Source organism: Pieris rapae, chromosome 15, assembly GCF_905147795.1.
Source record: "Pieris rapae chromosome 15, ilPieRapa1.1, whole genome shotgun sequence".
NCBI classification, from domain to species: Eukaryota; Metazoa; Arthropoda; class Insecta; order Lepidoptera; family Pieridae; genus Pieris; species Pieris rapae.
The window spans coordinates 8,844,557-8,905,504 of record NC_059523.1 but is presented as its reverse complement, the minus strand read 5'-3'; the positions used below and the strand labels follow the sequence as shown (position 1 = coordinate 8,905,504).

General features: G+C 32.5%; 5 protein-coding genes across 8 annotated transcripts; 2 read left to right on the top strand and 3 right to left on the bottom strand.

Moving 5' to 3' along the window:
• The first annotated feature begins 419 nt into the window (after positions 1-419).
• On the top strand, positions 420-2,658 carry LOC110997655 (aldehyde dehydrogenase X, mitochondrial-like). The gene is made up of 7 exons (XM_045631518.1): positions 420-495; positions 577-764; positions 881-983; positions 1,099-1,276; positions 1,631-1,799; positions 2,207-2,364; positions 2,580-2,658. The coding sequence occupies exons 1-7, from the start codon at positions 420-422 to the stop codon at positions 2,656-2,658; spliced, it is 951 nt and encodes a 316-aa protein (XP_045487474.1).
• Positions 2,659-4,185: 1,527 nt separating this feature from the next.
• On the bottom strand, positions 4,186-6,012 carry LOC110997645. The gene has a single exon (XM_022265888.2). It carries the CDS (start codon positions 5,419-5,421, stop codon positions 4,381-4,383), a length of 1,041 nt encoding a protein of 346 aa, XP_022121580.2. The 5' UTR covers positions 5,422-6,012; the 3' UTR covers positions 4,186-4,380.
• A 111-nt stretch (positions 6,013-6,123) lies between these two features.
• Positions 6,124-13,926, top strand: LOC110997644 (spliceosome-associated protein CWC27 homolog). 2 transcript variants are annotated; one of them, XM_022265887.2, is made up of 10 exons: positions 6,132-6,507; positions 6,682-6,790; positions 7,022-7,122; positions 7,347-7,497; positions 7,741-7,930; positions 8,643-8,773; positions 9,375-9,618; positions 9,734-9,925; positions 12,873-12,989; positions 13,754-13,926. In XM_022265887.2, exons 1-10 carry the CDS (start codon positions 6,466-6,468, stop codon positions 13,908-13,910), a joined length of 1,434 nt encoding a protein of 477 aa, XP_022121579.2. In that variant the 5' UTR covers positions 6,132-6,465; the 3' UTR covers positions 13,911-13,926. The 2 variants fall into 2 exon arrangements, with proteins under 2 accessions (XP_045487301.1, XP_022121579.2); XM_045631345.1 differs by lacking the exons at positions 12,873-12,989; positions 13,754-13,926 and adding an exon at positions 10,826-11,967 and having other exon boundaries at positions 6,124-6,507.
• Positions 13,927-15,279: 1,353 nt separating this feature from the next.
• Positions 15,280-33,824, bottom strand: LOC110997650 (methionine--tRNA ligase, cytoplasmic). 2 transcript variants are annotated; one of them, XM_045631371.1, is made up of 24 exons: positions 33,610-33,824; positions 33,166-33,289; positions 32,859-33,012; positions 32,388-32,528; positions 32,153-32,250; positions 31,729-31,845; positions 31,282-31,398; positions 30,991-31,066; positions 30,694-30,821; positions 30,047-30,151; positions 28,610-28,787; positions 27,815-27,979; positions 26,717-26,818; positions 26,275-26,392; positions 25,348-25,418; positions 24,459-24,556; positions 23,709-23,857; positions 22,426-22,558; positions 20,799-20,942; positions 18,003-18,138; positions 17,273-17,341; positions 16,450-16,605; positions 15,821-15,982; positions 15,280-15,522 (listed from the first exon to the last, which is right to left on the bottom strand). In XM_045631371.1, the coding sequence occupies exons 1-24, from the start codon at positions 33,710-33,712 to the stop codon at positions 15,409-15,411; spliced, it is 2,958 nt and encodes a 985-aa protein (XP_045487327.1). In that variant the 5' UTR covers positions 33,713-33,824; the 3' UTR covers positions 15,280-15,408. The 2 variants fall into 2 exon arrangements, with proteins under 2 accessions (XP_045487327.1, XP_045487328.1); XM_045631372.1 differs by having other exon boundaries at positions 33,166-33,277.
• Positions 33,825-34,436: 612 nt separating this feature from the next.
• On the bottom strand, positions 34,437-46,710 carry LOC110997647. 2 transcript variants are annotated; one of them, XM_022265889.2, is made up of 6 exons: positions 46,538-46,710; positions 40,541-40,715; positions 38,250-38,390; positions 37,847-37,919; positions 36,631-36,698; positions 34,437-36,423 (listed from the first exon to the last, which is right to left on the bottom strand). In XM_022265889.2, the coding sequence occupies exons 2-6, from the start codon at positions 40,706-40,708 to the stop codon at positions 35,929-35,931; spliced, it is 945 nt and encodes a 314-aa protein (XP_022121581.1). In that variant the 5' UTR covers positions 40,709-40,715; positions 46,538-46,710; the 3' UTR covers positions 34,437-35,928. The 2 variants fall into 2 exon arrangements, with proteins under 2 accessions (XP_022121581.1, XP_022121582.1); XM_022265890.2 differs by lacking the exon at positions 46,538-46,710 and adding an exon at positions 46,144-46,293.
• Between the last annotated feature and the right edge of the window lie 14,238 nt (positions 46,711-60,948).

Sequence of the window (60,948 nt, the reverse complement as noted above, 5' to 3'; positions counted from 1 at the left end):
ACGTCACATTTTTGTTATAACGACAGACAGGATATTTGTTCGTAAAAACCGATAGCTAATAGCCGATGACGTTATTATTAAGTATCTAATTCAGTCGGGGCCTTTGATTTTGGGCAATAATATAATCGGTATGGCTAAGCGATATCGTCGGTTTTGATTGTATTATATATAATATATGCTTGACTAGCGGCCCGCCCCTTCTCTGCACGGGCATTTATTGTTTAAAATAAATTTGTAGATATTGAAATGTTCTTTAATATTGTGGAACATTTGTTTGTTGAAATATATTTAATAGGCATTTTTTTACATCCTGAGTAAAATTGTAGTTTTAGTACGTACCTTATTTTTCTCTTGCAATTAAAATAACCTACATTAATCAGTGATAATGTAGCATTCAAATGGACAAGTTTGTTTGATTCATGTTTGTGGACAAGTTCTTCCCTGGAACTACCCCATTCCTATGTTCGTATGGAAAATCTCCTGCTTTAGCTGCCGGTGAGTTCATTTCTATTACTGATGCCACATTTGTTACGAGATTATTTAATATAGAATTGGATTTTAATTGAATTCTTTTAGGATGCACCGTGATCATAAAGGCTGCAGAGCAAACACCTCTAACGGCACTCGCGATGGCTGCGCTCATAAAGGAAGCTGGTATTCCTGCTGGAGTTGTAAATGTTATCACCGGTTATGGCCCGACCGTTGGAACTGCCCTCACCAACCACCCACGTCTAGACAAGATGGCTTTTACTGGATCGACAGAGGTAAGGCTTACTAAGAATGCAATATTATATACAGCACAACAACTTTTTCAACTTAGGAAATAAGGTGTATTGGCGTGGGGTGTATTGTGTATCTAATAATTTTATAACGCCTATAGGTCGGTCGGATCATCATGAAAGGTGCCACGGCTGTGAACCTTAAGAGAGTCACTCTTGAGCTTGGTGGAAAGAGTCCTTTGGTCATTTTCAATGACGCTGACGGTGGGTATTCTATTTTTTAATTTGACTACCTTTTTGTATTCTGTTAATTCACACACGAAACAATTAATTCTAAACGTCTTGTGAGCTGTAGTGAACGTGTACTATTTTGATACAGTGGAAAATGCTGCAGACATTGCCCACCGTGCCGCATTCACCAACGGAGGTCAATGCTGCGTAGCTGGAACAAGGACCTTTGTTCAGTCTGGAATCTACGACAAATTCGTTGCTAAATCCGCTGAAATCGCTAAGAAGAGGACTGTAGGGAATCCTTTCGGGAATGTTCAACAAGCACCACTGTTACTTGACGATTTATTATTTTTATAACGTATTTGTTCTTCTTGCATCTTTCTGAAGCGATGCCTACTTTCTACGGTTACAATCATTGACAAAGCCTCGACCGCTAACGATATATACAGCTTGGACAGCTGGACCTTAGCCACGGGGGCCTTCAAGCCAGTTAGTGGTTGAATTAGTTCAGGTTAGAAGGATCCCCTCTTTGGATCAAAAGAAGAATATCACTTTTCCTCCATACTTCTAATAATAAGTGTCGATTTTATTAACCTTTACTCAGGTTCGTATTTCCATTACCATTTCTTTAATTTCTAATACGTCTGACTTTCTTTATGATTATTATGTTTTTTCATGTTACAGATCGATACAGACATCTTCACCAAAGTGATAGGTTACATAGAGGCTGGTAAGAAGGAAGGTGCTCGTTGTGTGGCTGCAGGCGGACGCCACGGCAAAGTCGGTTTCTTCGTTCAACCCACTGTGTTTGCTGACGTCACGGACAACATGACAATTGCCAGGGAAGAGGTAACTATCGATTAAAAGAAGACTAATGAAGGAGATGAAATGATAATATGTATCTATACTAAAAGAGAAAGTATTTAACCTTATTGTATTATTTAAAAAAACTGATAAATTAAATGAAAAGAACTGGTGGACATATGAATTTATGAGGCGCAATAAGTAGTGATACAAAAATATTTAAATTTCAACGCTGCTGTATTGAGGATTCTGTTCACGATGAATAATTTATGAACGTCAAACTGCTTTTGTTATATTCATACAATAATCTTACTAAGAAAAACTAACTAAAGTCGACTGAAGTTATGATTAGTATTAAATCCTCTTATAAAATAGACAAGAATTTTTGTCATCAGTAAGAACGCAACATACGAAAGTAAATTTAATTTTTATCAAGTACGGTTTTATCTCAGATCTTCGGGCCAGTCCAGAGTATTCTGAAATTCGAGACCTTTGAGGAAGTGGTAGATCGTGCTAATGATTCCAACTATGGCTTGGGCGCTGGTGTCATCACCAATGACGTCACTACCGCTTTAGCTTTCGCCAAGCATGTACGTGCCGGAAGTGTTTGGTAAGTACTATTATTTAAGTTTTTGACTTAATCTCGTTCTAGTAAAATTCCTTATCAACCTAAGACTTGTTGATTTTTTATCAACACATTATTACCTAATGTAGAAAGAAGCGCGGCAGCCAAAATTAAAGTAGCCATGATGATCGTCAACCTCCAAAATGAAATGACACTGTATGAAGAAGATTCCTATGTAAATTGAATAAATAATATTACAGGGTAAACACATACGAGCATATCGTTGCGCAGGCGCCGTTCGGTGGATTCAGGGAGTCCGGTATAGGCCGCGAATTGTAAGTAAAACCATATTAAGTATATACTATAATTACACTGCACTGTGGTAAATAATTATAGGTGGTAAAAAGTGTGCTAGTATCAATTTCTACAGATCTAATTAAAATTTACATACCAAAATTAGTCATTAAGCATTTAGAAAAAGTGCTATTTTTTAAAGAAATTGTTCCGGCTTTTTGTGCGCTTAACATCTAGCAGGGTCAAGCTTGCTGTTAAAATATGTCTTCAACATTCCACGTACGGTGAATACGGTATCCTGCAGTACTTAGAAAACAAGACAGTTACAATCAGTCTACCAAAGAAACCAGTCGTTTAATTTCGATACGATATTCTCGCATTTTCGTTATTTTTTAAATATTGATATTTCATATTTAATAAAAACTATTTTTGTTCTCTAAGTTTTGTCGTTTTTTTTTTATTATAAGATTAATATTAACATTTCAAACAATAATCTGTAAATGATAAACTACACAGAAATACAAAATTACATTGCCCATGAAGGGCATATAATATTCATGTTAGATCTGAACTGAACTAACTAAACTGAAAATTAAAAGATAAAAATACATTAATCAGAAACTGTAATATTTAAGAATTTAAATAGATTTGGATTTTTACCGTGGAGGAATCATAATATTTTATCATCTTTAATTTCTTGAATTATATTTAATCATAAAGTGTAGGTTATCTAAACTTAAAATATATGATATGGCAGAAGCTTTTCATTGAATTATTAAATAGAATACGTGGGTAACACTGAAAATGTTTAGAACTAGCCAGTACGGAACGTTGCTAATGAAAACATTTTTTGAATTTCAAATTTAGAACTATTTGGTAACTTATGTACCTTAGTTACACGGAAAATGTTTAGAAAATGAAAAACGCCTTAAGGTTTTTGGTAGGTAGTTGCCAATAAAACACAATAAAATAAAAATAAAATCCTAGCATTTTTGCATAAAAATTACCAGCAAACAGCAGATTAGGTATGATATAGACACTCCACAATCCTTTCTTTAAAATTGATTAGTCCACTATGAACATATCCTGCTCCGGATCAATACTTTTAACCCGTTATAATCGCGAAAAAGGCTCGCGTTCGAATGAACGGTGCCTGTACTCCTACGTAAACCTTGGGAATTAATAAAGGTCACAATGTTAATATCCTGTAAGAGTTTACTTTGGATCTATCAAGGAATACAGTATCTAGCATTTTGTTAGTTATAGTTGAGAGGTAAATTGCGGACTGTTTTGGAGGACGGTCATGTCTTTAGACTATTAATTGTTGAAGATAATTATTAATACGTTTTGATACTATTCCTGTTATGCCTATAACTATCGGTACAACATACGTTTCAGTTTTCATGAGTGAGTTTCATTTTAAGTAGATATTTGCTATGTTATGTAAAATTAAGACAAATTTGCACGCTATTATGTGTAGCAGAATACTTTCGATTGTACAACCATAACGAGATTGTACATTATATTATCATATTATTCCGATTTAATATTATTAAAAATAAAAACAAAAACGGCCTTTCAGAATATTTATATCATAATTTCGACGTAACAAAATCTTATAAATAATATCGTTAATACTAGTATAAACGTGTTTCACGATAAACATTTAGTTATCAAAAGTTCAACTTTAAATATATCCTATTATGAAAAGAGGTTTAATAGGATTTTAAATCAACTTTTCCTCAAATTGATCCTTTGTCGAATAAATCATTCACCATCTAAATCATCTTTATTCATTTCTAATTCTTTCTTATCTTCACACATAACATCCCAGTATGACGGTGGTGCATCCTCACCAGAGATTTCAACAGCACTATCTGATTTCAACATTATTTCTACTGGGATTGTCAGCTCAAAGTTCATATGCGGAATCGGTAGCTCCACTGTTATAAGAACGGCATAACTCCTCTCTGCTAAATTACAAGCACTAATTGTTAACACATCCTCTGGTACTCTAATATCAGTAATCATTTGCTGAGATTTTCCATTTTCGATACTTCCAGATTTTGAATCTGTACCATCGACACTTTTTATAAATGTTATATGACTTCTACTCTTTTTTGACTTGACCAATTCAATTAGCTTTGTTTCGACTGACTTCACTGTCACATGGCTATTGTTAGCTATTTCATATTCGAATTGAACAGTGTCGCCTGCTCGGACGACTGAAGACAAAATTGTCGACTTCAAATCAACTATAGATTCTGTACTAGAGAATGGTTGAAATAGTGTTTTCCTCTCCCCAAAAATCATCGCGTCCCGTGGCAACGTCGGTATAATATCAGCTAATACTATTATATCTTTTCTGAACCGTTTTGTAAAAGAGAAAAATGCTGTTTTCTCGAATTTCATTGAAATAAAATATTCAACCTTGTATCTCAATGTGTGGTTGCCCTGTTTCCGAAATATGTCGGCAGATGATGGTATACGTTCAGGTATTTCAAATTTAAATGGCGTCGTATACGATCCAATCTCCAAATTACCATCGCCATCATCTTTATTTAAAAGAACTTGCTTTATGTTTACATACTTCGCCGTGCGGTATATAACTTTGGACTTATCGTGGCGACGGCGTGATGCCGATCTCTTTTTCATACGTAATGTACCAATACCTTTAAGAGACAATGTAACTTGTTTTAGTGAAGTTACCTCATCCACTGCGTACTTTATTTCTCCTGTGATCACACTGCCAGATAAAAACACACCATTTCGCGGCGACTTAAGGTTTATTTCACAATGTATACCCATTATTCACAACGTAAACACAATGAGAAGCGAAAGTCAAGTAAAATTTTTTAGAAAATATTTACATATATTGTCTGTTCACTGTTAACTTAATTTCTGCTTTATATAAATGGTATATTTTATCAATAAAGATAAGTATTTAATGAAACGAGATTGCAGTGATGACTAAGCGACCGACCGACAGATACTGAAGTCAAGAAATATTGCTCAATATAGTCATAAGCTTGCACGAATAATTTAATTACTATTTATAAGGGTAAATTTAAATAAAAGAGAATACATAACACCTTACAGATAAGTGCAATATTTTCTTTTCTCCCCAAAGAAACTTCCATATGTGACACAAAAATAAATCGAAAACAGAGTAGGTAACAATATAGTGTCGCAATTTGTTAATAAGTTTTAAATATACAAATTAACTTAATTATGTTATTAGGCCATTATTAATTTACAATACTAACATCCATAACGAAAGTTTAACGATGCAAACCTTCTGAGTGATCTTTTTCTGTGAATATTAACCGTCAATTATATATGATTTTTTCCACAACAATTAAAGCGTAATGTAGGTCAACAGTTAGATTTAAGAATATTAATTGCAAGTTTCAGAATAACATGTAAATTGTTTTAACTTGAAATACTTTACCACTATGTCAATGACTATATTATGAGTTATGACACTTTGGTCTTGACAGCAACACTCGTCACTCACTGTTGAAGCATACCTACCCGAAAGTTGAAATTTTATAGCACTCTGGTTAATCTGTATTTACTATTTAACAGTATTTAGTATTATATTTACTATCAAGCAAAAATACCTCAAATATTAATGGTTTTATTAATTCATTCATTATGATAATTATTTAAAACTTATAAACTAAAGATTTGTGACTTTAATATTCAGATTTGATAATTGAGAGAAGAAATGGCCAATATCTACTCTTTAAACGATGAAAGTTTACAATGACAAAATTACACTAATTGCTGTATCTACAAAAATATCTTGCAAGTATATTTTGTTTTGTGTATAGGCAAAAGTATTCAAATATGAGTAATATTTATATTCAAGAACCTCCAGCACTTGGAAAGGTAAGAACATTATTAAAAAAGTATTCCACACATATCATATAATCCCATTCAGCACAAGTAGAACCTAAAAAAATATAGAGTAAGTTTGTGTACTTACATTACAAACATTATTAAATTAATCTATTAAGAAACTACTCAGTAATTTTGACTTAATTAAATAAATCCATATTATAGGTGCTGTTAAAGACAACAGTTGGTGATATAGACATAGAATTATGGACAAAAGAAACTCCAAAAGCATGCAGGAATTTCATACAACTATGTATGGAAGGATACTATAATGGTAACAACATAGTTTTAGTATTTACTCCAATATTAGAGGTGTGTTATCTCTATATTTATTCAGAATAACTAGATTGGTAGTGATTCTGAGGCAGTTAAATATTTAAGATTTATATAAACTTAATTCTTGTAGTGTAGATATATTTTTTTAAATAGATTTATAATTTTAAAACATTTATTTGTTTGTAAAATTCTGTATAAGCTTTGAATTTCTTACATTAATCTTTTCCAGGTACAATATTTCACAGAGTGGTTCCTGATTTCATAGTTCAGGGCGGAGACCCTAATGGTGATGGTACAGGGGGAGAGTCTATCTATGGTGAACCATTTAAGGTTAGCTTTGTTGTTTGTTAATTATATTCTATAAATGTTATTAAACTTTTCAGTAAACAGCTTGCCATTCAACAGTAATTTAGTTTTAGGACGTGATCTTATTGACTGAATTGTTTGAATTCCCAATTGTGATTTAGTAAATAAGGTTGTATATAAAAATAAATGTTTATTAATTCATCAATGTCATATTTGTAAGATAATTGATTTTTTTTTTATTATTTCAGGATGAATTCCATTCTCGACTTCGTTTCAACAGGCGTGGGCTGGTGGCGATGGCCAATGCTGGCAAGAATGACAATGGATCTCAGTTTTTCTTTACTTTAGCCGCCACACCCGAATTGCAGAATAAGCATACTATATTTGGCAAAGTAATTGGTTAGTAGCATATATTTTATTTCATTGTTTATAGCAACATACTGTGATAGTAAAATCGACATTGATGTTGGATTCTTATTAGACTGAGAAAATAAGCCTGTTGTATTAAGAGTAATAAACTAATCTTAGTTTATTGTAGATATATTTATTAATTACCTAAATTATAAGACTAGTTCATATACTTTAAATGGCTTACGATTTAAAATGTATTTGGTGTTTTACTTGTTCATATTGCTTTTTCAGGTGACTCAATATACAATGTGCTTAAACTGACGGAAGGTCTAATAGGCCCAGATGAAAAGCCAGAACATCCACATAAGATAACTGGAACTACAGTTCAAATCAACCCTTTTACTGACATTATACCGCGTGTGACTGAGAAAATAGTGGATGAGCCAAAAAAGAAAAAAAAGAAAGAGAGGCAGGGGGTCAAGTACGTAATATTTCCTTGTTTTAACATTTGTTGATGAAGTGTTTGTTTATTGCATTAAACCAACTTATTTCAGTAACTACTAGTTGTAATTAAATAAAAAAATAGGATAGTACATTTGTCGGGGGCTACAAAACTACAAAAAAGTTATATCCAGGTAGATTGTTCAAGTGATTCCTTTTAAATTGGCCCAATTCAAGCCAATGAGCAATTTAAGTACATATAAATAGCATACAAAAACAAAAAAGTTTTTATATTTAGGTGTCCATGTGGAGTACTGTTCATGATTATATATAATTTAGGCAGTGTTGAAATATAAGGAATGTGGTTTAAATAAATAAATTTAAATAATTAAATTTATTTATTTATATCATAAAACCTAACACTAATAACACTAAAGCCAGTGCAATCCTGCTAAGAGTACCGAGGCTAATTAACTAAAATTGAGTAACTAAACTAAACTGCAAAATATTTTCATCTTAAACTTAAAACATTTCATAAAATATAACGACATAAGACAGTTTTTACTCTATTTCATCTTCAAATAGAAATGAAAACTTGTTTTCTCATTACCTTACCATAGAAAAAAATTCAAGTTGAAATTATCCTTCGTTTTATTTAAAGTCGGTTAAAAAACCATTGTTAGGTTTATGGTAGCTAACCTTAACCCAGTAGATACCCACTTGCCTTGGGCATATAAGTTCACAATTTACAGGAATTTTGGCCTCCTATCCTTTGGGGAGGAGGCAGAGGAGGAAGAAGGCGAGGCAATGGAGTACCGTGGCAAGCCAAAGTCAACGCATGACTTGCTATCAGACCCAAAGCTTAGCAGCAAAACGGCCGCCGGTAAGAATATCAATTGTTTATATTATGGTATTATTAAACAATTTAGGAAATGTTCAAGTATTGCTTCTTCTTTAATAAAATCCCAGAGGCTCTTTTATCTCTGCCTTTTAATAAATTTAAGAAATGTATAAAAGAAAAGCTGTGTAAAAAGGCTTACTATAAAGTTAGTGATTATCTAGTTGATAAAAGGGCCTGGGACTAGTGGTAGACAGGGTACTTCTAATTAATTTGCTATCTTAAACACACCTAACAAAAAAAAATGTATTGAATGCTATCTCCAACACTATAGACATATTTATATCTTCGCAAAGTAAATTCACAGAGTGATATTGTGTGTATTATGTGTCTTATATTATAACTTTAATTTATTTTATTTTTCTCGACATTATCGTATTGGCATAGTCTGCGGTTAATGTATGTATTTCTTTAATAAATAAATTAACTTTTTACAAGGGCAATGGATGGATACTAAAAAAAAACATCTTTAACTAAGTTTAAATTAATTTATCGATATCTTCTAATATCGTTTCATCACAGTTTCACAAGGAAATGACAATTTGTGACTCGAAACAATTTAGTTTTTTCCAAAACCCCATTTCAGAATTAGAGTTGGAACAAGACAAAGAGATGGAGCAACAATCAAAACAAGAGATTGACAAGAAGAAAGAAGAAACAGCGGTTGCTGTTTCTAGTATACGGGATAAGCTGAGCAAAAGAGATAGAAGTCCTGAGGATAGAGATAGCAAAAAGAGGAAAGAAGATAGTGATACAGAGAAAAGAGATAGTAATAGTGACGGAGAATACTACTTGGGGAAAGAGAGAGATATGGAGAGGAAAAAAGAGAGGTGAGAACATTTATCATACTTAAACACACTTTTATATCGCTCCGATTCAAATGATATTTCTATTAAAAGAATAAACTTATTTCAGACATTCTATAACATCTTTTCTGTTTTTTAGAGATCGAATCCGCAGCGAAATAAAACAGCTTAGAAAAGAGATGCGTCCCCCCAAAGAAGAAAAGCCGCAAGAGGTAGAGAAAGAGACGAAAGAAAAGACTATTGAAGATAACGAGATGTATCAGCAATTTGTGCAAGAGCAGGACAAATATAAAAAAATGAAGGAGACGCTACCGAAAAAGGGGGCTGCCAGGTATTTCATTATAAATATTATTCTAAATCTACGATTATTCAAAATTTGTGAAATTATTTTGTTTTGAATATATTAACACACAAATAGACTAAGTCAAACACGTTAGACAGGTAGCATGGGTGTGGCTAGAATTTTAAATGTAAGATTTAGACGACACTTGCTTAAGTCCGACTTGTGTACGTCAAAATGCGTTTTGATGTACGTGTTGACGTCGTGTACGCGTCCCCAATACACGTACGTCTGGACTTTTTTTTAAATATTGCATAATTATAGCCTTATTCAGAAATTTAGTTGGGATAAAGGGGTTTTGCAATTGGTCCAATAGTTTTAGCTTATTCGTTGCAAACATTCATTCTTAAATACGTACAAGATAGTTCAAAATGATTTTCCATGTAAAACTTCGATGACGTATTACTACCAATAGCGGTACCGCTCTCGACGATTTTGTTTGTTTTTGTTCGAGGTAGTAAATTTCTGTACATCTTATGTACCATATTATGTTCCAAATTTATCTTTTTCTTCAGAGGTTGAAATTCTTTGAAAATACGCTCAAAAACCAACTTCTCTCTCAACTCTAATAATAGACATTGTCATGTGTTGTGGTAAACTAATTCTACGGTATATGTTACAAACTCTTTAGTCTCTAAATCTAAGATAAAAAAAAGGATTTTTTGGAAAGCAAAAAAAAAGTCGTCAAAATGGTATTAGGTTATGTATAGGCACTTAACAATGCTTTGTTTAAAACCGATCAGCCCATTACCGAATATATCCAGCTCCGGATAATCCATAATCCATAAAAATCGCGAGTTTAAGTCCCATATCAAATGGGAATATAAAGTAAAGTGAAATCTAAAAGGCGTCGACACATACTCGATACTAAGAGGCAATACGTCTTTTCAGAACCAGACGTTCGAAATTAACACGAAAACCGATGAAAAAGAAACCGTGGGTGAAGAATTTATATGAGAATCGAGATTACCCAGACAATTACACCGACTCAAAATTCTTGGAGCATTTGAGAAAAAATATTTTTATAGAAAAGGTGACTTTATTACAAGCTGTGAAAGGCTCATTTCGTGTTGCCCTCCGATTGTGTATATGTGTGCTGTACGCTATACTATACACGTATATGTACAATAAGTGGATTCACACATACACAGTGATCTACGCGTCGGTTTTGATTATGTGTGCGTGCTACGGTTTATATGTGTGCGTGGAACGTGATATCTTAATACATTTCAAGGTTGTGTTGGTGTATATAGTTTTAGGTTATATTCTTTCTCCTATTCTGCACACACTGACAGATACGGTCAGCACAGACACTATTTACGCATGGGCAGTTATCATGATGCTGCTACATCTGATGTTTTTTGACTATGACGTCCCCGCGGCGTTTGTTTCGAAATCGTTATCGATAAATGCGGCAATTTTTGCGTCTGTCTGTCTCGTTTCGAGGTTGAATACGCCATTTGACGCGTTCGTTCTTTTAACTATATCTGTCAAATTTTTCGTTTTGAGTCCTAGATTTTTTAAAGTATATCTTCATTCGACATTGTTTGTATTTTTGTTTTTTATTATTTTAATTTTGACTCTGGTGGCTTTATATAGCCTTTCGTGTATTTTGATGTGTTATTTTATGTTTTTTGTGTCCGTATTGTGTGTTTATTGTCCGTTTATGTATGTGAAATGGCAGAAATACAAGGATAATAAATACGGGCCCTGGGATGAAGCGATTCTTAATAGCTCTGAAGAAATTGATGATGATTGATATATATAAATACTTCAACCTTAATATTTAAATTTCAAAGTCAAAGCATTTATTTGAATTAGGCAATTAGGGAATTTAAAAAAGGACTTCCTTCCAAAAGGTAGTTTCATATGGAGCAAGAAACTCCATACTTACGCTATAAAAATAGTTTTTACAAAATTTTGTAGACATTGATTTGATATTTATATGTTAAGACTACAAAGATTATTGTTAAAACATATACAGAACAAAATGTGTATATGTTAAGGATGGCTAATTTTTAATTATTCTGTGATAAAAACCAAATCAGTGAAATTATGTTTAAACTTTATTATTATAAGAGATTTGCTAATGAATCCATACAAAAATTGGTTAATATTTCTTAATATGAGTATAAGTTGTACAAAATTAAGGTTTTTTTTGTGGTATAGCCACCTCTATATTTTACCATTTATCTTTTTTCTTTGATTTTTTCTTAACAGAATTTAAAGAATTATGTCGGCTATCAATAAAAGTGTCACAAAGTTTTGACATAACATTTGAAAAAATGTATATTCATTACTCTAACATGATGTTTTATTACTAGTTCCTTCCTGAATCCTCGGTTTATTTTCTATAGAAAAATAATAAAAAAAAATTACGTCAATGCGGAGTCATTGGCAGACTCCAATCTCTTGCCTTCTTTAGGCGATTTCGCAATCATTGCAATGCACTGATGCGCCAACCAATTTATCCTAACCGCTAGTGATTTATACAACCCAATCAGTGGGAAGACCGTCATTCTGTCTACTGCTAATGGCCTATATTTGTGCTACTTATAAATCAAAGATAATTCAGTTGCAAATACTCCCGAACAAAGAAGCCGGCAACCGTATATTATCTTTCCAAAAAAAGGTTTCCCTATATGAATGTAAGCGTTGCAGTATCTAGTGCAATAATATAATTGAAGTGAGGCTAGATAATAGTATTTCGTTGCTATTTTAATGGACGTTATTATACATATAAACCTTCCTCTTCAACCACTCTATCTATTAAAAAAACGCATTAGAATTCGTTGCGTAGTTATCAAGATTTAAGCATACATAGAGGTATAGGGACAGAGAAAGCTACTTTGTTTTATACTATGTAATAAAGACTTCCCGGTTTGTAGGCTCGCCCATTTTGCTGTTATTGTGTGGATACAGTTTAAATTTGTTTCAGGGAAGATTTTACATTGAAGCTGTTGGCTAAATTCAAGGACAAGCTTCACGCAATTAAAGAAAAAGGTCAGATGCCAGAGGAATCGACTAATGATGAGGATGTAAATACTGATGAATGGTAAGCAAATAAGAGAAATAAACTTTTTGATGTGAAACATCTATAGCCGCACGTAAAACCGATTTCTGGCGTGGCGACGCATGCCGTGGCGACGCGTCGCCACGCTGTATGATATACAGTCTAAATGCAGTAGTAAATTTCACATTAAAAATATTTAATGAAAATAATGTTTATTCAACAAATAGTCATCGTTATCTGGAAAAAAATCGTAATATTTTATTTTATCATTATGACATATTTAGTTCCTATTAGTTCCTACTAGTCTGAACTTTTCTGCATATTACTTTTACGAAATAATGTCGATGTTTCACATCTGCCAGTCGTCCCGTGACGGCTCACATTTTTTTCATAGACCAAAGCAAATTATTTAAATACTATATTATTGGTTCAGCTATTTAGTAAAAAAATATGTATCTTAATATATAAATCTCCTGTCACGATGTTTGTCCGCGATGGACTGCTACTGAACCGATATCAATCAAATTTGCACATCGTGTGCAGTTTGATCTAACTTAAGAGAGCTTTCATCTCAATTTATACCCGCAATATTATTTTATTGCAAATATTTGTTTATTATTTGATAGAATTCTAACAGATGGCGCTGTGTTAAAAGTACCAACGTTTCACATAAGCTATCTACCTTTCACATAAGTTCTCCTACCGTTTCCTTTGAATAGTTTACTACTATGTAATATTACAAATACCTTAGACACAGCAGCGCTTGGCCGAGTCTGCTAGTATATATATATGTATACGCTTTCCAGGATGAGCCATACATTACGTTTTAAGGAAAAAGGGGCCGTTTTAGCGAAAGATGCGTCAACGAAAAGCGATGATTGGTTCGATATTTATGATCCACGGAACCCACTCAATAAGAGGAAAAGAGAGAAAGCGAAGTCCGAGAAGAAGAATAAGAAATAAAGCATTTTCACTTTTATTTGTTTTTAATTATCATTATGATGTCCGATTTATGCTAAGAGAAATAGAAATATGATTTTTAATGCCCTGATTTTCGATAGTAATTTTGCCTGCCATTATTTCTGTGTTTCTGTTACAGAAACACAGAAATAATATTAAGTTACTAGACTACAAATTTAGACTACAAAGATTGTTGCCATTTTTTATTGAATAGGGTAGTGATTCCGTTTCCGCGGCACTTATGTGTGCCGCCAAATCTTGAATATATATTATAATGATGTAAATATTATTAAATTGTATCAAATTTTTTTTTATTATAAGCTTGAATTAATCCTGTGTTTATTTTACATGTTTAAAATTTAGTTTATAACTTTTTATGACGTAAGCAAATAATTTTTATCTTTTTCTTAGTGTGCCGCCAAATTTTAAAATCACTAAGGCTGCGTCCCCAGTAGGCAAACTGTTAGCCGCCGAGTGAGTTAGCGGCGTTTAGTACGCCCTTCCATATATTTCAAATGGAGTGTTCACAATTTGCTAGCGCCGACTATATTAGTGAGCGGCCGACTCCCACCAAAACCGGTTCCATTCGGCGGCGGCGATTGGTTGTTCGCCGGGCGTAGTGACTCAGTTTGCTGTAAACTGATTATTCGGATAGTTGGAAACAAGCTATCATCACTACATATTATAAAACAAAGTCACTTTCTCTGTCCCTATGTCCCTTTGTATGCTTAAATCTTTGAAACTACGCAACGGATTTTCATGCTGTTTTTTTAAATAGATAGAGTGATTCAAGAGGAAGGTTTATATGTATAATAACATCCATTAAATAGTGGAGAAGTACTGTTATTTTTGAGGTTTCTAATGTGATGTCGTAAATAATTACATTTTTCCGCTGACATTGCAAACGCAGGCTGAACTCTACGAGTTTTAACAAAATAATGTACTAAGTATTGTACACATTAAAAAGGTCTACAGAAAAGTCCGTGATGGTATATGTATATCTCTTATGGATAACCCACATTTTTATATACAACGTTCACAGATTTTCTGTAGTGTATTTAGTATCAGCATTGCACCCGTGCGAAGCCGGGGCGGATCGCTAGTTTTGTATAATGGGTGAACCCAAATTCCTCCTTTCAATGTCCGTTTTGTAAACGTTTTTGACATTCATAGCATGCCTTAGGTCGCATCTGGACTGAATAAATGAATTTTGATTTGATTGATTTGATTTGAATGTCAAATGACATCCTTAAAATCAAACTAACCAGAAACCGTAAAAAGTCTTACCATACTTAAAAAAACTTTTACCCCATTTTAAGGGTATTTATAATAAAGGATTTCACTAGATGGCGCCATAGATAAATAAAACGAATACAGGTAAAAGTTTATTGAGATTAGCTCGGAACTTACGAACTAAAATAAATACCACAAACGCAATGAACACATGTTTGTACATATCTATTGCACATTGCTATATACAGAGAATACTTTGTTTGAACATTTATTTAGTTTGCGCCGCAGCGAGTTGTTTTTTGAGATCTAGCAACACGTTGACTTCCTGTTGCCACACTGACTTGTCTTTTGTCGATGCTTTTAATTTTCGAACTTTGTCACCCTGAAATGTATAATGTTTTTACTTTTTTATTTTTTTTTAGTAGTTATACTATGAAGGTTATTTTTTCTAAATTTTTTTAGGCTTTGGCATGATTTTAATGAGCTTCGTATAGACATATTTCTACGAAAGTATCCGGCCACAACATACGCCCATATCAACCATTCGAAGGCGACCTTTTGGTAAATACAAAATATTCTATCTTAGTTATATTATATTAAATTTTGGAAATAATGATTTATACTTATATATACATATATATTTATAGATTTTCTTATGAATAATTTAAGAGTTAAATTACCTGATCAGCGATTGCTTTTTCCAAGCTGGCAACATTAGCGGGTGTTGCTATACTCGCCTGAGCGGTCGCCATTTGCTTTTTCAATTCCAGCAATTTGTTCACTTCCGGTTGCCACACTGTCTTATCTTTAGTGGACGCTTTCAATTTTCTCACCTTTTCTCCCTGAAATACATAAAGGAAAATTTTATATAAAATAAAAGTGCGTAGAAATACAACTCATATGATATGAAGACAATATGTTTGAAGTTACATCCATAAACAAAAACTATGTAACAGGAAATATTTAAAAGTATAAATTATTTTTAATACCCAATAACTTGAATATTATAAATGATATACATAAGTATTTATCCCTTTGTTTCATGAAACGTACATACACAATCAGATTAAATTATTAAGGATGCAACCGCCCGTTGCCCCTTTCGCTAACAAGTGATCTCTTCCATGCAAACATTGTAAGAAAAAAGAAATATGAAATAAACAAATATAAATTCACAGTAATTGCTCTAAGGTACACCATAATACTTATGCCAAATCAAACATAAAAGTACTATATCTCTCTTATACACATATATATGTAAACACTCTTGTACAAACAATATATAGATTATATGAAGATATACATGTACCTGTTCAGCGATAGCTTTTTCGAGACTGGCAACATCCATCACGGGCTGACTTTGAGCAGCTGTCAGTTGCTTCTTTAACTCGAGAAGTTTGTTCACTTCCGGTTGCCACACGGCCTTGTCTTTAGTAGACGCTTTTAACTGTCGCACTTTCTCACCCTGTATAGGATAAAATAGCATGGTATAATAATTAATACTTTATCGTTGAACCCTTAGCACAGAAAAGAGATGTATAAGAGATTTAGAGCCCAAGAGGAAACAATGCATTTCAATACTTTTGATATAAATATATTTTAAGCTATTCCATAGTTTTTACTTCGGGCTTTAAGCACGGCGACCGAATCAAAAAAATCTCTAACGAAAAAAACCTAACATGACATAATATAGGTGCGGCCAACGTGTTAGAGCGGGACAAAACGCATACTGTGACGTAGCGCAGGTGCGTTAGAGTGGGACAGAACGCATACTGCGCATTCACATTTCTGACGAGATCGGAGACGTAACGTAATCGTGCAGCCGGTACGCGGTAGAGTGAGACAGACTATATAGGCGTGTTAGTCTGGGTCATTAAATCAACCCACAGGTTGATTTAATATCTAATAAAGAAAACTGCATTATTAAATAATAATTGCATAAGTTGTTTAAAATGCTATGCACGCGGCAGTCTCTGGGTGCCACAAGTTTTTTTAGAAAAAGGGGCAAAAGGGGGCAGGAGGGTCATCTGTTTACCGATACCGCCCCATCCACGGACACTCGTAAGTCAAATATGTACTGGATTTTGTCACATGGATATAGATTATATGTTTTTTTGATAAATAATGCTCACCTGCGCAGCGATAGCTTTCTCCAAATCTGCAACATTTGTAGAGGCGCCAGTTTTCACATCACCATTTTGCTAAAAAATATATAAAACATATTACATATGTTCATTCTTATATATATGTAATATTATGTATTTAATTGAACACAATATTTAATTATTAAGACCAATTTAGTTTTTTTTACAAAATTCAGTTCTTGCTTGTTATATATTTTCTCTGGGAGGACGAAGCAAGCTTAAATTATTATATATGTATTTAACTTTATTAAATTAAGTGTAGCAAACAAGAATAACACTCCCCATTTCTACCGGTGGTTTTTTTTTTTTTTTTATAGAACAGGGGGCAAACGGGCAGGAGGCTCACCTGATGTTAAGTGATACCGCCGCCCATGGACACCCTCAATGCCAGAGGGCTCGCGAGTGCGTTGCCGGCCTTTTAAGAATTGGTACGCTCTTTTCTTGAAGGACCCTAAGTCGAATTGGTTCGGAAATACTTCAGTTGGCAGCTGGTTCCACAGTGGTGGTGCGCGGCAAAAACGCGCAGTTGTGGAACGGGCGTTTATCGCTGTCCGCGCACGGGCGCGTGCACGCGTGGCAGTTGTTATTGTTTTTTTTTAATTTATTTATTTTAAATCATAACAAAAAATTAAATAAATAATAAGTAAGAATTTGTGCTTGGCTATATTATTCTACATAATTAAGCAATTTAATCATTAAAATACCTTATGCCATTTACCTTTGCTCTTTCGGCTTGTGTCCCCGCATATTTGGCCCTCATAGTGTCCACTAACTCCTGCTCTATTTTGGCGAATAGCGGCTCCGGCTTGCCAATAACATGTCCCTTGGGAATGTACTGGAATAACGCGGGATTCCTGTAATCATAGTTTTATTTTTTAAGAATGCTATAAAGTTTTACTTAGTCAGTGGGATGTTCAAATAAATGAAACTTTATTTGAACATCCCACCGACTAGACAGACAGACAAGCTGGGTCAAGTCACTTGAATCGTTTAAAACACAGTTAAAAGAGAGTTTATACGTAACATAAATTAGGGGCAGTGTAACTTGCAAACTAACTGAGGTACTTGAAGGTTCTTAAGTCTAATAGACGCATCTGTTACATACAAAGAATTAGACCAGTGCCGAAGCCTTCAAAAATAGTAAAAAACGAAAAAAAATTACAGTAGGATGAAACCCATTAGAAATGCAGGGGAATATGATCAAAATGAAAGGAAAAATAAATTACGGTCGATCCGAGTTCGGGAAGTGGGAGGGGGGTGACTTTTAAGGGGGAAAAATGGTTTATCTTGATTACCGGCGAAACTACCAGTCCTATGGAAAAAAGTTAAATGGCAAAGTTGTAGGTCATAAAAAGATCTACAACTTTGGTATTTACAATTTTTTCACATAACCTTAAAATTTAGGTGAAAAATTCAAAAAACCCAGTTTTTGGTTTTTTATTTATATCTTTTTTAAAAAGTTTTTTTTTTCTACGAAATTTGGTGAAAACTTACCTTATTATGTCCCAAATATACTGTAATTTATTTGATTAAAAATATTTATTTTTTCGCCTCATTTTAACTTAATATCAAAAAAGCACCCTAATTTTCAATCGAAAATTCTGACGTCAAAATTTCAGCTTTTTTCAAAAAGTTTGGGGGCTTTTTGTTCGTTGAAATATCTACTTTCTGATGGTGTAAAAAAAAATATACATTACTATAGGAAATATTATTAGAAAATGCAAAAAATTGAAAAAACCTCAAATTCGAAAATTTTCTTTTAATTATGTACAATTTTGAGGTATTTATTAAAATTTACACTTTAATTACTCAAAAAACGTAAGATTTCATGCTTCATTGATAAACGAAAAAATTGCAAATTAAAATATACTTCTATAATTAACAAACAAATAAGTTAATAAAGTTAATATTTAATAAGACATCTACAATATTTTGAAAAAGTTGTAGAATCTTCTGTAAATAATATTTGTAGATGCCTATTTATTGCTGTTTTAAGATAATTTATATACATGAGTGACCTTCGGTGAATTTTAGCCCAATTTTAAATTTTAGTGTAAGTTATTTCATTGAGAAGTGGGGATGGACCTAGGAGGGTCTGGGCCTTACTGCTACCTGCTATTTCGTAGCAGCTGTAAAAACCGTTAGCCAGTATTCGAGATACAGAGTAGTGTACAACATCGTTTTTAAAAATACACCTGCAGGCTGAGTTACTCTAAGTGATTTGTGAGAAATTTACTTTATTCAAAGAAAAATTCAAAATTCACCGAAGGTCACTCAGATATATAAATTATCTTAAAACAGCAATAAATAGGCATCTACAAATATTATTTACAGAAGATTCTACAACTTTTTCAAAATATTGTAGATGTCTTATTAAATATTAACTTTATTAACTTATTTGTTTGTTAATTATAGAAGTATATTTTAATTTGCAATTTTTTCGTTTATCAATGAAGCATGAAATCTTACGTTTTTTGAGTAATTAAAGTGTAAATTTTAATAAATACCTCAAAATTGTACATAATTAAAAGAAAATTTTCGAATTTGAGGTTTTTTCAATTTTTTGCATTTTCTAATAATATTTCCTATAGTAATGTATATTTTTTTTACACCATCAGAAAGTAGACATTTCAACGAACAAAAAGCCCCCAAACTTTTTGAAAAAAGCTGAAATTTTGACGTCAGAATTTTCGATTGAAAATTAGGGTGCTTTTTTGATATTAAGTTAAAATGAGGCGAAAAAATAAATATTTTTAATCAAATAAATTACAGTATATTTGGGACATAATAAGGTAAGTTTTCACCAAATTTCGTAGAAAAAAAAAACTTTTAAAAAAAGATATAAATAAAAAACCAAAAACTTGGTTTTTTGAATTTTTCACCTAAATTTTGAGGTTATGTGAAAAAATTGTAAATACCAAAGTTGTAGATCTTTTTATGACCTACAACTTTGCCATTTAATTTTTTTCCATAGGACTGGTAGTTTCGCCGGAAATCAAGATAAACCATTTTTCCCCCTTAAAAGTCACCCCCCTCCCACTTCCCGAACTCGGATCGACCGTAATTTATTTTTCCTTTCATTTTGATCATATTCCCCTGCATTTCTAATGGGTTTCATCCTACTGTAATTTTTTTTGGTTTCAAAAATTATCGACACTGGTCTAAATATATATACTCTGATTTTGAATTCGGTAGAATTCTGACATTTCATAAGTGTTGCTACTAAAAGTTCTGCACCGAAAAAGGGACAAATTTGACCTTTTTAAAGGCAATTAACAATAAAATGCGTTTTTATGTTATACCTACAAAAAGGTAAGTTAGATAGTTACTTACTCAAGTGACCTAATGCAAAAATAATAAACATTTCACTATCACGAACAATACATCGAATGAACTTTAATTATTCTATTCTTTAGCTGGTATCACTACTAATAAACCTTTTTCAAAATAAAAAAAAATATCTTTACTTGTGCATCACTGTTTGTGATGAATTTTCAAAGCAAATTTTACTCACGTGGGGTTGATTCTGAAGCTGGTGTCAGGCAAGTTAAGCTGGGCCTTCAGCTTTCGGCTGGTGTCAGGCATATATGGCGCTATCAAAGTGCACAATAGCGCCACCAACTGACAACAAACGGCTATCGCAGTCGAACCACGAATTCTGCAAAATTTACAAATATAAAAAAACATATGTGCAATTCACACATGGTAGAAGTGAAACCTTTAAAAGCAAAGTTTTTATAATTGATCTAATATAAATTAATCATTTTCCACTATCTAAATGTGTGTGTTCTATAAAAACAGTATATTTTAATGATACATTTTAATTTATAAGTTTAATATAAATCTTTAGTTTGGCAAAAACTAAAACAACGAAAGTTTGAAATTCGATCAAATGAAAAAGCGGCAGTAAAGAGAGGCTGTATAATGCCTCCTATCTCATTTTCTCCCACGTTAAATCTTATGAATTTATGTTTCTGTCTCTCTTTACCGCTGCATCCGGTTTGAAATCACGACGATTCTAAAGAAGTTTATCTATCTCATTTTCTCCCACGTTAAATCATATGAATTAATGTTTCTGTCTCTTTTTACTGTCGCTTTTCCGTTGCATCCGGTTTGAAATCACAACGATTCTAAAGAAGTTTCACTTCAAAAAAAATCGTCGTAATTCCTTTATTAATATTCAAAACTTAGTCATAATAAAAATGCAGAGACACTACAACCCAAATCGTTCTTGGAACCATTTCTTGATACTAAATAAATAAATAAATAATTTATTTCTTATAGTGAGAGATCAGCCCTGACACATTGTGTCGATTTTTAGCTTCGAGACATGCCTTCATCGTTTGAGCGAATGTTAAATGCGTACGTAGAAATAAAGTCCCTTAGTATACAGCCGGAGATTGAACCTATGACCTCAGTCGCACGCCAATGCTCTACTCTATTGGCCCGGATAAATTTGCCTTAAAATTTTAAGAACCGGTAGTATATTGCATTCATTTGTTTGAATTGTGAATTGGCGGCAAATCTAAACTCTTGTTACACGTGAAACTGAACCTAACGCGAGAAAACTTTCGGTCAATGATTGATTTTTTTGACATTTCGCTACAATTGTGCTAGAAGATGGAAGGACAGTTACTCCAGACTGCTATCAATCGCTGTTTGCCTGTTATGATGGAAAAAATTCAACAACAGCGCCCTCGAAGCAGCCCTCCTTCACCACGATAATGCTTCAGCGCACTCCGCAAAACCGACTATTGAATATTTGACTGGCAGGTGTTGAGAAAATGCCAATATATTTTTATATGTAACAGGGGGTAAACGGGCAGAAGGCTCATCTGATGTGAGATGATGATGAGATGATACCGCCCATGGACACTCACATTGCCAGAGTGCTAGCAGGTGCGTTGAATTTTAAGAACGCGAACGCTTTTTTCCTGAAGGACCCAAGTCGAATTGGATCTGAAATACTTCAGTAGACAGCTGTTTCTACATAGTGGGTGCGTTCGTAGGTTTTCTCTCTTAGCATAGTATTTCAATAACTGAATTTAAAAGTAAATAGTAAAGGGTTATATTCGCCTAATTATTTCAGTGTTACGTACGTACTAAATATAATATAAATGATATAAATTAATAAATTTTACTTTTCTTCCGGAGATCCTTTAAGCAGGACCCAGGGCTGTTCGCTCTGCATATGTTGGTTCCCAAGTCGAGAGACACTCATGACATGCCGGAGGGCTTCTCGAAGACGACCTTTTTCCATGTTCTGTACGTACGCTGAAATACACAATTAACACATCTATAAAATCATTTTTGAAGTCAAACTTCTTTAGGCGTTTGAGGGTAAAAGTTTTACGCAACGTCACGAAGATGTGCAGCGTTTTTGTCGAAGAGAGGGAGAGCGATTGAGAGAGAGTGAGAAAGGGAGATCGATAATACACGCTATTGGTTGATGTATTCGTTTAGTAGTGACACATTAAAAATAAAATAAAATTAGAACTATAGATGGCAATTCTATAGCAAAACGCGACGTGCAGTAAACGTTGAATTTGAATTAATTATATTATCATTAGCACGTATACAGTGTGTAATCTGTGTGAATATAGATATACAAATACATGGAGTGATCATATACTGGTACATGATCATCTATTGGGGCTTTTAGCCGAGTAATTATTAATTTCGAAAAAGAAATTTAACTTCTGACATGAACGTTTACGCACGCACTTTTTTAAAACAACAAAATGGTAAATAATATTGAAATTAAGTTTTATTTAAAACTTGGCACTAAGTGTGACTTATGTAAGTTAAATAAATTGGTAGCGAGTTCAAAGGCAAACATTGTTCTGAAATTCAACCCAGGATCCCCAGTAAACCATGTTTTTTTAAAGTTAAAAGTTAAAAAAATGTTATTTCTATGATTTCCAGAATGCGTATAGGATATGTACGTACTTCTAATTGTTGACAGTAATATTTGTGGGTGTGGAGAAGATATTGGCGACCTAGACCATATTTTCTTTTCTCTTTCCAATATGACCTGCGATCATATTGGGAAAGATCTTTTTTTTAATTCCTTATAGTTACTACATCATTCGTTTCCGACTAAAATATCCTGCATTTTGCTTTATCTTATTGTTTAAAAATGTAATAGCTTCTTTTATAATCAATAACAACAACGACGCATCTAAATATTCCAAAATTTACAAAAAAAGTTATTGAAATACTTTGACAAATATTGCATACACTTTATTAAGTTTATTGCACGTATTCATATAATGCAAATACTTATTTCGCTCCAAATACGCCCACAAAACGGTGATCGAGTTTTCCATATCTCCATCGGCAACTTAACAATTTGACTTAATAAAAATATAATATATATATAAATATAGATGCAGTTGTGTTAATTTAAATGAATAATACTCACCAACGACTTCTCTGTTGACAAGCGCAAATAGCACATAATCTGTGTTCGAAAATGACATCTCTGGGATCTTCCCTTTGAACGTATTCGCACAGAAACTGAGTGACCGATGGCAGAAATTACCGAGATTGTTTAGTAATTCTGAATTATTTCTGAAATACAATTATCATTAAAAAAACAAAATATTGGTTAATTTTGATTTTATTCTGAATAGCGTGTGACTTTAAACTTAACTGTTGTAGGTGAGAATGTAAAACAAAAGATGTTATAATATCCCTTGGGGTTGTTTAAACATTACAAAAGCACTATAAGAGGGGTGGGGGGGGGGTTTTCCTATTTGGTGATTACGTCAACAGTAATTATTTATATATATAATTACAAATTTTACACATATTACCCACACATTGTCTATGCTTGACAGAACTTTTGCAGTAAACTTACTTACTTTTGGGAGGAGTACACACTAACTTTCAGTAGTTGGTCGTATCGGTCAGAAGACCAGAAGTCGAAAGCAAAAAAGCAAAAGAAAATACTGTGGAAGACTTCCAGCCATCAAGGTTACTGATGAAACTTTGAGTATATGAACATAAAGGTTTTCTTTCTTTTTCTTCTAAATTAGAGTATTGACACGTAATTTGAATATTAGCTAGTTTTGGCGTATTTTCGATACATTATATTAGAATAATTTTGTGTTTACCAAAGTAATTTCAGAATAAATTTAGATAGATATTTGACCCAAGCCAGAAACCTCACCTAGTACACAGTTCTGTCCAATTGAAGCTGGAATCAGAAGTTTCTGGTCGAATACTGGCCAAATAGAATCGCCATACATCCGATGGGATTCCAGTTTCCTACAAAACAATTGGCTATTAGTGTACTAATTTAGTAGAAACTTAAATATTTTTACACGAATTACAATCTAGCCTGTACAATAATTATGGTTAGTAATGTTAGTTATTAAAAATACAGTCGATATTTGCGTGTTGGTCCCATGAGAATATAAGTGCGTGCTCCTATTTCAATATGCCTGCTGCTGATAGAGGATAAATCTTTGTTTGTAATTTATTTTATTATTATTAATTACTTAAGATGTCGTGTAGAACAAGGTATAATGGTTGCAGCATTAAAAACGTTTTGTAAAACAAAAAATGTTCGTGAGCTCGAGATACCGCACTTGCGTTTGCTGTTATATTCAGTAATCAGTGGCGCTACAACCTCTTTTAGGTCTTGGGCTCAGATTTCTGAATCTGTTTCATGATCATATTTAAATCTAATAGGCAAATATGTGATGAGTCTTAGTTCTCTTTTTGATTTATTTCAGACCTAATTAAATAATAACAACTATTAACAGGAATAGTAATTAAACCTAGAACACGCCCTTTAATGAGGTTTTGCAATAATGTAACTGTTGGTAAGAACCAAAAAAGTTTAAAGAGACATCTGTCGGTAATTATAAACATTAAATATTTTTTTATGTCATAGGAGGCAAATGGGCACCACTTTGCAGGCCTTTTAATAATTTGTAAAGTATGAATGTCAATTTTATTACTATTATATGTATATAATTCCATGCTATTAAGAAAATGACAACACAAAAATTATTATTAGTTTTAATTTAATTTAGTTATGGTGACAATTTTACCTGCGCATCTGTACCAAAGACACCGACGCCGCGGGATTTGGAAAATTTGCCTTCTTCATAGTTCAAATATTCTGAAATATTTGTTACAAATTCAATTACATAATTAAGGGATATGCAAGCGGATGTTATAGTTAGAGTTGGCAATTAGAGGAGGCCTTTGCCAACAAAAGGCAAACAGAAAAGAAAGTCGAAGGAAAGTAAATATTCAATTATGTATATTAAAGTGAATTTAAGTAAAAATTGTATCTTGTTTGAATAAAGGCTTATTATTAGATATGCAAGCTATTCTCCTAAGCAATCACTAATTACATGAACATGATAACTACGACTGTTTCAGTAAATTTCGAAGACGGTTTCATGTATGTGAGATTGATTCTTATTTTGTACGTTCAGGAACAAAAAATACATGGAACCATTAATACTACAAAATTCGAGATGTACATGCCAACTAGCTTAATTAGACGTTCAATTAGCAGCCTAGTCTCTTAACTAAACAGCGATGTTCAACTAGCGGCCTGAACGATATTCAGCCATTTCATCAAATAGCTAGGCAAATGACTTGAATCGATGACGTTTCATTGCTTGCCTATGTATTTCAATTAAGTTACACTTTTTGTCAATAAAGTGGCAAACATCAAATTTATAGGATCCTGATATAAAACCACCTTCACCGAAATATTTATTTGACGAAAGGCATTTTATGTTGTTTATTCTTAATGACCAATACCATGATAAATAAAATACATATTTAAGTTTATTTAGAATGAGATAAAATGAATTGAAAAATTAGGAAAAAAAATCGATTTCACATCCCTATAAAATTGAATAAAAATAAAGATTATTTCATTATGAGGGTTGTTGGGTTGCCACGAAAAATCAGTTCTAAATTCCGGTTTTATCCTTTTTTTAATAAATAACAAAACTTACCAGTAGCAAATATATAGTCCACAAGTTTATGACCCTCGTTCGCGCCAATAACGCTAGCCGGGAACATTATAGCGTGGAATGGAACGTTGTCTTTCGCCATGAATTGGTACAATTTTACCTAAAAATATATATTTATATATTTTGGTATATATTATGAAGGATTTCTTGTAATTAAGCTAAATTCAAGTAAATTAAGACTATATATAATGAAATGAAAACACAAATTTCGACCCAATTCTACTTAGGGTGCTTCAAGAAAAGAGCGTAGCAATTTTCAAAAGGTCACCAACGCACTTGCGAGCCTTCTGGCGGTGTCCATGGGCACTTGGGCAGATGAGTCTTCTGTTACAGAAAAAATAACCATAATAATTGTCGAGCGGGGTAAATTCAAAATGGCAGTTTTATTGAGGTTAAATAACTGAAGGGATTAAAAAATCCTTACATCATAGTCTTTATCCGGCTTCCACCATTTCTCGTATTGCTTAGTAGCACATTGGGTTATGCTAGTGTAGCCGACTGGCGCGTCGAACCACACGTAGAATACCTGTTACAAAGAAAAAATAGCGGAGATTATTTAAAAAAAAGTAATTTGACAAAACCGACAAAATTTTACAAATATACGTACGTACGTACATACGTACGTACATACGTACGTACATACGTACGTACATACGTACTAACACTATGAAACAGATTTTGATTGACTGCTAATAAAACATGACTACAGACTATGACTAAACTAAAGCAATAGACAAAATAAAAAAATCTGTATAAACACATAAAAAAAAAACAAAGGGATAAGCTAGTTAAAAACATAATATTAACATAAATATTTAATGTTAATATTAATATTGATTATCAAAGAAGATAAAACCTTATAATACGATAAAGAATAAAGCAAAAGGCATTCGACTAAAATCTCCAGTCGAAAATGGAACATTTAGTTATTCTAAGGAATTCAAAAAAGAGGTGCGGTCATATTAGGAACAAGAAAAGAATATATGGTCGAAGTCACCAACAGTTCCACACTCACAAATATTACTGCCAACAACGATTTTTAGTGCGTATTGTGTATGTTATAGTAATATAAGCATTCGTACATATAAGATACTAGCGACCCGCCCCGGCTTCGCACGGGTGCAATGCTGATACTAAATACAGTACAAAAAATCTGTGAACGTTGTATATAAAAATGTGCGTTATCCATAAGAGATAGACATATAACATCACTTTGGACTTTTCTGTAGACCTTTTCAATGTGTACAATACTTAGTACATAATTTTGATAAAACTCGTAGGGTTCAGCCTGCGTTTGCAATGTACTTATTTACGACATCACATTAGAAACCTCAAAAATAACAGTACTTCTCCACTATTTAATGGATGTTATTATACATATAAACCTTCCTCTTGAATCACTCTATCTATTAAAAAACACCACATCAAAATCCGTTGCGTAGTTTCAAAGATTTAAACATACAAAGACACATAGGGACAGAGAAAGCGACTTTGTTTTATACTATGTAGTGATGATTTGTACCTTATGTTTATACTTGTCAAGCGGCACAGGCACGCCCCACTTGAGATCCCTTGTAACAGCCCTCGCTCGCAACCCTTCCCTTAACCAGGCCCTAGACACAGCCCTCGCTGGCCCCGACCAATTACCTTCCACTGACGACATCCACGACCGGATTGATGGCTCCAACTAGAAACATGAACTTGACATGGACAAGTAGAACAAAACATGAAAGTATAAGAATTAATTATATGCCTTATTATTTATCAGGCATCCATTTACTGCAGTATAATATTAAATAACACATTAGTGTTAACATTTTACATTGTATGTCAGTATAGAAAAACAGCAAGATAACAAGGCTATATTGTGTTCTAAGACATTAATAGGTGATGTCATGTCAAACTTTAAAAATTTATTAAACAAAAAATTTAATTTATAAAAAACTCAATCGTATTAATTTTTATACGTCAGTCACGTAATACAAAACGGTCACTTTCAATAGACGATGACGTAGCATGCTAACATAATATATAGAAACATATTATTTATATGGGTAATCCTAATACTATCTGAGAGTTTAATTACGGTGGGCCTTAGGAGGCCGAATAAATCTTTACATGTTTTTAGTACTTAAACATGAAGATGTTATATAAAATTTTGTTTGACAGCTACTATATACTTAACTATAACAATATCAGATTTACTTTATAATCACGTACACCTAATATGATAGGTTTCCATACGAATTTCCCTTACTTAACCTAAAAATAAATTATAATTTATTAACTAATAATTATTAGTTAAAACAACTAATACCTGTCCCAATTCAATAAATAGCTGTTCACTAGGTCTGACAGTTGGTCTGTGCGCACACACTTTACACTTTGGTTCGATTAATTCGATCGCATTAATCAATTTCCCGCATTTATCACACTGATCACCGCGTGCACCATCGTACGCGCAGCCAGGGTGCGGACATTTGCCTTCTACAAATCTAAAAAACATACACATTTGACTTACTATAATATTCATTAAAAAAGATATTATTTATACGACTGGAATCATTTTTATAGGATAAATAGTATATAAGCATACGGGACACTCAAAAAGGGCATTTGTCGCCCATGGACACCCATTTTAGTGGGTGCGTTGCCGGCATTTGAGGGAGGGGTACTCTTGTTTAAAACAATTGCATGTCGTATACTCCACAGTTCGCTAAGTCGCATAAGAAAATGTCTTAAGAAGACTTCCATCAAGGTGATGCGGATGTCATTTTGAATTAGTACCATTCGATTTTGAAACAAGGCAGGAAGAATCAGCCAAAACATCTCTTTAGAAAACTCCAGAATACACATTGGAAAATGACAATAGGTTACAAAGGTAACAAGCTAAGCCAAGACAAAAGGAAGAAGCTGCTATTTGCAAACACCGGCAGATATCAATTCGCTAGTATTTTGATTTAAATAAAGCAGCGTCAAAAACGTTTGACTATCCGTCTGACCAAAAGCCAGCGTGTGGATTAATAATGTAAAACAAGATGGAGACACGTCAACAGCTGATTACTTTTAAAGTCACTTGTCTGACGGAACTCTAGGGACCTAATTGAATATCGATCTTTAATTAACTCTCCAGAAATACAAATCTCTGATTTAACAACTTTACTGCGACATATATTTAATGAATGTGTACCAAAATACTTCTTACTTAATTTTACATTAAACAAATATGAATGTAAATGTTCTGTGTACCCACACATACAAGTCGTCGGAAATATCTGCGAACCTCGCTGGAATGCGCTTCCCCGCACCCCGCCCCGTTTTCGCCTATCCAGTACCGTTGCCAACGCAATCGCCGACGCACGTGTATTATTCTTGCTTTCGTAATCGCATTTTAGTGTTTATTGTTTCTCTGTTTGGTGAAATATTACATAAACTACCTATTTAGTGCTGTATGAAAGATGGGTAGGACTACATAAAACTCAATAAAAATAAGTACACAAATAAAATATTTTTTATTTTTACATCTTCAATTTTTTTGCTATCTCTCCAGTTTGTATGACGTCATTAAGCCAGGTTCGCAGATATTTCCGACGACTTGTACACGTCCATATTGGGTACAGATTTACTTTAAATTAATTTTTAATAATTTGTTTACGTAGATCGGTCTGGGAATAGCAGCGGTGAAAAATATGTTTTCTATTAAACACGTTTTATTTAAATGGATAAACTTGCGTATTAAAAAAAATATACAAACCTATCTGCCAGGAATCTCTCGCACTTCTCGCAGAACAATTGCTCAACGGACTGCGTGCTCATGAAGCCATTGTCCAAGACTTTCAAGAATAACTTTTGTACTATTCTGTGAAAATAGTTCTTCCATAAAGTAATCTATAGCCATAAAGACAATTGTGAACACCTGACCTATTATATAAACCTGCCTCATTTTTTTATGTTATGGGGGCAAACGGAAGGAGGCTCATCTGGTGTTAAGTGACACCGCCGCCCATGGACACTCTCAATGCCAGAATGTTTGCGCGGGCTTTTTAAGAATTGGTACGGTGTATCTATGTATTTCAAAAGGGGACATGTATAATATATATATCACATATAAAAGCTATTGTTATATAGATTTCATAAAAAATATCTTGAATTTACTAAAAGAAAGTATTGTCTTTTATTAACATAACTTTTACACATTTAAAGAAAAAAAATTAAAATGTTTAAATAATTATAAGTTTACAATACATAACTTCAATCCGTTAAAAAAGTGTTTTTTACTGAAAGAAATCAAATATTCTAGATTTTTAAGTCTAATAATAAAAGGTCAGTCTAAAGCTATATAATTTTTACACATGTAGAACAAATTAAATAGTCGTAATAATATAAATACACAATACTTACTCAGTCTGTTCAGGCGTGCTTGTCCGTCCAAAATAATCGAACCCAATATTAAACCAGCGATAAACTGAATTGTGGATTTCATAGTATTTATCACATATTTGTCGTGGAGTAACTCCTTCTTCAAGAGCCTGAAAAGATTTTTTGAAATATTGATTTAAATACTAAATAAAAAAAGATAAAGTGTTTATTCATTTTAAGTTTACTACACAAATAGAACTAAACTGAGATTGACTGCTATAATTAATACATTTATTTATATTATTTTTTATATATTCGTTTTACATGAGATAAACTTACCTTTGTTTCAGTAGCAGTCCCGTATTCATCCGTACCACTTATATATAGGGTGTTGTAATCACATAGACGACAATACCTATACAAAATTGTTAATTATTATTATATACTTTTTTTTAAATCTAATATCAATACTTAATATAATTGCATTAATATGAACTAAATTTCAAGTCCCAATCTTGCTTGCCTTGCTCTGCCAAAAACTTCAGATAAAAATGTCGACAGCTAAATTCAAACATCCCCTATATTAAAAAACAGAAAAACATAAAGCTATGTAATAAAATATTTATTTACCTTGCAAATATATCAGCGGAGAGCACACAACCAATAATATTCCCCAAATGTGGGATATTATTTACATATGGCAAGGCTGATGTTATAAGTACATTTTTGCGATCTTTAACTGGCAACCTGCAATAGAAATATGTTTTGGTATGAACATTCTGCATTCATTTTAGGACATCCTTTTTTTATATTAAAAAACCACTCTGACAAGCTAGCAATGTAAGACTAGCGGCTCTAGTTTTAGAAGAATCAAATAGAAAGCTAGTCTGAAAGGAATTGTGCTGGCTTTATTTTCATATGTAACCAAAAAAAGGTGTGTGTAAGAGAGAGAGAGAGAGGAGAGAGAGAGAGAGGAGAGAGAGAGAGAGAAGAGAGAGATTAGAGAAAATCAACAATAAAATTAATAAAACACTTTCCGCTCAATGGAATCCTTGCTAGCAGTAAATAAGTACTTACACTAATTTCTCTTGTTTGATAGGAGCTTGCAGATTCTTTAATCCATTTATCCAGTTTTCTTGAGCTAAATCTGCCTCTTCCGGTGATACGCTGATGGGAACTGAATCGTCTGGCGATCTTAAATTTATATTGGACACTATCAAATTATTCTTGATTATATAAAGCACAAAATAACAAATACAATACAACTGTGAAATTTAAGGTACTAATCCACCTTTATGTTATGTAGTCACACTGTTAATTCTAGACTATTAAATCCCATAGTAATCATCTTAACTCCTAACTGAAAAATTATTTTTTAATTGCATAATGTTATTGTGTTTCTGGCATATTTTTTTAAATAGAACCTTATAAAGGTATATAAATTATTTAAATAAATAATAAAATAAATATGGTTAAGTGCTATACATAAAATGCCACTCACCCTGTAGGCGTAGGCAAATTGGTAATTTGTGGAGTGCCTAATGCCGAGATGCTACTAAATGGACCTTTAGGATTTCCACCCCATTGCTTCACTGCTTCCTGTAATAATTTAATTATCAGACAATAGATAAAAAGTTGAGGATAGAATCTGAAGTCCACTAAATATATACTCTTTGCTAATTGACAACATATATTTAATATGTAGTAAATTTATTTAATATAATAGTTAAAATTACCTGAAAAGCTTTAGCTTTATTCAGTTCTTCAGCCCATTGAAGGATATGAGAACACTCAGATAAATATGATTTTAATTCTTCATTATATAGTAGAGGATAGAGTGTACTCCATATTGATATATCCGCCGCTGAAAGCTTATCCTAAATAAAATTGATTTAGTTAATATTTCATTAACAATTCAAACTTTATGCATAAATGACAGACTTGACACATATACCAAAATTATAGGCAACTTTACTAGCCTCGGATTGTAGGTGTCGTGAAAATACTATACATTTTTTTATGCAGTCTTTAAAATGTGCTGTGTGTGTTACATTCAGCATCACTTATTAGGATACTAAAATTAATGTAACTAGTTTCTAATGGGTGTCCATTTACACACTAAATAGTTGTTTTATTAGGTTTATTAGTCTCAAGTTTTCACTGGACATAATAGCTAGGTATAGGAAAGTCATGTAATAACAACATACCCCTATAATATACTTATGTTTTTTCAACAATTCATTCAACACAAGTACAAGGGATTGTAAAACTTGTTTTACATCTGCAGGAACAGTTTTTCCTGACAGTACATTTGCTACCGCTGGTTGAAGACGAATTGCCTCCCACTCTTGCATTTGTTGGCTGAGAAACGTCAGTTTAATTATATCTTGTTTAAATAATATAAACATATAAATCCTGGTCAACTGTACTAGTTTAAAAATTATAACAGGAAATGACTATATGGGTATTAAAAATGAAATTATCACAAATTAAAATTAAAAAAAAAACACATACCACTGCCCATTCTTAGAAAGGTCCAGAATAGGAAATAGATATTGTACTGCTGCATTACTTGAGAAAAATGTTAGTTCTTCATCAACCTCAAGCAATGGAAGGCATTTTGGTCCTGAAAATTGGTCTGCCATGCAGACAGAGTATTGAATCATGAGTCCCAACACCATCCCAAAATGTTACTACTAATAATAACGTGCATAATCTTATAAGAATAGGTTACAAGTCCCTTAAAGTACTCTGTGTGCCCTTTTACTTATTTTCTCACGCGATTTCCACGTAGAATTACCATTGTTTAAATTAAGCATAAATATAAGGCAATGACTGTGGTCGATTTATGCAGTAAGAGTACACGAAAGTTACTTATTTTCTTTCCTTTTTTATAGTGAAAAGGCTAAATACAGACATTATATTAGGCTAAAAACAAACGAGGAAAAAAAAAACTACCTTCAAATGTAGATTTTTGCAATTCTAACTTTTTCCCAGCTAAATTTGCCGCAATCAACAATTTTAGCGTTGAAGTATTATTATCGTTTGTGTATATTTTCATTTTTAAAGAGTTCTATATTAAAGATTGAAGAGAAAAATAAATATTTCCATTCGCGGAAAATAACCTCTGTTTACGAACTTTACGTGGGCACTTCCATAGGCAGTAAACGATGACAGCGCAGGGCCGTCAAATCACAAAATAGTTATGTCAAAGACTAATAAAAATATGTAATCTATAACCCTTGCCAAACAAATCTAAAATGTTGAATTCGAATGATTTTTACGATATTTTCTCTAGCATCGAGTGTCCATGGGTGGCGTTATCACTTAACATCAGGTGAGCCTCCTGCCCGTTTGCCCCCAGTTCTATAAAAAAAAATGTAATTTTCAATAAAATAGCACCCGAAAACATAAAATTACTCAACAATAAAAATTTAATAAGATTTGTACTTCACATATAAGAGAATATTTTTTAATAGTAATTAGAGAATCGGAGCTTGACCGGTGTTAACTCTGTTCTCAGCAAGTCCATTTAGATTTTTAAATTAAAATTATTTCTATTACGTTTTTACATAAAATATATATGTATTTAAAGTTAAAACATTATAAAGGATACTTAATGAATATCTACGGGTAATAGTAACTTTATAAACCAGTTAAGACCTGGGGAAAATTTTTACTGCATTAAGCGACGAGGCTGAGTTTTAATGATTTTTATATTTTAAAGTGAAAAAATGTATTGAAAAAATATTACAGACAAGAGATATAAAATTGAAAAAACAACGGAACAGAAAAATAAATTCTTTATTCAATATCAATAATATCCAATTTCATCAGATTAACATAAAAGAGTTTCGAATTACGACGCTTCAATACTAAAGTATAATAATTTTTCACAAATTCATTTTTTTCTATTGAGATCTTATAAAATACATCACAATATAAAATTGTATTATGAAAAATAGTATTTCCTGCTTAAAATGTATTGAAAAAATTACACAATTTGAACTTGAGTATTTCCACGCTTATCATTATATTTATTAAATCTGACAACTATTAAAAATCACAAAAATGTAAGTCCATATAAAACATGTCTAAAATTTATTACAACTACAATATTTACAATACACTGTTATCATGAGGTATTATTGATTGAATTTTTGTACTTAAATTCTCTAGTATTACTAATAAACAAAAATATCAATTGAACCTTCATATTTGTCTAATTTACGTATTTTAAATGTATATCTTAAAATATTATGTAACAACTATGTATTTAACAACAAATATTATGTTTCTTGGCACGTCATTGACTTGAAGTCTAATAAGTAGTTACAATTTAGTTCTCTTTATATAAGATGTTTACAGTGACAAGCATGTCTCAGCCTTTTGGCTTTAAATCCAGCAAAGTATATAAGAAATACGTTAATATTCTATATCTATGGATATAAATAAAACGCAAATAGATTGCAAATTCAACAGATATTTTCATGTCTTTAAGCCCTGACCGGAAAATTAAGTTCAGTTTAGCTAATTTTCTTAAAAATGTAAATCACACGACACGGTGTTGCCATCGAAAATAATTTTGATGTAACTACTTTGTAAGACATTAGAACCTATAGGACTAGGTTGATTCACGTTTAACTTTAACGTCAAAAGTTCATTGACCTCCACTTTCGCGGGCAAACTAAAATATGAAAGACGCCCGTTTCGAAGAGATGCTAAATACTAAGTACTAACGTTAACGCAAAAATCTATATTTGGCAGTTCATTTGCGCGTTTCAAGCTGCCAGTGAAAAACATACTAAAGTAAATTACAGAATTAAGCACATTTTATGTACTAAACTAAATATAAAATAAGCTATGCAAAATAAAGAATACAAAAATAATATACTATCTGTTTATAATCACATTTCAAAACCCAGTTTTGGTGCAAATTCGCACCAAATTCACCTTGCATCGTACCATTTTCATAAAAAATAAAATCTACTGTTTAGAACAAAACGAATTAATTAATAATTAATACAACCAATTTCATCTGGTTAAAAATATTAAGCGTAAGGCAAAATAATATACATATTAAAAGAGCGCTAAAGCGGTAACAAAAATGGCACTTAATCGACTACGACTTTGTCGTTATCATTTGTTTTTAACAAAATTCTTGTTTGGCAACACTGAGTGAGCGCCACAGAAAAATAATTTCTAGAACATAGACAAAATCTGGCGATAGCTTAGCCATTCTACAAAAACAACGTTCCATTTTTAAAACATCATTGATCATTTAGCACTGGCCTTCTCCAGGAAATCCATTTTCAAACGCAACTCGATGAGAAAAAGTTGTTTTTGAAGGGAGAAGATCTCTTCCTTCTGCCTTAGTTCCATATTTAAAATTTTCATTTTCGCCTCGTGTTCCCATATCGCGTGTTGCCGTTTGGCTATGAAATATAATCTCTCTTCCTCCGTCGCGGTACCACAATCGTGTTTTTGATCATCCGATTGTTCTTTCCTCTTATCATCGTCTAAGTGGCTGAGGTTCAGTGGTGTATTTGATAGTTCGTTTAACTTTTGAAGAAAATTTTGCTGGATGCGCGCTTGTTCGATCGCGAGGGGGTTAGCTAGAAGGGGCAGGTTAGGGATTAAGGGGTTTAGGGGGTTAGGGAGGGTTTTTAAGGGGGGGCTAGGGGAGGACTGGGGTATAATTTGCACTTGAGGTTCAAGTACGTTTGGCATCGTATCGTCGCTGTCGTTCGTTGAGAGACGCCCGTTAGACATCTGGAAAACATTAAAAAATATTTCATGCAATAAGCTTATTTCATAAAAATAAAATACAATGCGTTATTGTACGATGCTGAATTAGGTATGTCATAGTATGCTAACAATTACCGTCCAACTCGGAATTATTTCGCCAGGAATCAAACCTCCAAATTAAACGCCTCGAAAAACCACGACCAATGGTTTCTAATAAAATAATAGACTTACATTGACCGGCCCATCATCCTTGACACTGTGAGCGCCTTCCCCGCTTGTTGTTGCATCATTATCTTCGCCTGTTCAATAATTAATTTTAGATACACTTTTTATGTAAATGTGTATTTAAAGAAAACACTTTTTTACCGGATTGATGGTATGTAAATTTATAATTATTTAACATAATTTTAAATTTATTTGACGTTTCGCGTGCTTTACAGCGTGCGTGACTGAAGACAAAAGGTGTTGAATGTCAAAAAAGTATCACAGCAGTTGAAAAAGTTGTATTATCTGTATTTATTTCCCCGGAGTTGATATCGACTAAAGATGAAGGGTTCCTGCAGAAATTACTCACGGTGTCCTCTATAATACATAGCTTCAATCTGGTAAAAAAGTTTTTTTTTAAATGTGTAAAAAAGACTTTATGGTAAAACAAAAAAAGAGATACCACTAAAGTAAAAATAAACTGTAATTAAATAATGTTTTGGTACAATTTAGTCAGTAGTCTGATCTTAATGGATACACAAGTGTTCACAAGTGCGTTGCTAGCCTTTTAAAAATTGGTACGTTCTATTCTTGGATGGAAGGAATTTATTTAAAGCCAAGCTAAAAACGTCGCAAGAAAAAAAATACGTTTGTACTTTTGGTAGAAAATATTTTTACGAAAGCTTAGCGAGTGCGGTAAATTTTTCTCGTTTCATAGAGATTTTGGTTTTCTGTGACTGTGTTTAAAGATACAACATTTATTGTGTTCAAAGGTGGAGACTGACATCGAATTTTCTCTCGATGTGAATTTTTGCGCCTGTGCTCCACATATATATAACACTAGCTGACCTGGCAAATGTCCTTTTGCCATGTATATCATTTATGGTTATTGTGCCTCACTCTACATAGATAGGTGTGTCGCGGACTTTTTTATAGATATTTCTTAATTACTTAGAACATTTTATGGTTCTATCTTTAATAGTTTAGGCAGGGTACGCAAAATAAGTAACTTTTTTCGTTGATTATTTACACCTTGTGTCCGAAAAACCCTAATATCTTACGGAACCCTATTTTTGTTCAAAATTTAATATAGCCTATATTACTCGTGGATAATGTAGCTTTCGAATGGTGAAAGAATTTTTAAAATCGGTCCAGTAGTTTCGGAGCCTATTCAATTCATACAAACAAACAAAAAATCAAACCTTTCCTCTTTATAATATTAGTATAGATAGAATTTCCATACCTTTAACGTCAAGCGGGTGAATATTCTGCCACAACATTCCGTCAAGGAGGCCTGGTGTTTCAGAGTTCGGAGTCTGTAAAAAATTTCAATTGATATCTTCATTTCCACATTTTTTTCGAAATTACGAATATTTAATTTCTGTATTATAATAGCACTAGTTAGGAAGACATCGTTGTTTGAACATCGGAGTGCAGTCAATGCGCTGTTGGTTCCGAGTCTGATATCACAATATCAGGCTATGAATCAAGAATATAGAATCTTCTCTTTATCAGATATCGGATAAAAATGAATCAGTGAAATATATACGTACAAAAATGGTCTAGTTTTCAAAAATATAACCGATATTGAACTGCTGAAAAATAGAAGTTAAACTAAATCAGGTTAAAACATCTGTTTTTTTAACCTTAATGAGTTGAGTGTCGTGTGCACGCATCTTGCATTTCTTCTTATAATTTTCGTACCACATCTTGACTTGAGCAGGCGTGCGTGGCCGCTCGCCACCGCAGCGTTTGTTCACTTCTTCGCAAATTGTGGACCACACTAACTGAAAATATCACACCAATCACAATTATTACATTCTATTATAGCAGAACATACAAGCAGTGGAAAAAGGGACTTTCAATTCTAAGTCAGTGCGTTCAATTCTCTGCTCTGTACTTTTGATGGGCACAACTGTTGGTAGAATGCAAAGATCGTTAAACCGGTATTTACGGGTAATACATACATACATAGCAAGGTTAAAACCTTTTAGGTCTGGGCTTCAGATTTCTGCATCCGTTCTGTGATCATTTCTAATTTGGACCAGCGACATTTTGGGTCTAAGGCGCGGTTTCCTCACGATCTTTTCCTTCATCGGACGAGCAAGTGTTAAATACACACATAGACAAGAAGTCTAATGGTGCACAGCCGGGGATCGATCGTACGACCCCAGACGAGAATCGCACGTTGAAACCTCTAGGCCAACACTGATTCTATCCGTCCGAAATAAATTGGCAAGTTTGTACCTAATTGAGGTGAAGACAAATGTAATTGCATTCTGCGATTAGACCAGGAATCGATGCCCCGGGCGTCGTATTACATAGGCGTAATGAACTTTTGACACGCGCCAAAGAATTATGTGTCAGCAATATTCATAGGAGTCAATTTACTGCAATTTTATATTGTTGCTAACTACTTTTGATATTTGAAACCTTATTACTTAATAAAAACGTAGTATAACGTGATTAAAAATTATAAATTGATTAAGAATTGAATTGACTCTTATATTATATAAATTAAATAATAAAAAAAATAATTTATATTTTAATTAGTAAAGAAAAATTATATGTATTTTTTATATACCATTACTGTTTCTTAGTTTCGTACGCCTTGATATTTTTTGATTTTGCAAATACACCAAATATGAGTAGTCCCTTCGATGTCATTAAACATATTGAGTATATAGTAATATATATTTCGGCTTAGTTTCTCAGGGATTGCAGTATTTTAATGGAAAAATATTTTTTGAAATCTGTTGATTTTGTTTAATACGATACAAATCTTTTCTCTTTATGTTTTTACTAAATTAGTAATTTAGTAGTTTATATTATTAGTGCCCATCTGACGCTGCCTAGTAGGAACTACCCAAGTTATTCGTGGGTATTGCCCACCCAGTCTCTGAATAGCAGAGATTCTCGTGTAGATCGAGTCCCAGATACCCATAGAGTAAGTAATGTTAAAACCCTTAAGAAACGATATGAATTTTATTTGGAACTCAATGAAACTAAACTAACTTTTCTAGATAGGATAATAAAAATGCCTTTTTGATTTTTATATATAAAAACGGCCATGTTATCTGGTTAATCAGAAGATTAATTTTGAATCTTTTAGATAAAAGTTATATAATAGACATTGAGTCGTCATTATAATCCCTTTATCTATAACTATTCCGTTAAAATCAAGGTTTTTCTGCGATTTATACTCACATCAATATTTATTAATATTATCAATATTTTTTTGGCTCGACGGTGAATGAAGCATATATTACACCCGAACCCAATTTATCCACAATCTCAGTTTGAAAACAATCTCAGAAAGAAACCGTGACAGTCCAGAAACCTTTACAAACGTTGTCTAAAAATATAGTTTTGTAAATTCACAGTTAATTTAAATTGTTTGACGTTCAAAAGTGTACTTGTTTACCTATATGAATTACATAAAAATTTACACTAGATTACATGTAAATTTCCCATAAGTTAGGTTAGATCATAAAGAAGTCTTTATGCAGAGACAATTTATGAAAAAAAGTGCGTGCGTACAAATTACACATATCAGAAGTAAAACTTCTTTGTAAATTAATTATTACTAAGGTAAAAGCCCCAATAGATGATGATGTACCAGTATATCACTCCATGTATTTGTATGTCTATATTTACGCTGTATACGTGGTAATGATAATAAATAAATAAATAAAAAACCTGCGTTTACTGCACAAGACGCTATGCAACAGAATTTCCGTCGAAAGTTCTAATATGTAACTGCATAAAGAATACATCAACCAATAGAGTGTATTTTATCTCGATCTCTTTTCTCACTCTCTCTCAATCGGACTCAATCGCTCTCTTCCTTTACTTCGACAAAAACGTTGCACTTTCGTGACGCTCCGTAATTTTTTCCCCCCATATGCCTAAAGAAACATTGCGAATTAATTCTCACCTGCTTGCTGCGATTAGTCGCGTTGTTGGAACGCCCCTGCCGCAGGACGTCCCGATGTCTCGCTATCAACTCAAGAACGGTGCGTTTCTCTAACTCCGTGAAGTTTTTCGATCGCTCCTTGTGCCCACGACGCGCACGTATTGCGTTTGCGCCGCTCCGCGTCGACATATCCAGTCTGCAATTGATTTATGTCATTAATATATATAATATATTTAATTCCAACATTAAAATAATATATTACGTGATTCTTTGCGATCCATCTGAGTCCCATCGATCCGTCTGATCCATGACGAATATATTTTTTTTAAATACAGGCTAAAAACCTAAATCACATATCCGATACCAATGAGGCGATAGCACAATTCTATGCAAGAATAACTGAATTAATAACTAAATCCTTGAAATAACTCGTCCACATGAACCAGTTATGCAGACTTTACAAAAACCTAACACACCTAGCGACTTAATTAATGGGAGCATTAAATGTTTGTTTTAAAACTTTAAAACAAGTTTTCAAATTTCTAATAGCATAGATAACTTTGACTTAATATTATTTACATGTGACAACTAAATGGTTTCTAGCTGTGCTAACACTAACGGTTATTAAACCCACTAAATGTTTTTATTAACACTAAGTAGAAGAAAAGTAGTTCTAGTAGATTCAATGCCTATTCTTTAATAATGTCTTCTTGATTGTACGATCAAATATTAAATATAAAAATGAGTAAAATATAGGCAGTAAACCCGATGTATGAATTAATAAACAACCCGATTATCACATTTATGTCAAAACTTAAAACAAACTTTTTAAAACAGGCCAAAGAGATCGGACCTCTCGAATTGTCGAATATTACAAACAAGTGACATTTTTTTATTTCTAGAATCGAATATTTTTTGATTAATTTCGTATTTTTGATGACTTATTAATTTTATTTTCTTTGCCTTTAAAACTTCCCTGAATTACCACAAATATTTCCAGATCCTAATAAGTCAAATCGGTCTGGCCATTCTCGAGATTCGGTGAGACAAACGAACAGAAATTAATTTTTATTTTTACTACTATATGTTTAAATGTTTTGTTGCTTGTACAGTAAAGATCACTATCTTTACCCCCCTTGACAATAGGCCCCTGACGCCGTACGTCAAAATGGTATTGGGTTTTGACATATGTCAAATGTCATACTGTCAAGTCTCGACGAAGAATCTTACAATAAAAGAAACTCTTTCAAGAGCTTAAATAAATTTAAAATATACATTACATATATGTAATTACAAATATTTTTACCATTATGTAATTTTCAGCAGATTTACTTATAATGCATATTATAATAAGACAAGTAGTGTTGTATGAATATGTATTTGACATATAAAGGTTAATGTACACAAATGTGAGATCTTCATTTGAAACACATTAATAATCGCGTATTTTAAAGGTAAAAAAGATCAACATTGAAATGTAAACTGATAAAAATCTTAATTGTAGGAAGTGTATATTTCCTGTTCAATATTTTGACACTAATTATTTAAAAAGAAACTTCCCGCTAAGTTTCTTACTGTTAACAAAAAATAACAATTTTCATAATCGGACGTCAAGGCAGTATACAAAATTTTACCCGTATCACCTCGACGACTTTCCAGGACTGAGCGATTTTAAAGCAGATTCTGTCGCGCACCACTACTATATGGAACCAGCTGCCCACTGAAGTATTTCCGAACCAATTCGACTTAGGGTCCTTCAAGAAAAGAGCGTACCCATTATTAAAAGGCAGGCAACGCACTTGCGAGCCCTTTGGCAGTAAGAGCGTCCATGGGCGGCGGTCTCAATTAACATCAGAAGAGCCCCTGCCCCCTGTTATTTTAGAAAAATTGATACTGCGAGGGCGGAAATATTATTGGTAACACTGAATCGAAAAGTTTTTTGAAATCGTTATACTTACTATGTACTTAGTTTTAAGATTCAATTGACAGGAATTCCTTACACTATTAAAATTACCATTGAAATGAACGCATTCTTTAGTGCAGACATTTTGATATTTTTAATAAAAATAGATCAATTCACGATAGCACAATATGCAAATATACTTTTTGCAAAAGCAAAACAGGACAGTTTGGTGTGTTAGCATTTGAAATAACTGGTTCCGATACTCGTTATAATTTAAGTAAAAAAATAACGTTCTTTTTGGTTTAAGTGAACTGGGTTCCAAGCGGGCTTTAGCTTTTGCCTTAGTAATTTATTAAACCTTAGGCATTTATTTAAAATCGCAGCCAAAGCACAATAAATACATACCAACAAAATTTTCCCTATTTGTAATTTAATCCGACTACTAAAAGAGTAAATTAAATTATTCGTAATAGACTGTTATTGAATATTTTTATGTTACAGGTGGCAGACGGGCCATGTTAAGTGATACCGCCGCCCATGGACACTCGCACTGTCAGAAGGTTCACAAGCGCGCTGCCGGCCTTTTAAGAATTAGTGCGCTCTTTTCAAGAAATAGAAATTGCCTTAAGAACGCTCAGTTGTGGAACGATGGACGTCAAAGTGATACGGATGGTATTTTGTATTCTGTCCGTCCAATGATGCAACTCAGCTGAAGGAATATGAAATTTAAAGTCTCTTTCTTTTTATGACAATGTGAACAATTTTAAAGTACCTAAAAGACGATTACGAAAATACACATCTGAGAATGATATTTTCTTTTACTTATTCATGATCTTAACAAATGCTTAGTCTTCTATATGTTAATGTATGTAATAAATAGATTTAATCTCGTAGCGGAGAAGGGGAGATAGAAAAATCTACCTTGCACTTTGTTAGTCTTTACATACTCTTAATTAAATACCTACCTAATAAATCATTGCCTCTTTTAATACGAATTTTCAATACGCGCATTTCTATATTTCCGTTTCGTAACAATAACCGTTTTTGAAAACTAAGCCGAGGAGATTACACAATAATAAATTGGATGTTATTCGTATACCTCACGAATAAAAATTAATATCTGGTGATATCGCCACTATACCGTATATCTTCTATATGTACTGGTCTCTACATTTATATTTAAAAAACAAAATTATACCATAGACACTAGTGCCATCCTGGGGTAGGGGACTGGATACTCTTCCGTGGTTCATAAATACGTGGAGCAATACACAACAGTTAATAACTATGTATAGTGTAAACACTATACAACGTTTCTCAAGAATTGTGCAAATTTTAACTTTACAAAGAGTTGTCGTTAAATTGAAAGAAGAAAAATCTGTATTAGAAAAAGAAAAAGTTTATTTCACACCAGTGTTAATAATTGAATTAAACACAATTCTTATTTGGATTATATTGCTTATGATCTGTTATTTTACGTGACATATTTTTCTGCAGAAATTATGTTGTATATGTACTTTTACATATTTTATTCATATCTTGCGATATTGCCTCATCGTTCGTGATAAAGCTATCAAGAAGATGATCAAGCAACCCCGGATTTGTAAACAAAGGAACAGATTTTTTTTTTTAATTTCGGTATGTAACATGCCGTTAGTTCAAACAACAAAATAACGTGCACAGTTCTGCAGTTTTAAATAATTTCGACAACTTAAAAAGCACTTTTTATTCTTTAAATGCCGTTAATGAGGATGGGTGTAATGCTATGTAGAGTCTATCGTTGTATGGAGGGTAAGCTAAACCGTGATTTCGACGTTTTAGAGGGATTTGTAGTTATATCGACGGACGTTAGTAATTTTAGACCTTAAGGAGTATATATAAAAATCCACGATTTCTATATAATTAAAAATGCAAAATATAAAAAAGGATAGTACTCTGCCCATTACAGAGGAGTATCTCCTGAGACTTGCGGACCAAGGCTTATATGTTTATGACAGCCACAATCAAATAACGGTACTTGATTGGACATTCACGAATGCTAATATATTAAGTTTACCGTGGGAATATTATCTTATCAATATTAATGTTAGAACCACTTTATTATAATTCAGGGGTCCAAACAAGTAAACCTCCTTCATCCATGGACGTGAATGATCGGTAGCTTCTTTATTTTGAAAAGTGTTCTAATGCACGAATAGAAAGCTGTTATTAATTTAAGCTAAATGTAAATTATAACAATTAATATAAAGACCACTATAGGGCTGCCAACACTTTGAATATATTATTTGTAAAAAAATTTTTTATAATGTGTTAGATTATTATTATTTATATTTATACCCAGTAGATGTTATAATTTACAACATTTAGTTTAGCTACTTAACTAACTGATTCCGATGTTTTTGTTACAGTTCATTAACAGCGGTACAAATCTCAGAATTCAAGGCGAAATCGCTTTTGGAGAGTTTACAATATAATATCATTTTTATACGTAACATTATTCCAAGAAATAATGACGTACGTATATATTTACTGACCCCTCACAGTCGCGGTCAATAATTATTATTGACATTATTAGTGACAACCCTAAAACGTACGACTAAATAACAAGTTCTATAAATCGCAGGATGTGAGATTCACAAACGAGAGAAAAAAAACAATTTTAATGGCAGTGTTTTTAAATTTATTGGTTAAAAGCTTAATGTGATCTAGTTCTTTGTAACAAGTTCGACGCGTCGGTTTACTTGTGTTTAGAGTTTGCTTGTAGAATGGCCAGAAATTATATAAGGCACTTAGTCCAAATTTTTAATTATAATCATAGTCGAAAATCTTTAAGATATATGAGGAACTTAAAACCATAAGTGCAATGCAAATTTTGCGTAACTTGCACTGAACTTTATCTTGTTAGATGCACAAGCCAGATATAAAAAAAAATATATATATATAAAGTGTAAAAATATTTATAACTCAATTTTTAAAACAAACATTTATAATTAGATCATTGGCTATACATAGCATAAATTGACTTTAAAAGTTTTTAATTGCATTATCTATTCTAAAATTGTCGACTAATGGAAAAAAAGGAAGCTTACAAATTATAAAATAAATAATTTAATTAAAATTGTTAAAACACCTAAGCACCAAGGATTAATACAATCCACTATCTAAACCTACAAAATTTATCAGGAACAATCCATTAATTTCAGATAAAACACAAGGAGTTCAGTTAATTTTATAATCAAAAACTGAATTATCTTTGTGATAACTGTTGAATGGAATTTAGATTTATGTAACATGAAAATTTAAATAATATATACTTAGTAGTTAAATTCTTAACTATTTCTATAGGAAATACTAACCAAAATAATAATTTAGTCAAAAGATATATAAATAATTAATTTTTTACACTGTTGTAAAAATTTAGGTCATAACAATTCAAAGAAAATTTAGATTTTTATATATATATATACTTGTTTTTAATATTATTATTAAACTACATCCTGCTAAACATAATTATTAGTATCAATAAGGCATTTACGATTAAAATAAAATAATCTTAAAACCGGTCAATATTGAAATTCACTTTAAAAATATATTTTTGAATAAAAGACAACAAAGATTTCTGTTACAAGTACTATTATCAGATAAAATAAGATTATTTTGATGGTATATGTATGATAAATACAAAAATATTTGATGTATCTAAATAGGAAATATTACTTACCAATGCTCTTGTATACTATGAAATTAAACCACTAATACAACTGGTAAAAATATCTAAAAACCCATAATCAATTTGTTTTTGGAAAAACAGCTGATAAGTTTCAGTTTATTTCTTTATCTAGCGGTTAGCGCCAATCAAAGGTTTAAATTTTATACTAATTAAGATAGCGACAGTATTATTTTTTGATAACTTTTAGTTAGACCGCCTATTTGGTGCTACGCGCCAATGTATGCACCGACTGGCGATTAGTAATAAAATTATACGGCAGCGTCAAATTACGCGTCTCTCGCCTTTAGTTAAAAGGTTAACAGCCAATTGACTACAGTTTTTTTTAATCAGTTAAAAATAAGGACATCTAATGCGATCGCTCTATAAAATAACTAAAGGCACTTACCGAAGCTAGCGGGTCGCATTCCACGGTTCGCGAAATGCGTGGGCTCGTATTTTCATCTTGTTCACGTAATACCACTTCACGAATTACTAATATTTTGTATCGAAATGCAAGTGGTTATAAAAAAATAAATGATCGGTGTTAGAATTTAGATTAGGAGATCTGTCAAAGCTGACTTTTCTCAAAAGCCCGTGCCAAAATACCATAGACAATTTGTTGTTTATAAATAGAAAGATTAGTGTCGCTTTTTGACACTAGATGGAGACAACTGATGTAACATAGCCGGTGGGATCGAACTTACGACGTCAAGGATGAGAGTAGCACGCTGAAGCCAACACTATTCTGTTAATACTCTTGTTTGTATATTAACTCTCGTATTTAACCGTTCTTATACTTTATTAACTACCGTCAGTGATCCTAGAATCAATTGAAGGACTGCAGCAGCGACTGTAGCCCCTGAATATATATAAAATGTTTCTGGAGGAAGCCGATACGTCTCAAATTAAATAAAGTAACCACGTATCTGACTACGTCACTGAAGGCTACTTAATTAAAAATATCGATGAAAGATGCAAAATATGCGTCTTTGTAGGGTGATTTGTTTGTTTGGTTGCTGTAAGGACAGTAATAGAAATCCAATATTGTTCAAGACAACGACGGGCATAGGTTCAAAAGAAATGCTTGCATGTTCACGGACTATTTAACGGTGAAAAATTTATTATTATTATAAAAAAATAATTTATGTATATGACGTCGCCAGAATTCTTTCTTCTTATTCGGTACACACTTGACAGAGCGGTAGTGATCTAGCTCTAGGGTAAATGTAATAGAAGGCGCAGAATAATAAAAAAGATAATATATTATTGTTCAACTTCATGTCACCACGGGGCAAGGGCCTAATGAGAAGATGGAAAGGGCAGCAAAAAACAGCCTCAGATATTTGCTCTTATAACTCGTTATTGCAAATAAATTGTAAGTATTATTAATCATAAGATACGTGTCACGCAGAGCTCTTTGCAATAATGGAACTGTAAAATAAAAATATATATAAACCTATAATATTTTTTAGTTCATTATTTTATGCAGACCTAACGGAAAGAATATTTTATCTAATAATGCATAGGCTTATCCTAATGATGTGCGGCACATAAAATTGTTCAAGCAGCTCCTTGCTCTCGAAGCATCAGTCGTACGGAAGGAAGGCGAAGTAGGTCAGGTACAACTAAAACTTCTTTTCCAGTATTCCAAAGAGTAGATAGAATAGATAAACTTTACTATAGGATATGTTACAAACGCGTTTGAAAATTATAAAACCTGTGAGTGAATGACTGTGATCCATTCAGGAACGATTGCCAAACTTGTTCTATGCTAAACGGCGAACGATACCATCATTATTGTCTATGACTCGCCCGTTCCAATTTCAAAAGTTAGATCGAAGACATGAAATACATGGAGCTAATTTATTTTCTTTTGTTTTATTGTTGCTATTAACATGTTTAAAATTACTAGATTGTGAATGTGGTAAAGACAGTATTATACCATAATTATTATAGTAAACTTCCTTGACGACGCCAATATCGTCTAATTCATTAAATGGAACAGGCTCAAGTGGTTGGTCCTTACTGAACTCACAACCTCGTGGCAAAAGAAAACCCGGTAGAGCGAGGCTTCGTTGGTGAGATGAAGTTATCAAGGACCACAATTAGGAAATATAATAGAAAAATAGGGGTTCTAAGTTAGACGCAAGCAGCAGTAAATAGATTGCGATGGCGAAGTATGCTTGAAAAGGCTAAGGCCCACGAAGTGCTGTATAGCCATTGATGATGATGATGAATTGAAGAAATGCCAATGTCTTGCAATATAACATTGTAGTCATGCATGTTATATACACGTTTAGGATAATAAATGTTTTTGAAACTCTCCACTTCTTTCTTTGTTCCACAACTAACAACTAAATATGGCGGCTCACCAACAAATTGGTTCGATGACGGTGCACGGCCACATAATGATATTTACATATTGTTTTGTCACTTTCCACTCTATTATTTATTACTCTTTGTTTTTTATTTAGATAATATCGCCTTGCCGCGTTTGTTTGGTAATTTGGCGCGATTGTCTGTGGTATTAGACATTGTTTTATTTTCAGCCAGTCATAGCGTAAAGGATTAGAAAGGTCGCAGTTTTGAATAACTTTGAGAATTATTAGGATTTCATTTAAAATATATTTCCGGTTTCAAGTTAATCAATTTTTTATAATAATCTTGTACGGAGATAACGAAGATTTGTTTTTGTATGTCAGTTGGTAAAAATGAATTTAAGAAAAACACATCAGTGAAATTAGTAATTAAATACAATGAAAAATTGTAAAATAAATGTCATATCATATTTGTACAACATTCTTAAATAATATATAAAAATTATGCCTAAGATTAGCTTTTACCGTTAGTAGGTGTTTCTTTTTTAATTTCTCCATACTAGCGTTGCCTGGATGTAATAGCTTGTTAGCGATAAGGCCACTCGTTGCAATCACTTCAGTGTAGCAGCTTCGGCCAATATATTTACCCCTTATGTTCAAATGAACGTAACGTTTACAACTCAAATGATAAAGAGTGCCTTATAGTCTTACCCTAAGACCGGGTTCACCCATAGATATATAAACAAAACATATATAACCAAAATTAGTGGCACTACAATCTTTTTAGATCTGGGACTCATATATCGGAATCGGTTACATGATCATTAGTGCCTAGATAACATTGAAAATGTTTAGAAAATGATAAACGGCTTAATACGTTTGGTTGATAATACTTTTATTGTTTTTCGAAGTAATCTCCGTTCCTCTCTGCACATTGTCGCATTTAATGAAACCACTGAGAAAATTACTAATACCAATTCTTAAAAGGCCGGCATCGAGTGTCCATGGGCGGCGGTATCACTTAACATCAGGTGAGCCTCCTGTCTGTTTGTCCCCTGTTCTATAAAAAAAAGTAGTGGGCCCATTCGTCCTTAAGCGTTTCTTCTAAAGCACTTTCGTATGCTTTGACTGCATTTTGAAGGCTCGTAAAGCGAATACCAAGAATTTTATCTTTAGTTGTTGGGAATACATGAAAGTCCATAGTCAAATAATCTAGTTCCTTAGTTCTGTATGACATATCCTAAGAAATCATCGTTCTCATTCAGTCGTAAAAACTAAATGATCGATGACGACATACTGATATAGTCTATGCCCTGTTTATTGATATGCTAATAACTGGCAGTTAAACGGTCCATCACGCAGTTAGCGAGAATTTGTTCGATTTGGTCAGTGTGACTCAGCTGAGGATATGAATTTATAATCATTTATTAGTACTAATGCGTCCGAGCTTTGAGGAAAGATTTAGTATGTATGCCATGATCTTGGAAATTGTATCGAAGTTAGACACGGGTCTGCCTATGGCGGGAAGTATATATTCAGTTTAAGTTGGCACCTGGTGACAGCCCCGGTGACCAATAAGTATCGCAAAACAGTGAAGAAATGCTGCCAGCGTCAAAATCACTGCCGCAGAGACCAAACTTTTTAAATTTGTTTTGATTATCTTTTTGTTAATTTTGTATTTTTATTATTACTATGTAGGTTAAGAAAATTTTAAATGATGTGTATAAAATTGTTATGTTTAGGTTTTATTTAAATAATTACATATTGTACATAAAAAAATAATAAATAATCAGATATTAATATTATATTAATCAAGATTATTAAGATTAAATTAATCACTAAAATACCCTCTCTTAATTCGATTTTTTTAATTGAAATTAAAATATAGTGGTCACACATTTGACAAAAGTAAACTTTATGTTAAATGCATTTAATTATATTATAATTTTTAAGCATTTTTTTCATTATATAAATCATTGAAGTGTATTTCACCTGGGCGAGGTTCAAAATGATGCTTTATATTTCACATTAATGTTGTCTATAATTTATTTATAATATATAACGTTTGTATGCACTTGAAATGCATAAAATATATTGAATTTTCAGGCTAAAGCGAGTTCTCAGGTACCTTCATACCTACTGGAACTTATTTCGCAAGTTAGTCTTTGTTTAAGAAATTTTCTGATTGTACACCTACACTTATAGACTTGCTCATAATTATAATTTCTTTTTAAAGATCTAATATTTAAAATTTACTCGATAAGTCACATTTTATAATATTATACTCGCTTCTATACGAAATAAATTCTATTGCAGATTACTCTGTCATATTTCCCGCGTAAAATGATGCATCATTATTTTATTAGATATATCCGTTTTCCTGGCCTCGGTCTTCTTTAAGATCTAATATTTAAAATTTACTCAATAAGTCACATTTTATAATATTATACTCACTTCTATACGAAATAAATTCTATTGCAGATTACACTGTCATATTTCCCGCGTAAAATGATGCATCATTATTTTATTATCTATATCCGTTTTCCTGGCCTCGGGACGACATTAGCATGCATTGTGAGAACAAACAGAAGCGATCGTTAGCCCACATGACTTTTGTGTCAGGAATAAATGAACCTAAGTCATCTGATATAAAAATATGATCCAAATAGCTCTTATCAAAATATATATCACAGAGAAATGTTGCCATAGTTTGACAATGCAGTTCGTTTCCAACTTTTGGCGGGAAAATTACGGTGGCTAGCCAACATTTAATTATTAAACGAATAATAAATTAAAAAGAAGCATTAAATAATCAAAATAATAAGCAATGTTCCAAAAAATTAAAGTTAAAGCTGACTCAATCGAATTGTTTAATACTTTATGCATGCAATTATAATATTAATTGTCCGCCATTATAAATTGTTGCCATTTTAGGTTGACATTGTTAGGCTAATTTGTCATACAATAGATCTATTAATTATTAATTGGTATTGTTTTGTACTCTTTCAAATTGCTTTTCGTTTAGGAAAGTATGCATATCTATTTCTTTATTTATTTATTAACACTGCGTTACATTACAATATAAAAAATAAACATAATTAAATGATAATGACAACTGGCGGCCTAATCGCTTTCGAGCGATTTCTTCTATTCAACCACTGTGAGTAAAGGAAAAGAAATATGTATTAAATTACATAAGGTTTTGGAAGGTTAAGGAAGTGCAAAAAAAAAACTAAACTGATACATAATAAACCAAAAAGTAAAAACTGCACATGAATCGTGATAATGTAATTCAAGATCATATCATTAGTAATTACTTATTCAAGTTTATAATTTTTTGGTAATGCTTCTTGTTATCCAAAGGTCTAGTGTGTCGGGATCTTGACGAAAGTCGTGAGATACATTTAATATTAATTTAATAAATGAATATTGGAAACGTTTCAAGCAGTGATAGCCCATAATATAATTACCCATCTAAATTACGGATTTATTATAAGTTATTAGGAACTGTTCAAAAAAGAAGGTTGAATAAATATTAAACGTAAATATAAATGTTAAATTAAAAGCATTTAATGTACATTTCTTTTTTTGACGTTCAGAAGTATACATTAAGTTACCTAAATTAATAAATGATTTTGAATTAAATTGAATTGAATATATCACATTTTTTTTGAAACTTTATTGTTATTACTGTTGGTATTTTTTTTCTTACAATAAAGTTCAGAAAAAAAGAGTGCGACATTACATGAATAACTAAAAATAATCTAGCCTATACAATAATTATGGCCATTAAGTAATATTATTTTGACTTAATTTTCTACAATACTAATGAATAGCTTAAACTAAGGTAATGTTTATTAACAGTCTTAGTGTTTATGTTTAAAATATTATAATATATAAAATAACTATGTAGGTTAACTGTATATTTGATTGTCATATTTAGTTTAATAGACATTAAAAAAAAACAAATCGCTCTTTATCTCTGTAAAACTCTTGGATCTAAACAAATTCAATTATTACCGACGGATATCAAAAATGTATTGAATTTTGACACACTTTTACTTATACTTATAGTAGTCTGTGGAGTTTCCGATTCCACGATTCCGTTTGATTCAACGAAGAAATTAAAACAACTTCTATAGTCCTAAAATTGAGACCACAAGTCCAAAGCACAATTAATATTATGCTAATAATTTCCGCCTCGCATTAAACAATAGTTATTGAAATAAAATTAACATAATAAAGAGATTTGTTAACGTTTGAGACGCGGTTACCGGACGGTCGAAGGTATGAATGGCAGCGTCATTTTTGGCTTAATTTTTTTTTACGGCCAAAAGATTTAGCGTCTAGGTTACACAATTAAAGTGTTTATGAATAAGATATTGATTGATGAATAAGAGAATACTTTCAAAGATCACAAATGTCAAAATGAGGATAATCAAATACTTATATATTATTAAAAGGAGTCCCTTTAGGTAAGGTTCCGAAGATTATAAAATTTATCGTTATATTTTAACTCATTAAATACTTAAACAATGGATACAAAGAAACAGCCGGAAAATAAAACAACTTATATGGAGAATTTTGATTAAGTAGATATGAATTTGAAAATATTACGTACATATGATCCGAGTGGTCGGCATGCAGCATAATGGGTGCCGAATACTCGGATCCGGAAACTAGGAATCGCAATGGTTTAAAAAATGAACGGGACTCCCGCACGGCTCCGAGTGTGCGGCAGCGCCCAATAGTTGATCGTATACCAGTATATGATCAGTCCCCATGTATGTATTTGTATATCTATATTTACACTGTATACGTGCTTATGATAATATAAATTAATTAAAAAAAATTACTGCACAATACGTTATGCGATAGAATTTCCCTTTCTCACTCTCTCTCAATCGTTCCTTTTATTCGACAAAAACGCTGCATATCTTCGTAACGTTTAGTAAATTTTACCCTCATGCGCCTAAAGAAGTTTCAATTCAAAAGGTTCTCGCCTATCTTCGCCTTATACATATAAGCAAATTCTTATTTTACTTTACAATGAAGTTATCAGTAACGGCAACCGATGCACCATCAGACTACTTCAGAATGGCAGATAATAATTTACAACATACTGTTTAGCTACTAATATCTCAGATTATTTAGAGAGCATTTCTCCTTCAAAATACTTTTCATGGCAATCTAACGCGCTTCTTTTTATATTGAAAAAATTACGTGTAGCAATTTCTGCTGACCGTAGTTCCGTGAAGGCACGCAGGGCTCCAGTATTGAATGTATTAACGATTGGTATTCGAGTAGCCCATTATTGATTTAGACAATCGCGCACTTGCTGTACTCATTAAATTATTATAATTTATAATTACCATAAGTAGCTGTAAATATAGCGTATTGTCAATGGTATGCCAAAAGTTGTATAAGGTTCGACTAATGTTATCTGATTCATATGTTTCCTAATACACACATAATACGAACATCAAATGAGCACTCTGCCCGTTTTCCTTTGTCCTGTTTAAAATTGGACGCAAGAAGACCGATACATAAGTTTCAAATAACTTAATCAGCCGTTCACAGTTTAACAGTCTAGCTTTTCAACTAAACGCCGTTTAACTAGCGGCCTGAAAGATGTTCAGCCAGTTGATGAAACAGCTAGGCAAATGACTTGGATCGATGACGTTTCATTACTTGCCTAGACTGTTAATTTAAATTTACTTCCACTTTCTGCCACTCTCAAACTGGAAACGAAACTCTTAAAACTGGCAATATGGCGTCGGAAAACCACAATTTTGGTGGCGTTTTCCAAAGTTTCATGAAAAACTACAAGTACAATGGAAGAGTGTAGTAAATAATTTGAATTTGACTTAAGAAATTTAATTTTAAACGATATTTTTTATATATGTTTCACTTAATAATGACTCTATCGTTCGAATGTGCTAAGCATTAGCCAGCCAGTTTATTAATTTATTTTACCAACGCTACGGCTGTATATCTCTCAGGCCACTAGTTAAACGGGGCCGTTTAGTTAAAAAACTAGACTGTTCATTGACAGACTAATTCAGCTAGTTGGCTGCGACAGATACAGACGTTATCGACGCTAAGACTCATAAAGGAGTTAGTCTGCTGTTCATACATTAATTACGATTTTTGTATACATTTATTTCGATATCGTCTCCCAATCCAAATACAGTTTCCACATTGGGAGTCATAGTTCGCGCAGTCTTGCTCTTCTCTTCTCTTCTTATTTTTTTTTAATTTTAATAGTGGAAGAGTTGATTAGTGAGAGAATTATTTTTTTATAAAATAATAACCTCTAATTATAAGCGACAGTACCGACAGTCGTGCATGCACTGTATGACGCACATCAATTAAGTGGGTGCATTGCAATGCATCACGCATTCACCTTTATACTGCCGACGCACGCGCGTTGCATTCGCTACAGAACAATTAACTACTACTGTTTTATTACATAACATCATGATATTGAAGAAATTTGTGGCTTTAAGCAGATATTCCATCGGCCTCAAGAAAGGAAGAGATCCCACCATCTTCATATTAAGAAACCAACTACAGCGACAAAAATATTGCTAATCCAATCACTGAATACCACCTGGAGAAGTTGAGTTCCAGCCAAGCAGGCCTATTATAATGAATGATAATGAATGGCTCAGGCCTAGACTACTATTCAGTGAGCTGGATGAAATGACTCATAAACACGAAGACGGTATCATACACATCACATATCTCGTACTTCTATTTACCCAAAATAAAAATAAAAAATAGCCAAAAATCAAACCCATAACTTGCATCACTATGATAACTTTTATGTTATAATTATTAAACCTGTTCTTCTTCTGTTTCAAAGTGTATTCCGTTTTGGCTTTTGTGTGTAATGTAATTGTTTGGATATTGTTTAGTGATTAGCTGTAGGAATACTTAAATAAAAAAAATAAAATAAAAACCTAAATGATATATATGAGCACTGTTGGCTAGTTAGTGGCTTTAGCGTGGGATTCTCATGAGCCTGGGATAACCCTGAAGTGAAGCAAATGCAAGAAGAAGACTTTGTCTATCGCATTAGTATTCCCTCAAACGGGGAAAAAACAGAAAGCATCATGAAGAAACCGGCTTGCCTTAGACCCAAGTATCAGGCACTGGATGCTGATCACCTACTTGCCTATTACATTGACAATTTTTCGTGAAACATATTCAGAGATCTCAGACCTAGCCTAGGGCCTTTGTTTTTTTTTATTTTTAAATAATATACTAAATAATTATTTCACTCAATTACAGAACCCTCATTACAAATCAAATCACGTACAGTTATTTGGTCATAAAATAGCACACCTGCTGATAAACTATTAAAAATACATTTTTATTCGTTCGTCTTCAGCGCTTCCGTTCAATTCGGTAGAAAAAAGTATTAATGTTAAATGGTTTTACGGCATGTTACGTCAACTTTTTTTATTGTTACATGTTTTATAGGCATAATCGTTATTTTATTTATAAAAATCAATAAAAATAAAATTTATTTTGGAACATAAGATCGTCTGGGTATCACTTAGGTATTCCACGTCATTAAATTGGAGCCTGTTGGCATCCCTACTCATCGGCAAAGAAGACAGAGGATGTAGGCCGAGAGAAAAAGCCGATGTAAATAACTCTCGGTACTCTTTTTAAAAAGCAAATCATCAAACAATATTACAATATCTAAAACAAATATAGCAAATTAATTATAAGTAGCCTACCTAGCACTAGTCCCAGGCCCTTTTATGAACTAGATAATCGCTAGCTGTACCTATAGTAAACCATTTTACACAGCTTTAATACTTTTCTTAAATTTATTAAAAGGCAGACATCCTCTGATCTCTGAAGATCCTCTGGGATTTTATTGAAGAAGAGTATCCCTTTTCCCAAAAAAGAATTACTAACTTTACATAGTCTAGTATGGGGAAATTGCAGCCTGCGTTTGTTCCGAGTATTGACATTGTGCGTACTTTCTATTCTAGTATACTTAACTCTATTTTTGTATACATACATAATATTTCATAAATATATTGCGAGGGAAAGGTAAGTATATTAATTTCCTAGAATTTAGCTCTCCAGAGATTCCTTACATTTAAAATTATATATTTTTATTAAGGGATTTATATACCTAATTATTATTGATTATATACGGAAACTAAGTATTTTATTACTTACATAACTTGTTTAGAGTGGTTTGTGGATAGAAACAATTGAAAAAGTAAGACTTTGAATCGTCTGATGCTGTTCGCTGCAGCCCATCGGGCCTTTGTCTGGTCAACAAAAACCTCGTGATTCCCATGGCTTGCAGGTCACACTCAACGCCATCCAGACATCGAATATAATTCAATATTTTAATTGAATTCAGAAATTTGTCGGTACGTACTACACATATAAGGAGCAATTTCACAAGAGAAAATGTTAATATTTTCAACTAACTCAAACTCAAAATATTTTTTTTAATAAAGGTAAAAAAGGTACGCTTATGAACTTCATAATAGAATTTTTAAATTGATTATAAATTTACATTTACTACTAGTTCGCAAATCAAAAAGAACTATCAAGAAACTCTCCGCCACTCTTTTTAATTGCCAAGTTTTAAGTCGTACAAATTGTTTGAACTGGATCATTTAAGTATTCGTCAATTTTATAAAAAGCTTTATTCAGAATAAGATTATTTTACGTTTTACGAGACTTTTAAATTAATTCAGAAATAATTATCTACTTTCGCTTGTTAAAACGAATACAGTTTCCATATAAGGAGTGGTATCTTTTGGATCCTGGTTGGTCGTACGTTTAGAACAAAACTGTTAAACCAATTATAACATTATTTTATCTAACTAAAGACAGGATAGTAAGACTATTCCTATCTGTTATAAATATAAATTAAACCTATTAAAATTATGTCCAACTTTCGTCGCTGTCTTTCAAATGCCCAGTTTTCTTTCAATTTCTTTAAGTCCATAGCCAATAATAATTATCTAGTGGCACTACAACCATTGGTCTTGGCGTATCTATATGTTAGCGCATGTTGTGTAAATAGTATCAGTTTATTTAACAATTTTTATTCATTGACAAGTAATTTTCAATTTTAATTTTCTGTCTGGCAGATGTTATCTATTTTTTGATTACAGTCTCCTTATCCAATCCAATGTTCAATTCACTTTACAAGCCTGTATTAGATATGCTCATCGAAATAAAGTATTGTTGCACAGCCTAAATGATGTCTGGGATAACTTTTTAATGTTGCCATATACAAATTTTACGAATTCGTTCCCACAAATTGGCGGTTTCACATTAGTATGCAATGTTGCCAGTAAAATTCCCCGAAGCGAATATCATTCATATAAAATCATGCACGGCTCCTTTTTATTGCACTTTGACGTACCGACAGGTGCTTTAATAGGATTTTATAACGCCCGATTGGTATCAGGTCTATTAATAATAATTATAATGATAGCCTTTCATTTCAGATCACACGTAAACACAAGTAATGTAATCTAGTTGAATGTTTTAGTTAATAATTAGAAGTGCAAATCAAATGTAACCAAAAATCGCAAACTTGAAGCCAAAATGAGCCCTTTGGTTTTTCATATAAGTACTCATAAATTTTCATATAATATTTTCGTTTTCCATAATGTCCAAAAAAGTCGACTATACTTATATTCTTTATAGGTAGCAAACGACTTTAATATGACAAATAAGTTTTTTGTTAATCCAGTCCCACTACCCCAAATCTTATGTTTAATATAAAATACCATCCGTTTCACCGTTCGTCGTTCCACAACTGAGCGTTTTCTAAGGCAGTCTTTTCTGCGCACCATATGTGGAACCAACTACGCACTGAAGTATTTCCGAATCAATTCGACTTTGGGTCCTTCAAGACAAGAGCGTACCAATTCTTGAAAGACCGGCAACGCTTTGGAAGCCTTCTGGAAATGTGAGTGTCTATGGGCAACGGTATAACTTAACATCAAATGACCCTTCTGCCCGTGTGCCCCCTGTTCAATTCAATACAGTATCACCATACGAGGAGATGCTGCCAGCACTGAGGTACACTACCACAGAGTCCAACTTTTTAAATAACTGTTAAATTATAAATTTATTTAATAATATGTTTTTACACTAACAAAATAAACTATTTATACAGTTTTAATAATTATTAATACTGTATGCTAAGAAAATTATCTTTATAATTATATTATTATATATAAAAATAGTTTTACGTAAAACTTTTTTGTCGTAATTTTTCAATTTGACTTTCAATTTGATTGAAGTATTACGTAATTCTATAACAATTTCCATTTATATCCTTTAAATAAATCATCGTGATTCGATCAATAATTTGTATAAACATTGCATTCAATTGATTTTATCAAATGTCACGCCATGAATATTGTGTACCTTCGACGAAAAGCCGCAACGATCAAGAAATTAGTATTTGATCATGGAACAATAAAACATGGTATTAAGTGTGACGCAACTTTAACAAAGCCATCCCTATTCCGTCTTGTAAAAGATACATTTTAAAACAAAAGGTTAGCCTAGGATGTTGAATAACTTATAATGCCAGATGGATTTATTTGTATAACATGTTCATTTCTCAGCAATTATTACGTTTTATCAACTAATTAATAAATCATGAATTCGACAATTTAAATTGGTATGTATACCCTATTTATTTTATGCCATAGCTACTTTCGTCGAAGACCAGCGGCACAGCAAAGGAAATTAAAAAGAAATAGGACCATAGAGCACTGTACGCGTACAGACTACGCGGCAACACAAAGCACAGACTACAGAGTACAGCGTGCACCGAGGAGGTTGCATGAGGAATAACTAATTAGAAATTGATTGGTTTATTGGTTACGATAGAATTATTTTAATTGTGTTCGCTTTAGAATTTTATGATGTGAATACGGAAACAGATAATTGTATTATGCCTTATTTACGTCATCCATTGTATGACTCAAGACTTATAAATTGCATTTTTTAAGTAAGATATATCAACAATTAATCATTTTGTTTACAAATATATGCAATGTGTAAATTTTCTGAATGTTTAAATTAAGCAAAATAAAGTTTGTTTACGTAGTTTTAGTAAATCTAGATTATTATTGCTTCTGAGTCCTAATATGTTAAACATTACACTTAATCACACCCACCCACACTATTACTCATGCACTGACGCGTCTTGTAAACAGCTAAAAAATTTAATATAAAAAAAATTAGTTTTTTTTATTTAAAATAGTTTTTAATGAATAAACACATTTTCTATTTATTTATTGTAACTAACGTAATAATAACTTTATGGACTTATGATTGTCTTCTTACAATAGAATTATACAATTCGCTTAACAGGTATATAATTGTAACATATTTAATGATGGGATTGCAGACGAACAGAATATACCAAAACCTTACAAAATAATTAAAATTAGATTTACATATTTATTCTATCCGTCATAGATAATTTCCTCTACATTGTTTATGTTACTTGGCGCCAAGATTTTTTATTAAAAGTTAAACAAAGCGTTATTGTTTCACGATTTTGAATAAATCCGCCGGATTTAAGTTTTTTCTAGCATTTTTGAGATATGGCGCCTATCAAGACGCGACTAGAATACAATAACTGCATTTTCGTTTAACTATTATTAGTTTTAAAAATATTCAAATAATTAGAAGCCGAAGAAATCAAATTATAAATTAAACGAATTTCTTTACCAGGATTGCCATTAGAGGTTTACAAATACAAACTTTAATCATTAGATTATTTACCGTGAGCGTTTCTTTGGGCAGTTTTTGCCCCACACCACTATGTGGAACCAGCTGCTCACTGGAGTATTTCCGAACACTTAACATCAGGTGACACTCTCAATACCAGAGGGTTCGTAAGTGCGTTGCGGGCCTTTTAAGAATTGGTACGCTCTTTTCATGAAGGACCCTAAGTCGACTTGGTAAAATTTATGAGCGCAGTCTTGCCCACCAAAATATGAAAGGCAGCCTTTTCCGATGGATGCCCAGAGGCGCTAATCCCTGGGGTAATGTAAGTTAATATCTGTCGAACTGCACCTTCATACTTTTGTTTATGAGCTCCGGGAGCCTCACACGAAAAGAGAGATACGATAGAGATAGAGTACTATAAGGTGAACCTATTGCATCACTTCACACCGGTGGACTGCCACGGCCGTGCCTGCCTCAGTCCAAAAGAATTTGGCCCTTGTCACCCTTGGTAAATAAAAAACAAAAATTGTTAATAGAAGATTTAAAAAAAAATTGGTCCTTTAACGCTGGCATGTTTTCTGTATTGCGACACTTTTGATCAACTAAATTTATATGCCCAATGTACTTAACTAACCACTTTTTTCCTTTGGATTCCAACGCTGGACCACCGACGCGTTGAGTCGCAAAATAATAACAATAGTAAAATGCGTATCAATCAAAGTTAAGCGATTACACAAGTATCATCCCC

Coding starts and splice junctions, on each gene's coding strand:
- LOC110997650 (XM_045631371.1), bottom strand. CDS start 33,712: ATGAAAATATACACAAACGATAATAATACTTCAACGCTAAAATTGTTG. Junction 31,399..31,728: donor ATCAAACAAGAGAAATTAGT/GTAAGTACTTAT, acceptor TTTCTATTGCAG/GTTGCCAGTTAAAGATCGCA. Junction 24,557..25,347: donor TCTTTGGTACAGATGCGCAG/GTAAAATTGTCA, acceptor ATTGTTTTGTAG/GAAACTGGAATCCCATCGGA.
- LOC110997644 (XM_045631345.1), top strand. CDS start 6,466: ATGAGTAATATTTATATTCAAGAACCTCCAGCACTTGGAAAG. Junction 6,508..6,681: donor AACCTCCAGCACTTGGAAAG/GTAAGAACATTA, acceptor TCCATATTATAG/GTGCTGTTAAAGACAACAGT. Junction 7,931..8,642: donor AAAGAGAGGCAGGGGGTCAA/GTACGTAATATT, acceptor CACAATTTACAG/GAATTTTGGCCTCCTATCCT.
- LOC110997645 (XM_022265888.2), bottom strand. CDS start 5,421: ATGGGTATACATTGTGAAATAAACCTTAAGTCGCCGCGAAATGGTGTG.
- LOC110997655 (XM_045631518.1), top strand. CDS start 420: ATGTTTGTGGACAAGTTCTTCCCTGGAACTACCCCATTCCTATGTTCG. Junction 984..1,098: donor CATTTTCAATGACGCTGACG/GTGGGTATTCTA, acceptor ATTTTGATACAG/TGGAAAATGCTGCAGACATT. Junction 1,800..2,206: donor TGACAATTGCCAGGGAAGAG/GTAACTATCGAT, acceptor GTTTTATCTCAG/ATCTTCGGGCCAGTCCAGAG.
- LOC110997647 (XM_022265889.2), bottom strand. CDS start 40,708: ATGTCGACGCGGAGCGGCGCAAACGCAATACGTGCGCGTCGTGGGCAC. Junction 36,699..37,846: donor TCACCCGCTTGACGTTAAAG/GTATGGAAATTC, acceptor ATTATTGAACAG/GCGAAGATAATGATGCAACA. Junction 36,424..36,630: donor AGGATGATGGGCCGGTCAAT/GTAAGTCTATTA, acceptor AATGTTTTCCAG/ATGTCTAACGGGCGTCTCTC.